Source organism: Lissotriton vulgaris, chromosome 8, assembly GCF_964263255.1.
Source record: "Lissotriton vulgaris chromosome 8, aLisVul1.2, whole genome shotgun sequence".
Taxonomy (NCBI): domain Eukaryota; kingdom Metazoa; phylum Chordata; class Amphibia; order Caudata; family Salamandridae; genus Lissotriton; species Lissotriton vulgaris.
In genome coordinates this window covers 1,577,682,232-1,577,754,320 of record NC_141696.1, presented here as the reverse complement: position 1 = coordinate 1,577,754,320, position 72,089 = coordinate 1,577,682,232, and the positions used below count along the sequence as shown (strand labels likewise).

General features: G+C 44.4%; 1 protein-coding gene across 1 annotated transcript; it reads right to left on the bottom strand.

Moving 5' to 3' along the window:
• Positions 1–28,709: 28,709 nt before the first annotated feature.
• LOC147700464 (uncharacterized) lies at positions 28,710–57,264 on the bottom strand. The gene is made up of 2 exons (XM_086936318.1): positions 55,707–57,264; positions 28,710–29,050 (listed from the first exon to the last, which is right to left on the bottom strand). The coding sequence occupies exons 1-2, from the start codon at positions 57,262–57,264 to the stop codon at positions 28,710–28,712; spliced, it is 1,899 nt and encodes a 632-aa protein (XP_086792444.1).
• Between the last annotated feature and the right edge of the window lie 14,825 nt (positions 57,265–72,089).

Sequence of the window (72,089 nt, the reverse complement as noted above, 5' to 3'; positions counted from 1 at the left end):
ATTTAAACTCACTCTTAGATTTTACAACACAAATCTCCTCATCTTTGGTAGATTTATCAGACTTCTGTTTTACAATATCCATCCATTTTTCCAATTGGTCAGTGGCTTTTGCTGTAGCAATAGCGTCTGTTAAATTAGGGTCTCCCATGACCCATACATTTTCCGGAGTCTTCATATTTTTTACATCTACAATAATTTGGTTTTAAATCATTTCATCAGTAACACCGCAGAAATTGCAATGCAGGCTCAAGGGTCTAAGTGCAGTTAAAAAATCATCAAAAGATTCTTCCTCCTTTTGTGGCCTGATGTACAATTTAAATCTGTTCAATGCTATATTTGCAACGGTTTTAAATCTCATCAACATATACATTCATATTGTCTCCACTTCCATCTTGTGCAACAATTTGAGGAAGAGTTCTAAAAATATCCTGCCCCTCCGAGCCTAAACAGTGTAGTAAAATACTTTTCTTTTCCGCACCCATACGCTCACCATCTATAGCTTTCATATAGGTGGTAAATTCTTCTTTCCACTTTGACCAAGGCATTGGTGGATTCCCTTTGTTTTGTAAAAATTTGGCAGGAGGATCAAATTGCATTTTGCACACATTTGTAAAAATGTAGGTTAGGAAAATGAGGTATGAGACACTATATGCTTCTTACTCTCATGATAACCTTTGTTATGTAATCCATACAGCAACTATTCTTTGCCTGACTAACAAAGTTATTACTTGCACAACAAGATCTGTGTAATCGAAAAAGAAAATTAAATTGACTCACTCAAAAGTGGGAAAGTATCCAAATGTCCAGTGTAATATTCAATTTTGTTCCGATGGAAACTCACTGCTGTGGAAACTTACTGCTAAATACGATCGGTACTCAGATACAGCATAGCGCGTTGATGCGTTGTCATGGCAACCATCAAAATGGCCACCACATACGTTGCACGCACTGGCAGCATGGTGATGTTTGAACGCTTGCCTGATGCGTGTTCTTATCTCAAAGGCTCCAGAGTGGAACGCAGCATTTCCTGAACTCGGTGACGACAAAATGTTTGAGTCAGGTAAGAGTCCGTTGCTTGTTGATGTTCGAATGTCAGGCAAAAGTTGCGCAAAAATAATGAAAATAAATCCAAATGGGAAAATAAGCGAGTTTCACCTCACTGACTGCTTAATCCTCATAACGAACGCCTTAGCAAATCGTCGATCGACACATCCATAGATAAAGTTTAATATTTGAATAAATTGAAGAAACTAAAAGAAAATCCAACATAGGTTTCAACACACTCCGTTCTTGTGCTCCAATGTAGACAGGAGTGGTTTGATGATCTTCAACTCGTCACCATTCTAATAATGCAATAAATCCAAATTGTAGTAAAGATGTTTTATTGGCAGCACAGCTTCACATCTGCTCAGGCTGAACTCCAGTAGCAACTACAGCCAACAGGTAGAATGCAGACTACAACAATCAATGTGGAATGTGATGTACAATGTGAATCAAATGTAACAGATAGTGTATATTCATGAATATAATTAGGTATATTATTAACCATGAGATATAACAAGCCCCCTTCCAAGTGGATCCCTGCTTGGGGATCACCCTTGGACTACCATCCCCAAACAGAGGCCCACCCACTAGTCACCAGGAAGTTTGTGTTTCCCTGGGACATGGGCAAGTGGTCCGTCCAGGGCACAACAGTACATCTGCCCCAGGGGGCAGGGCAGAACTGTATACCTGCCCGGGAGGGAGCGGTGGCAGAGAGCCCACCAGACACCAGAGAAAAGATAAATATAAATGGGTTGGGACGGCTCTCCCAGGCATTGTGCCAGTCCCCTATCCCAGAACATGCCCAACAGTTGCCCTTGGTGGCAGAAAGCCCACTAAACTACAAAGAATAAAAGGCAGCAAAAAAAATTTACAGCAGGTATCAGCCATGCCCCCGCACCCTAGAAGTGGCCCAGCAGTTGTTGTGCCCCTTCCTAGGGGGCAGACTGTGAGGTTTTAAACTCAGTCTGCCCTCTTAAGGGGAGGGGGGCAGAAAGCCTACAAGACACCAGGGGAGGGGAGCCCACCAGGCATTGTGCCTGACCACTATTAGTAAAGCCCCAACAGCCTCTTTGCCCACCACTGCCCCATTTAGAAGATACGTAACAATTTGCCCCAAGCTGTCACGTTGGAGTAGGAAGCCATTGGGATGTCAGGAAAACAATTTTTTTTAAAGAAGCACCCATCACAAAAAGGGCTCAGCAGCTTTTCTGCCCCCCTCCTCCCAGGGGGTAGACTGGGTGTTTTCCTTCAGTCTATTCCCCAACGTGGGGTTGGTCAGAAACGCGACCAGGCAGAATCAATCATTTTTTTTTGTTTTAGAATTTTTTTCAGTAATCAGTAAATTTTATTTGATCCATACCTCAACTGAGATCAACAAATACAGAATTCAAATTATTATTAATACTCTTAAAAATGATTAAGTTGAAAAACCTCTGCTTTTAAAACACACTATAAAATGGTACAGCAGCAATATTCTACCACCTACCCATACATCATTCGATAGGGATAAGATAAGATAGAATCTTCTGATTGTGCTTATAACTTAGAACAGCTTCAGAAAGCTTTTTAAAAACTTGAACAAGTTATGGCAAACAAATTCATTAACAGGAGAGTTGCACAATGTACTTAAATCTTGGGCCAAGAATGCATTATACTTTAATTGGATTGAAATTATATAACGTCATCGAGCCGCTACTATACTCACATTGGGACATATTAATAAAACGTGAAGCAAATCTTGTTGGCCACCTTTGCATAATTCACATAAGCCTTTGGGGTTATTAGTACCTTCCCAACTAGCTAAAAATATTGCTCAAGGGAGTATACCCAAACGTAAGAGTAGGATACAACGCCTTACTCCGTGCTCTAGTTGAAAACGCAAATATGAAGCATAGGTTTTAAATTCTATTTGTTCTGCAAACACTTTGTTGTGCTTCAGTTGAATGCAATGATCTTTATCAGATTCATAACTGATTCTAGGGGCAGATGTTTTAAAAACAATTTTAAGTGTGCTGGGGACCACTCCTGTAAAAGTGCAACCGTGCATTGAGAAACCTCAAAGGCTTTCACCATATTCCTATTAAAAGTATACCGAGACGCTTCCTCTCTAAAAGGCTCCAATTTTAACAGATATCTTAAGGTGTCTGGCGCTGCATGTAATAAGTTGTACGCTGTAGCGAGGTCAGGGTGGAGAGACACACTAACTGGTGGATGCCTGTTCCTAATGTCCCTCGTTCTCTACAGACTAACAACTCGAGGAGTGAATGGGACAGCGTTTCGGAGCAGGAGCAGGAAGAGGGAAAAGACTGCGGTGCCTTTAACTGGACCTTCATTGAGCAGGACGCAACTCCGCCCCTCTCGGACATCAGTGAACCCGGACTGGATAAAGAGCAGGAAGTCCTGTATGGTGGGTGTGTTCACACCCCGGAGGTCGGAAGCGGAGAAGGCGAGCGAGAGAGGAACTGTGGAGCTGACGAGGACGAGAGAACCGAGAACGAGGGAAAGCCAGGAGGCCAACGACCCCGTGCACCGCCGTGCCACACTCCCGAGGGAGGAGTGTGGCTTTCCCAGGTACGGAGACGTTGGGCGGCTTGGGTGGGGAAGAAGAACGCCCCTGTTTAAATTTGTATATATCCTTGTGCGTACCTTTCCTGTGTGTGCCCCGATACCTGTCTTCCCTCCCTTCCCGTCCGGTTAATCTCACGAGTTGTTCCCCTTCCCCTTACACGAGCACCACTAGTTAACAGGATTCACGGGTGTCCCTTCACTTCACTCGGCCCCCTAAAAGTACGACGTTCCTAAACCTTGGTCTAACGGCTCCCTTTGTTGGTCTCCTTTTCCCTCGGCATACCTGCAACGGAGAACCGAAGCGGACGAAACCGACGCCTGTCAAGACCTGCTGGGACATCTCACACGCCTAAGACATCGCAACCACGAACAACCTGGAGTTCGCAAGAGAAAGACTGACTTTGAGGACAAGGCGTACCTTAAAAATAAAACCCAGCTTGAAGAGAAATACCGGTGTTCCGACTCTTACTGAACCAGAGCCCTCCACCACTCCCCCTCCCACGCCCACATTGGTGTCAGAAGTGGGATCCGCCCCTTCCCTGCCAGACCCAGCAATGGAACAGGTGATCCAGCAGCTAATTGAGGGGCAACAGAAATTGGAGTGGGCCATCGGCCAGCAGATGTCAACCGCCGATGCAGACCGTGACTTGTTCAAAACAACTATTGCAGCCCAGATGGACAGCCTGCAGAAAGCGGTACAGAATCCAAGTACACCCATACCAATAGACAGAAGACAGTTTGGGCCCAACCCGTCGGGTGTGCAGTTACAAAAATATGTTCCGGGGGAAGACCCAGACGCCTTCCTAGTCAACTTTGAGAGAGCAGCCAGAGCCTGTGGATGGCCTGAAGAGAAATTGCCTTTCTTTTTAGCTCCCCTTCTTTCCGGCGAAGCTCAGGCGGCGTACCAAGTAGCCAACCATTCCGGAGTAACACCCTACGTAACAATCAAAGCAGTGTTTTTGGACCACTTGGGGCTGGATGCCGAAGCCTACCGACTCAGGTTCAGGAAAGAAAAAGGAGTAACCGGAGAGCACCCTAAAACCCTATATCTCAGGCTTAAAATGGCAGCAGATAAATGGTTGAGACCGGAGAGTCGTACCAAAGAAGAAATAATGGCCAGTATTTACCTGGAGCAATTTATGGAGGCCCTACCTTACGGTACGCAACGGTGGTTGAGACAGCATTCGGGGCTAACTCCGGAACAAGCTATCGAGATGGCTTTGAATTATAACCGAGCAATGCCCCACACGTTTCCCTGGGACAATGATAAAAGTAGCAAACCCAACAGTGGACCCGTGAAACAAGACAAGAAGATCAACAAACCCACCCCGGATATGGGGAAGAACCGACCAGTAAGATATGAAATGCCTCCTAATAGGGGTCCCCAGTGTTTCGAGTGCGGGGAGTGGGGCCACATTGCCAGAATGTGTACAAGAAAGAAAACAACAGAAGAACCTATGGAGGTCGGATACATACCAAGAGCCGTGATGTGCACAGCCGAAATGGGGCCCTCCTTTTACGTAAGGATTTATGTAAACAGTCATTGCGTTAAAGCCCTACTAGACTCGGGGTGCCGACAATCTGTGATACAGTCAAAATATGTCTTACCCTCTCAGTTAGGACCCGAGGCTTTAGTACTTATCCGATGCGTACACGGAGATGTTAAACCCTACCCCGTAGCCCAAGTCACCTTACGACCGTTAGGCAGAGGCCTGTGTGTGGTAAAAGTGGGAGTAGTGGACTCCCTACCAGAGGACCTAATAGTGGGAATAGATAACCCTGATTTCCTTGCCCTCTTCCGTAGAGAGTTGAGAGAACAACCCAGAGGAACATATATTGCATCCGAACCTTGGGAGTTGGATAAGGGGTTTAAGTTTGCACAGGCCAATGACCCAACACTGATGAACGCCTGGGAGGCAGCACGTCGAGAACAGACCACCCCATCCCAAGGTTACCCCAAGTTCAAAATCGTGAATGACCTACTATATAGGGAAGGAAAGGCAGGAGAACACCTTCAGCTAGTTGTACCGAAGGATTTTAGGGAACAGATATTGTTCTATGCTCATACACACTTAACAGCAGGACATAGCGGAGCCGAAAAGACACTACAAAGTATTGTACGTTTGTTCTTCTGGCCTGGTATTTACAAAACAGCCGAGACATATTGTAAACAGTGTGAAGTCTGCCAGAAGAAGAATATGTACAGGCCCCCAGCTGTACCGCTTCAGCCCTTACCAATCATCGGGAACCCCTTCGAGAGGGTGGGGATGGACCTAATAGGACCCCTCCCACGCACCCCTAGAGGTCACACATATGCATTAGTCGTAGTAGACTATAATACGAGGTTCCCCGAGGCTTTTGCTCTGAGTGCTCCAACTACAAAGAATGTGGCAGAAAAACTAGTTGAGCTATTCTCGAGGGTGGGATTCCTGAGGGAGATCCTTACAGACCAGGGAACACCTTTCGTATCCAAAATGATGACAGAAGTCTGTAAACTGCTAGATCTCAAACACATACGTACATCGGCCTACCACCCACAAACAGATGGTCTGGTTGAGCGGTATAACCGTACGTTGAAGTCCACCCTCAAAAAGATGTTAAGTGCAGAAAACAAAGACTGGGATAAGCTATTGCCCTTGGCCCTCTATGTATTACGGTCACAAGTGCAAAGCAGTTTAGGATACTCGCCTTTTGAACTTCTTTATGGGCGACAGCCCAGATCCCTCTTGGAGATCACAAGGGAAGCCTGGGAAAGAGAAGAAGCGGCAGATCAAAGGTCCCTGCTGGACTATACCACCCAATTGAAATCCCGATTAGGCAAACTAAGAGATTTGGCCTATTCCAATTTGGAAAAAGCTCAGAATCAGCAGAAAGTGTATTACGATAAAGGAAAAAAATGGAGAACTCTAAACAAAGGGGACTGGACCTTGGTACTCCTACCATCGTCCACTCAGAAGTTTAGAAGTGAATGGAAGGGACCATTTCTGGTCACAGAGACCATAGGGAAAACAACATACAGAGTATAGGTCTCTCCATCACGCCAACAGACCTTCCACATTAATTTGTTAAAAAAAAATGGATAGGTCCCCCTCCTAAATCAAACCATTTAGTCCTTCCAGGACGAGACGAAAGTACAACCCTGGAACAACTACCCATTAATCCAGAGTTGCCAAACACCCAACGAGTAGAGCTGGTACAAAGATTACAACAGTTTTCTTCCATGTTCTCAGACAAACCGGGGTGTACGCACCTAACAGAACACTGTATAGAGACCGAAGAAGGAAAAGTGATCAAACAAAGACCATATCGCATTCCAGCTGCAAGGAGAGCTGATGTAAAAAAGGAAGTCAGGGACATGTTACAACTCGGAGTAATACGACCATCAAAAAGAAACTGGGCCTCGCCCATAGTGATGGTCCCAAAACCAGACGGTTCAACCCATTTTTGTATGGACTTTAACGCTTTAAACGCCATCTCCTCCTTCGACGCCTTCCCTATACCTAGAGTGGACGAGTTGATAGAAAGGATAGGAGAAGCAAAATACATCACCACCCTGGACCTGACCAAAGGATATTGGCAGGTACCACTGAGGGAATGCGACCGGCATAAGACAGCCTTTGCCACTGATGATGGACTATACGAATTCAACGTGTTGCCATTCGGGCTCCATGGAGCCCCCGCAACGTTCCAGCGTTTAATGAACACCGTGTTAGCACCCCACACCGAGTATAGTTCAGTATATCTGGACGATATTGTCATCTTCAGTCTAACTTGGGAAGACCACTTAGTCCACATAGAGAATATCCTGAATGCTTTACTGAAAGCCGGACTTCATGTCAATTCAAAAAAATCGAGAGCCGCTTTTCCCAAAGTAAAGTATCTAGGATACATGTTAGGGGATGGAGTTATCGCCCCTCAGGAAGAGAAAATAAACGCCATAACCAAAACACCGTTTCCCTCTACTATCAGGGAATTATGTGCCTTCTTGGGTCTCATAGGCTATTACCGGAGGTTTATTAGGGATTTTGCAAACATTGCAGCGCCCTTAACCAATCTCCTCAAAAAAACTCAAACTTCAAATGAGGAAAGCCTCCTCCCGAAGACGCACGACTGGCGTTTGAAACCCTAAAAAGTGCCATCACATCCAGCCCAGTCTTAATTCCCCCTAATTACGAGAAACCATTCATTTTGGCAACAGACGCCTCTGATGTAGGAGTAGGTGCAGTCCTGTCACAGGAGTGGGAGGACGGGTTAGAACATCCTATTCTCTTCATTAGTAGGAAACTACACCCCAGAGAAAGAAAGTACCCGACTGTAGAAAAGGAGTGCTTGGCAATACGATGGGCGGTGGACAAGCTAAGATACTACCTAGAGGGGAGGCCCTTCACACTGCACTCCGATCATGCACCACTACAATGGATGCAGAAGAACATGTCCCAGAACGCCAGAGTTCTGAAGTGGTTTTTGTACTTACAACCCTTTGCCTTTACGATAGTGCACAAGAAAGGCATAGCGAACAGCAACGCAGACTACCTGTCAAGGGCGCCTAATCTCCCCGAATGGGAGAATCCAGGGGGGGAGGTGTGTAGCGAGGTCAGGGTGGAGAGACACACTAACTGGTGGATGCCTGTTCCTAATGTCCCTCGTTCTCTACAGACTAACAACTCGAGGAATGAATGGGACAGCTGTAAGATCCTGGTTCTTGATAAGAAAGCAGCAGACACAGGATTGAGTTGAGATGGAGCTCAGGTTTATTGGAGATAAAAGGAGACACATCCAGATCTCATCCAAGCTCAAAGTCAAACTGCTCACAGCTTGTAAAGATACATTCTAGTAGCTGTGGCAACCAAATAGAACACATGACATCATATATACAGTGTGAATCAGAGAGAGAGGATGCTACACATCTTCCCCCCATAAAAAAAAAAAAAAAAAACTAGCAAAAGGAGGAACAAATAAAATTGTAAAACAATAGGTAAACAACAAAGTTTTCATCAAGAAACATAGTCTTTTAAATGAGAAGGTCTCTTGGTGGTCCTGGAAGAATGTCGACACACCTTAGGAACTTCATGATTTGTGTCAAGTCGGGAGCCATCAGCATCCATTTTAAGCTCAAGAGCAGGAGACTGGTGATTACCAGATAAGACACAAATTCTATTTAAGTTCCATATTCTATGGTCTAAAGTCCTCACAGCATTCTTAAAGACTTTTATTACTTTTATTGGTTCAGAGAATTTGATTTTTTTACCAGGAAGTTTAACAACTACCATGTCACCAACCTTCACAGGCGTTGCTTTAACAGCATGCTTGGAATCGAAATAGAGTTTTCTGTTGGAGGATTTCAAAATCTCTTTCTCTCGCCAATTAAGTTCATTACTCGAATCACCATCTTTGGAACAACTAGCAATTTCATCGCTCAAATCTCTTACCCATGTTGGTTCCAACAAAGTACAAGGGGACCTACCCCTAAAAAGGACAAAAGGCGACTTACCAGTGGAGGAGTGAGGAGTGAATCTATAATTTTAACTTTTTTGAGAACTTGTTCTTTCCAATTGAGGCCCACCCCTTTAGCCCAAGAGATGGTTTCTTTGAGTACTTTGTTAAATCTCTCCACCACGCCATTGGTTTCTGGGTGGTAGAGGGCACATTTTTTATGAATTATACCACACCTGAGTAAGAAAAACTCCATTTCCCTGGAAACTAGTTGAACCCCATTATCAGTGAGCAACGATTGTGGGAATCCTTCCCTGGCAAAGAGGGTCTCTAGGAATCTTATAACACTGCTAGTCTCAATGTTTGAAGTGAAGTGTATCTCAGGCCATCTGGAAAATAAATCCATTAATACGAAAACGAATGTTTGCTGCCCATCAGAGTAAATGGGGCCAAGGATATCAAATGAAACCTCTTTCCACGGCCCACACGGGAGATCTCTAATGATCATGGGTTGTACTCTTACAACTTTGGATTTATCACTCAAGTTACAAACCACACAATCCCTGATAATACGCTCAATGTGCAAGTCCATGCCTGGCCACCAGTAGGATGAGCGAACTCTTTCCTTAGTTTTTGTCATACCAGAGTGTGACTCATGAGCCAGATCAATGATGTTTTTGCGTAATTCAGAGGGAGGAACCAATCTAGTCCCACGAACCAACAAATCATTACAAACAGCCAATTCGTCTTTCACCCCCCAGAATTTCGCACACTCAACACATCCCTGTTTCTTAGAATGCCAACCCTTCTCTAGGAGAGACATCACCTCAGAGAGAACAGGATCAGATGATAATTTAGAACGCCACTCAGATTCATCAATGACTTCAACAGATACTGGGCAAACTTGATATTTATCTTCCTCACAGTCATCATCTGAAGGTACGTCCTTTGAAATGTCAACAAGCCTTGACAAGGTGTCAGCCACACAATTCTGAACACCTGCTATATATTTTATAGTGAAATCAAATTCCTGAAGTGCAATAACCCATCTGGTTATTCTACTGGATACTAAATCAATACCTTTTTTTGAGAAAATCTCGCATAGAGGCTTGTGATCAGTCTTGATTATGAACTTACTTCCCCACAAGAATTTCTTGAATTTTTTGACAGACCAATATACAGCCAGAGCCTCCCGTTCAATAATGGAATAACGAGTCTCAGGGTCCTTAAGGCCACGTGAGGCAAACATAATGGTATCTAAGACTCCGTTATTCTCTTGTTGGAGAACCGAACCAAGTCCTTTGAGACTGGCATCGGTAGTAAGAATAGAAATCTTTTGAGGGTCAAAGCTTCGAAGCTTAGGAGCTTTCTCAAGTCCTTTTTTTAACGTCTGAAATTCAGACTCACAAGTGTCATTCCAAATGAATTCAGACCCTTTTTTTAACAGACTTCTTAGGCCTACACACTGACTGGCAAAATCTTTAACAAACTTATTATAATATTCTAACATACCAAAGAATTTCATCAGTTCTTCTCTGGAGGAAGGGGGGGGCATCTTAACAATAGTATCCACCAAGTTGGCCTTAGGTGCAATACCATCTTTTGAAATTGTGTGACCTAAATAATGAATTGACGAGACACCAAAATTACATTTGTCAATCTTGATGGTGAGGTTGGCTCTTTCAAGTCTACTAAGTACATCAAACAGGATAGATTCATGCTCAACATCATTCTTACCAAATACAAGAATGTCATCTTGGTAAACACATACTTTATCACAACCTTTGAGAATCTTCTCCATAATGCGTTGGAATACAGACGCCGCTGAAACAAGGCCAAAGGGCATTCTGACGAATCTAAAAGTCCCAAAGGGAGTGATAAAAGATGTAAGGTTTCTTGAAGACTCCTCTAGCTCAATCTGGTGGTAAGCAGAAGCTAAATCTAAAGTGCTAAATATTTTTGCATTGCCCACTTTAGTCAAAAGATCAGAGATGTTAGGAAGAGGGTATCTGTCACTGATAACACACTTATTCAATTGTCTCAAATCAATGCATAGACGCAAAGAACCATTGGGTTTGCGTGCGGCCACTACGGGCGCAATCCAATCAGTCCCTGTAACTTCCTCAATGATCCCACCCAACTTTAATTTTTCCAATTCACCTATCATCTCATCCCTGAGGGAAATGGGAACAGGTCTAGGCTTGCAAGCATAGGGTTGAGAACCAGGTCTTAGTGGAATTTCAAGTTTGAAGTCTTTGAGGCACCCTAATTCATCTCTAAATACTTTAGGAAATTGCATTTTTATGCGTGACAATAACTCAACATTAGAATCAACTTGGACAGAGTTGACAAGCTCCTTAAGTATTATGGGATTGGGACCACTGGGATCCAACATTATGTGAAGATCACCCTGGTGGAACCAACTGATTATACTATCACCCTTCTGTGAAACATAGATCTTGCCAACAGTATAACGACTTTTGTACTCAATTCGTCCTGTAAAGCATCCCATAAGAGGAATAAGTTTACCTCCATAAGCTAACGGACGAATGTCAGCTCTGGATAGTTGAGTCTTGTTGGACAACTTACCCAAATAAAAACTTCTAGAAATAATAGTTATTTTGGCACCAGAGTCAAAAAGAACATCCGTTGACTCACCCTCAATTTCAATGGTGTCAATAGGACACTTTCTAAGATCAGCTGTGGAAGTGACTTGAACAATAACTTGTCCACAGACAAAATCCTCCTCTAAACATTCATCTTCAACGAATTTTACAGAAGTGGAAGGGGTTTTACTTTTGCATAACATGGAAAAATGACCCTTCTTTTTGCATTTTGAACAAACAGCATTAAAAGCAGGACATTTCGTGTCATTCGCATAATGACCAATTTTGTCACACCTGAAACATTTAGGTACAAAGGGTTTCTTTTTAGAATTTGAAGGATTAGTAAACCCAGAAGGTTTTTGTGAGTCAGCCACCGTTTTCTTAATAACATGAACAGCGGGTTGTTTGTCTTTATTCAAGGTATCTACACACTTTAGGGAATGTTCAACTCTTTTGGCTAGTTGTAGAACCTCATCTAAAGATGGTTCATCTTTTAACCAAAGTTCATCTCGAACCTTTTCGATATTACAACCAACCATGAACTGATCTCTAATGCTTTCGTCAATGGAAGTAGCAAATTTACAAGAGGAAGCTAATTTCCTTAATTGTGTGACATAACCCTCAACAGTTTCCCCTTCATTTTGTAACCTTTTAGCAAATTGGTATCTTTCTAAAATTGTACTAACCGTGGGCAAATAATGATTGTCTAATTTTTTCATGCAAATTTCAAATTCATTAAGATTTCTTTCTTCTTCAGGAGTAAGTTCTGCTAAATGGTCAAATACATCCTGACCTTCTGACCCAAGACAATGGAGTAGGAGAGATGTTTTGCGCTCAGCACTCAAACTAACCCCACAAACTTTAGCATAACGCTCAAATACTTTTTTCCATTTTTGCCACTTAATAGGAGGGTCCCCAGGAGATGACAGAAAAAATGGGGCTGCAGTGACATTTTGCATGGTTATTAATTAGAAGAGGAATTAACCCAACTAAAGTGTTGGATGAGTAAAAGAGCCTAGAAAAACATTCACTTTTGTCTTACATGTAGATTAATAATGAAATAACAGGAAACAATCATATAGTTAACAATAAGTGACCAACTTGTGAGGTGTTGTCCAGGAAGATGTTCTACAACGTGCTTCTGAGAAGGAGGTATTCCGAAGAATGAGGAGTTGACAAAATAAAAAAAATATATAATAATTAGTAAAGAAATAATAACTTCAAACATCCACCAGGTGCTGCTGTTGCACAATAAATTCAAGATTAACTGCACACAAGCAGTGAAATACCAAGGGTAATTCTGACCCAAATAACTTTAAGCAACAGGGCTCACACGACGATGTCTGAGGAAAAGTAGAAAGGCAGACTGAAGCTAAGATGGCTGTGCGGCGCTTCTACGTCACACGCAACGGGCTCACAGAAGGATCAAAAGACATTGAAAGAATGTTAAACAGCTTGAGGATTGTACTTCCGTCAGGGATTCCAAATGGTGACAAGCGGAACTTCAAGTGATGACAAGCAGGACAGCACGTGAACTGAGAGAATGGTGAGTGATTGTTAATTCGCGCAAATGCTCACGAGCTATGTTTATTTTTAAAAACAGTAGCTGCAGACACTGTGCTTCCAGGCTCTCGTGTTATGTTTACTTAAGATTTCTGACAGCAAACGTTACACAGAGCCACGAACTTGATCTGCAAGAGATGCTTATCTTGACAATAAAGAAGCACATCAGTTTCACGTCTTTTCAAAATGAAATTAGATGCAGACAGCCACTTTGCTTCGATAAAATCAGTGAGCTGCAGCCGATGAAAATATACTTGTTTCTACACTTGGCTAATGAACCCCTTTGAAACTTCAGCTTCAATTGAATGAATATACAGTTCATTTGGCGTCAACACGAGTCAAAAATGAAGCACCTTTGCCACAATGTTTGATAGGAGTTAAAAAAAAGGCCAAGTTAGTTTAGAAGCTTAACGAAAGTCACATTAAGAGGACAGTTCCAACACAGTAGGAAGAGTTTCAAACAGCTGCTGCGAAGGTCAGAGTGTCTTCTTCGTGAATTAAAGTCAAAATAAAAGATTGAGTAACTTATAAAAGCAGCGGTAGGTGCAATCAAAGTAGTGTAAAAAGTACAGTTTAAAGAATCACCCGCTGATGTGTTGTTATATGTCAAAAAGACACAAAGTTCAATTAAAAGGTTGATACATTTATATTGAAAACAGCCGCTGGTGCAATCAAAGCACAATTAATATTAACAGCCGCTGGTGCAATCATAGGCACATAATAAAGAGGAAATGGTACCTTGAAATTGAAGAAAAGTATTTTGTTGAGCTAGTTGAGTCTCCCTTTTCTTCAGCTGCCGACTACGCCAATGTAAGATCCTGGTTCTTGATAAGAAAGCAGCAGACACAGGATTGAGTTGAGATGGAGCTCAGGTTTATTGGAGATAAAAGGAGACACATCCAGATCTCATCCAAGCTCAAAGTCAAACTGCTCACAGCTTGTAAAGATACATTCTAGTAGCTGTGGCAACCAAATAGAACACATGACATCATATATACAGTGTGAATCAGAGAGAGAGGATGCTACAACAGCGTTTCGGAGCAGGAGCAGGAAGAGGGAAAAGACAGCGGTGCCTTTAACTGGACCTTCATTGAGCAGGACGCAACTCCGCCCCTCTCGGACATCAGTGAACCCGGACTGGATAAAGAGCAGGAAGTCCTGTATGGTGGGTGTGTTCACACCCCGGAGGTTGGAAGCGGAGAAGGCGAGCGAGAGAGGAACTGTGGAGCTGACGAGGACGAGAGAACCGAGAACGAGGGAAAGCCAGGAGGCCAACGACCCCGTGCACCGCCGTGCCACACTCCCGAGGGAGGAGTGTGGCTTTCCCAGGTACGGAGACGTTGGGCGGCTTGGGTGGGGAAGAAGAACGCCCCTGTGTAAATTTGTACATATCCTTGTGCGTACCTTTCCTGTGTGTGCCCCGATACCTGTCTTCCCTCCCTTCCCGTCCGGTTACCCTCACGAGTTGTTCCCCTTCCCCTTACACAAGCACCACTAGTTAACAGGATTCACGGGTGTCCCTTCACTTCACTCGGCCCCCTAAAAGTACGACGTTCCTAAACCTTGTTCTAACGGCTCCCTTTGTTGGTCTCCTTTTTCCTCGGCATACCTGCAACGGAGAACCGAAGCGGATGAAACCGACGCCTGTCAAGACCTGCCGGGACGTCTCACACGCCGAAGACATCGCAACCACGAACAACCTGGAGTTCGCAAGAGAAAGACTAACTTTGAGGACAAGGCGTACCTTAAAAATAAAACCCAGCTTGAAGAGAAATACCGGTGTTCCGACTCTTACTGAACCAGAGCCCTCCACAACTCCCCCTCCCACGCCCACATACGCCCACCTAATAATATTCAAAAATAATCTGGCTGAGATTCCCGTTGCAGATAGCTCAAGACGTAGGGCTTGAACTGGTACCGACTGCAACACTTTTAACAATTTTCAGAGTATGGTCCCTTCCATTGCTTTTATAGATTGCCATGTTTTAATTTGTGTATATTCCATGGCATATGATAAAATCGGAGGGATTTTCATACCGTAGACTTCAAACATTAGTGTAAAGTGTCAATTTCCTGTGGAGAGGTACAGTCTCTGTAAAGCCCCAACATGAGATTCTGCCTTCCGGCTCAGGTGTTGGAGGTGGGCTGTATCTAACAGATTAGATGTAAAAATACAACCTAAATAAACATACTATCTTACAGTCTCTATCGGTTCGTCTCCTAAAGCCCAAATATAAGGTAAGGGGGCTTCCTTCTGCCACTGAAGGGGAGTACTTTAGTTTTATTAATATTTGGCACCAGAAAGTTTTCAGTTGCCTAAAGATTTAATTCATTGAAGGTTCTTTGTAGGCCTATCGGGGTCTGATTGAGTATAACAATGTGATCGGCATATATTAAACAAAGTATATCAACTTGAGCTAATTTAGGAGGATAATTTTTAATTTGAGAAAGACGCCCCGGAAGATCGCTAATGTAGATGGAAAATGATAGGGGAGCTAATAAGCATCCCTGTTTCAGCCCGTTCCACGAAGGGATGTGTTTGGTTAGGCCTTTTTGTCCCCCCATTTGGACTCTACACCATGTTGATGTGTGAAGGAAGATTATTATTGTTAAGAGATCTTTGGGAATCCCCGTATTAGACAATTTTCTCCATAGTGTCAATCAATCTGCACTATCGAACGCCGTCGAAAAAAAGCACAATATACAATTTGGGCATTTAACTTAATAAACTTATCAAGCACTGTTTGGTACACAGCAATATTGCCCAATGTAGAATGCTGTGGGCGAAACCCAGCCTAATACATGGGGATCTTTTTTCACGAAAAAGCCCAGTCTTTTAAGTGTTCCAAAACGCAGGCTGCAAAAATCTTGCCGCAGGCGTGGAGTAGAGCTATTTGTCTATAATTTGTGGGATTCGTTCTTGCGCCTTTTTTTAGGATGGGAACCACCACACTCCCTCGCCAAGATTCTGGAATTTCTCTGCTTTTCAGGCAATGTTGGAAGTGTGGGGCAAATTATTTACCCCAGACATCAGCGTTTTTTTGTAAAACTTTAATAGGGATCATATCTGGTCCCATCGCTACTGAAGACCTGACGGAGGATATCAGAATAGAGATTTGAGCGGCTGAAATTTTCATTGGTTCTGTTCAGGTTGGTTCTTCAGTGCTTAATCCAGTCCGGGAAAAAAAAGAGGTGATGATGATTAGATTTATAGAGCCTTAGAAAATACTTTTCCCAGTCATATGATGATACTGGAGTCGCTTGAGCAGATTTTCGTATCCCCAGCTGTGCAGAGATTATGTTCCAGAATGAATTATTATTTTTGTGTTTTACTGCTAATTGGATGTCGACCCAGACACTATCTCTTAGAGCTCTTTCTTTCTCCTTTTTCCATTGGTGGAGTTTTTTCAGTTTCCTTATTTTTCCATGTCTTGGCACACAGAAAGAGCGGAATTGCATTCCAGTCAATTTATTTAATTGTCGAGAATTATTATTCACAAATTTTCCCATATGACATGTTTTAACAAATTCTCGTCTCAAGGTACTTCCTTGGAGAGAGGCAACTACCAACTGTAAAGTAGCTTCAAATCTGTTTATTGGATTGCCAATTTTACTCGTAGATGCAAGCAGATCTTGGGAAATCATATGATTTATTTTACTGATTGTTTTGGAATTCCAATGTATCCTTCCTGTTTTGTGATCTACACCTGCCTGTCCTTCAAAGGAGTGGAGTGACCACGGGGCAGTATGCTGAGTATAGATATCAATTTCTTCAGAAAGTAATGCATGATCACTTTCATGAGAATATCGAGTAGAAAGCGATTGGACCTTCGGAAACAGATCTAAACAACAGATAAAATAATCTATGATTGAGGACTTAGTTGGACCCAGTCTGGTAAATGCCGCCGGAATATAACCATCTTTTCTCCCATTTATTATAAAGCCATTAATTGCTTCAATAGATGACAAAAGCATTTTCCCCCTGTATCTGCTTTTATTTTATCGAGAATCTTCCTGTGGAGATTTCCCCCTATTATTGATTAGTGAATTTGAGATCTTTCCATTGAAGTCCCCAGCCATTATCATCATAGGATATCCCCTTACTTCTAGGATTGATTCGATTTTCTTGAATGCTTTGGTCGAGATTTGATCTTTTGAAGTTCCTGGTGGAAAATATATATTAAAAAGTAAGAGGTCAGATGAAGTCTCCATTCCTTCTTTCCGGCACTTAATGCTAATGCATTGGACATTTGGGAGAGAAAGCTCAATTTCCTCCGGGTCCCAGCCTATCTCTTCTCACAGTACATATGCTAGGCCTCATTTTGCGTGACCTCTTCTAGAAGCCTCTGCTGCTCTAACAAACACAAAGTAATCTTTTTGCGAGAAAGTTGTCATGTACCATGTTTCTTGCAGTAACATAATTGACGGTGAATGTTCCAGAATAAAAAGCATTAATTCAGTTGTCTTTCCCGCAATGTTCCATGACACTATTGCATGCCTATCGCTAAAAAGGCAATTTCAAATCCTTGCCCAACTTATTCCTGTTCAGAGATCCCGCTATCTAAGCCCAGGAATTTTCATCCGAATGCCGCTTTTGCCATGAGTGCGATCCATTCCAGAATTGCCGGACTTCATCTTTTATCCAGATCTGCAGAGGAATGTCTTGCGCATATTTCCTTTCTTTTTTTTTTTTTTTTAAATTTTTGGAAGACCTTTATTGAACGAAAATCGCACATACAATCCAGCAAGGAGCCCGAGGGCTCGCAGATACAGTACATTGCAACAGAGAAAGGCGCAAAGGATATGGTACAGAGATACTGAGGTCTAATTTTGAAAGGTTTTTCTGAAGGATAGACAGAAGCAGGATATCGCAGAACAACAAGTTGGTTCCGGCCTCGTAGGAACAGGATAGACAAATACAAAATGTAATAAAATGCCAGAATCGCTGCCTAACACACATGTAGAAACGTCTAAACCCAGAAAAGAAGGAAAAAAGAAAAAGAATAGAAGGCCCATAGAACCAAAAAGAAAAAACAAACCCCCCCCGTCCACCCCCGCCCTGCACCCCTGCAGCTGGCTACGGCCTAACCCCCCCTAGCAGTTTGCCTGTCTCCCAATAAAAGGAGTCCCGAAATATAGAGAGTAAGAAAAGAAGCCAAATCTACAACTCTCAGTAAATAAAGAAAGGCGGGGAGGAGCCCACCACCCGTCCCCCGGCTACACCATCCCACAAGTTCACGAACAACACAATGTAGAAAGCCCGGCGATATTAATCAGTACAATCAGAGTAGATTGAAGGTACAGAATCGACATACAGCGCAGTAAAAGGCAGCAACACACCACCCACATGCCCAGGTCAGCAACAGGAAACCACCAGACCATAAGAATAAATGTTCACCCCTGGCCCGTTCTCTCTCCGCTACCACTGCGAACCATGGAAACCCAGATAGCCCAGGGAGACGTACAAGATAGTCCAAACGGGAAACATTGACTTGAGCACTCAACCATGTCGTGTATACACAGGACCAATGTTATCATGCTGGACCAAAAGTACGTCACACTTGTGGCACAGAGCGAGACCGATACAGGGAAAAAAGTCTCAATGTCCGGCCCCTTCTGGAGCGATCTTCGGGTAGAGGGAGACACGGTGCAGGGAGAGAACTCCCGTTGTGATTGCAGTCCGTGGTGTTCACTTCGGCCCGGGCAATAACCATCAGCAGCACGAGTTACCCCCGGACCTGGGGTCACTGAGCCATCACCACCACGCAAAGCTGCCATCTTGTCGCAGGCAGACGTGGAACAAAGAACACTGCTACAGTCCGGCGAGGCAGCCATTTTCAAGCATCCAGAAGCACTTAGTATAGCGTCCACCTTGCAGACCAGGGTTCGTGCAGAGTACAACACATCGTGACGAAGGGAGTCAATAGCCGCCAACAGGCCTCCATAGCCCCGAACAGTTCCACGCTCCCTTCCGATCGAGTCCCCTTGCACCACACGTCCACGATCACTCCATAACACAGGCTCCCCAAGGCTGCCCTCCAATATGCGCTTCGCGATCACCAATGGAAACACCTTGAGTAGTGCGGGGCTGCCGACAATGAGCCTCAGGTTTACAACTCAAGGAAGGCGTAAAACAGGTCCGAAAAGTGGCCATAGGCACTGTCCCTTAAACAAATCGCCCGCTCGATATTGAAGGGGTAGAAAATTCGGGAGCCTCCCGCTGCTAGCGGGGCTGTATGCAAGCATTCCTCCGCAATCGCAGTGTGGGTTTCTGCACTCGTGCAATCCACCCGGATAACTCGCCAGGCACATCCAACTCAGTACCTGCAGTCCAGTGGGGCGCGCGTTCCAAATTCGGCCGCATCTAATGGGAGTGGTCCGACCGGTTCCAAACAGCTGCTGACGCCCGGTGTCGTTCACCCGGCAGCCGGCCCCAGCGTCCACTCGAGGCCCCGGTCTCGGGTCCGCTGCGGGCCGCAAACTTCAGTCGGACATTACACCCGCTTGCAAAGGATCGCAAGCCTCAGGATTTCTCCACGGGCCGCCTGAGCACATCGGCTTCCGCAAAGTGCCTTCTAAAAACAGGATCGCCGGCAGGATAGACACAAAGAAGGAGACGGTCTCCGGAGCCGGGGGACTACACGTTCGATCCGGTCGCCATCTTGGCTCCTCCCTCATATTTCCTTTCTTTATCTTCCTTGCTCTGCTGAAAAAAATTATAGTTAGAGATGCGTTTTTATTTCTTTGGCATCCCTCATCTGTTTGCAAACGGAGCTGTCCTTTTTAACCATGGCGATATCGAAGCCATATTTATGAAGAATGCCTTGTTCTTTGATTATAATCGCTGGAATTACATTTGACCAAAACTCTACGCGGGCCACTGAGCAGGTCATTTTGTCAGGAAAAGAGACTCATTTTATTTCTCCTGTAGTTAACGATTAAAGCAGACCAATCCTATGTAACAGTTCGGCTTTTCTCCCTCAGTTCAATGGACAATTACCACTAGGAGATATGTCTGTAAATCCTAGCAGATTTGAGATTGAGCTTTCGGAATCATCCAGGAAATCTTGATAGATGTGCTTACCTTCTGTTATATGTTCTTTTGATTTTGAGCAATTTGATGAGAAATTAGGAGCTGAATTTCTGATTTTTTTTTCAGGTAGGAGCAGCCGTTTCAGGTATTGGGCCTGACCTCCACCCGTAAAGCCCCAATAGCCTCTCTCAATCCCTGGAGTGAAGACTGGAGGAGTTGCCCACAATCTGCCCCCATGGGGAGCATACAGCTCACTGAATGCCAAGGATATTTAAACAAATGGGATGGGGTCATCCCATCCTCACATTAGACCTCAAACCAACTCCTAAAACCCCAACAATCCTTCTGCCGCAAAGTTTTGGCACATGGGCCTCAAGCGCAGTGGTGAATTACAATTTCCTCTCACTTGCTATGGCGATGGTGAATGGCCGCACTATTTGGACTCTGGGTCAGCGGCAACCAGGGAAATCTACTAGCTCTGGTCATTTTTTAATAATAGACCCATAATGCCCTGCAAACCTCAAACTTTGGGTAAAATCCTGCATTTTCCTCACATTTCTGAAGGAAAGTTCCAGAATCTGCGGGATTCCACAAAATTCCTAACACACGGCGTTCCACACTTTTCCTGATATAAATGGCACCCACTTGTGTGGCTGGGCCTAGCAAACTTAGCAGCTACCTACAGCGCACAAATAGGTCATTTTTCATAACATAAATTTGAAGTCTCCGGGCTGCGTTTTGGGGCCTTTCTTGTTGTTGGAGATGCCACCTATATGTGGGTGCTGGCATGATGTGCCAGGGGAACACGCGTCATTTCTCTTTCTGCTTCATGAAAAAAGAGGAAATAGTGCCACTAAACACAGAACAAAAATGTGACTGAATTATTTATAACACACATTGTCAAGATCTAACTGTTCTCCATTTGCATACCACAATGAAAAATATATTGATAAGTTAGGGGGAAAGGCAAAAAGAGAATAATAGAACTTGTGTCCACAGGTATTAATTCATGTAGAGAATATATTGAATATTGTTCGCTATTTTATTTGTTTAATCTATTTATTGTTTATAGATTTTGATTTATGATCATTTGCAGGACACTATCTCTCCTGCCAATGTTTTATGTAAAAACATTAGTTTTCATGCATCACCATCAATAAACAAAGCAAATCTTGTTTAAAAATATGTTTGCTTTCAAGCTATTTTTTTAATTTAAACAGAGCATGCTTCGCCCTGCTGAATGTATGTATTTTACATACTCTGAAGTGTAATGTGCCAGTCACCACTGTCTAAAGTAAAGAGTGCTCATCGAGATGCAGTTTGCCATCTTTCTGTCGTGGCTGATCATTTTTTAAATTGGTGGGTAAAATACTTTTTTCTAACTATAGCGAAGCAGCAAATGGAGTGGGCCCAATCTCTTCTAGAGAGGGCAAAAAAATGGTGCCTTATATTTAATTTCAACCAATTTGCTGACAGCCCCCCCACCCCCACACACACATGCTAAGGCTATTTGGGGTCGTTCGCGCTTTGCCATCCTTACCTTTTGGCCCACATAAGTTATCCATGCCAAATTTGTGTCCTTTTTTCCAACATTCCAGGGATTGTGAAAATAGCCAAAATATAGCTACATTTTGAGTTTTTGGGAAAAATAGGAAAAAACTGCTCAGGAAAAAAAAAGTGTCTGTTTTTTTTTCATTAAAATGGCATTAACGAACGGTTTGATGTGCTAAAGTCTCCATCTTTGCAGCAGTCAGGAACATGCAGAGCTGAATCAAAAATCACATTTTTTATCACAGTTTCGGCATTTTTCAAAGTGGTAGTCCATTTTGCCTATTTTTTGTGCTTTCAACCTACTTCCAGTTTGTGTAAACCAGTGTGAAACCCATGGGAGATCCAGGAAAGCTGTATCAGCCAGGGGTCATTTGTGTAGATCCCTCAACGTTTTCCCAAAGAAACTAACTGTTGAAGACCCTCCTGAAGTACAAGCCCTCACACACACTATTCGTTCTTCCTCCCCTTCCAAGTTGGTCTCTAGGATTTATAATATTACGCAAGAAAACAGAAGGACACTGCTCTCGAAAGTGCTACAGGATTGGCACAGGGATTTGGCATGGGTAATTGGAGATAATTATTGGCAATATTGCTGTGAGGTGACCCGACGAATCTTGTTAAATGGCAGGCACTGCCTCATCCATTTTAAATATATCGATAGGACATATTATACCCCAGATAGGCTGCTTAGATATGGCTTGGGGGACTCGGCTTCCTGCAATCGTTGCACAGAGACAGTTGATAGTTTTTAGCATTTAGCTTGGTACTGCCCTGGAATATTAAAAGTTCTGGGAGAAAGTATTCCATATCCTAAACGAAATCACTGGCTCTCGCTTGCCCCAGACCCTTTTCTGACGTTGCTGGGGTATGATAAGGGAATTAAAAATTATGCTTGTTGGCTGGTGGTGATTGGCTTGCTACTTGCTTAGAGTGGTGTGGCTCACTGGTTAGAGGCGGCAGACCTGTAAGCAGAGAACGGCCCGGGACCAGGGTTCAATTCCCGACGCGGCAGGGTCGTGGACCAGGGTCAAAAGGGACTCGATAATTCTCGCCTCAGTGCCTACTCTAACCAGGGAACACAATAAGCAACTCTGGGCATTAAGCTTGCCTCATCTCTACAACGGCCCCCCACAGACGCCGGGGATGCCTGGTTTCACCTTGGAGATACCCAGAAAGGGACCATCTCACAGGGAAAACCAGGACGGGTTCCCCAGCGGTCTTCAGCGCCAGGATACTCCATGGAGTCGCAGTGCGCTTTACAAGTACACCCACATTTACATTTACATTTACTTGCTAAAAGGCGGGTGGCGATGCACTGGGCCAGTGGCCCGATCCCAACAACAAATGAATGGACTAAAGCAGGGGTCCCCAAACCGGTCCTGGAGGGCCAGATCCATGCCAGATTTTTAAAATAACTACATGTATCTCAATGGGGATATCCCAAAAATCTGGCATGGATCCAGCCCTCCAGGAACGGTTTGGAGACCCCTGGACTAAAGACATGATATACTGTAACACACAAACAGACGCATATAATGAACTTCGACCCCTACAGGCCAGACTGCGATCTTACTAGAAGATGTTCCAACAATACCTGATAGGTAAAGAAACAGGGGAACCAGAGGTTGCGGGAGATGGGGTTGCGCTTGTGAGAAGTTGGCCTGGTATATACTTATCACTAATTAAAGTGGGCACCTTGCGCCAGTCCAAACAACCCTTATTGATGATTAGGTTAAAGACCACCTTTATAGAAAGCTATCCTAGTGGTAGCTGTGGAGAGCAGCCTTCAGGCTAAGTCTCGAAGGAATGAAAAGCAGCTTGTTTTACCAGATCAGAACCTCCTGAATGACCAAATGAAAGGCGAACCAGACAAGTATTATTAGAACAAATATGTATTTATTACTAAACACTCTCTACTAACTTCTTTAGGATATTAAGCACAAAGTACACAATATTAAATCACTAGAACGACAGTAAATAGCACAATACACAGTGAGCCCCAGGGGGAGACAAAACCATATACCAAGAAAGTGGTATATCAACCACGACTTGACTAGACACAGTACCTAGAGCACGTAGAATCACTGGGACCCGAAGGAACCCACCCAAGGTAGTGACACAGGGGACCCACGGGGACATGTGCAGTGTGAGAACATGGGTGCAAGCTCAGTACAACTCTATGGGAAAGCCACGGATGGAATTTTAAAGTTTAAGGACACTTAGGAGAGGACTTTGAGCAAACCCTTTTAAACTTAGAAGGTTCTAAGACCAGCACCCATGTGAGCACCGGAGTACTCATGTTACCTAACCCAGGGAAGCCAGGTGCATAGGTGTCAAGTGGTGTCGGGAATCTGCATCGTTTTCAATGGCGAGATGCTGCAAAGTGCTGCTGCCATCAAGAATAAAAGTGTCTGGTGTGATCCAAGCCTGGATCGAAGCTGAGAAGAACCTGAAAGCAGAGGGGACAGAGTCTGGGTCACTTGCCAGTGACCAGCGACTCAGTAGACGAATGCTCACCGATGTCGGGTGCTTCAGGTGAGAAGAGGTGAAGCTTGACTCTGCAGCCACGGGGGCCAAGAGATGTTGCGGATGACCAAAGCCTGCAGGCAAGCTGTCCCACAAAGGATGTCTAGTGCTAGGGGGTCAGTGTCTAAACACCAACAAGCCTTGGCAACTGCAACCCACGCGGTCAGAGAAAAGATGCTTCGGTGAGGACCAGCGAGGTCCTGGGAACTCCCCAAGTGATGAAGAGTCAGGGCACACCTGGAGCATCCAGGAAAGCCCACGGAAAGTTAAAGTTGCCTTCTCAGGGACCCACAGGTCGACAGACCAGGGATCGCAAAGGGACTTGAAGAGGAATCCCAAAATACCAGCCCACGGGACACTCATGGAGTGTAGGCTGGTAATCTTTGATGGAATCACTGCTCGGGGTCTGCACTACAAGTAACCCAAAGCACAGCTTCAAGGATCGCCGGAAAGCAGATGCTTCTGCAAATAGACACGGTGCCCAGGGGTTCAGGTTGCACAGTCCAAACGAGGGATATGGGTCTCAGGTTTTCTGAGCTCACTAGTTGACCTTAGGGACACTTGGAAACCCACATCCTTTGCTGCAAAAGCCTTCAGAGTCCTCAGGAGCTTCGGAATTGCAAACCGGTCAGATGCGTCTTGGTGCCTGCGTAGCAGGAGAGTAACTCCTTTACTCCAATGGAGATTCTTCAGTCACCCAACGCAGTGTGGATAGTCAAAGTACTTGCTCTGGAGCTCACTGCACCCAGCATTAGAAGCTCCCATGAGCACATACACTTCTGAAGACAGTTGAAAACATGTCTATTTCTTAGATAACTGCACCACTCCACACCTGGCAACAGAGCCCAGAAAACAGTTGCACCCTCAAGTGCAACCCTCAGGTTACAACCCTCGGATTGGAAATAACCGAATCATCAATCTTCTTTCGATGGGCAGGTAAGCTAAGAAGGCTTGACCTATGGTTCACTCTGGCATTATATAGTCATGTACCCGCATATGTCCCTCAGATATGGGAATGCCCATCCCAGCAGATCCCTCCACTTCTCCCTCCCTCCAACCATTCCAGCACAGGACCACAACTGTACACAAAATCTCAGATTGGCAGTAACCAGCAAAGCAGACAGATTTCCATATGAAATCCATAAAGGGATCTTTAGAGCTGTTGAAAGCTACCAGCAGACTGAAAACCAATAAAAGTGCGTCTATCTCTCACACATCATCATCCTCCACACTGCTGCGGGTTGCATCCCATAACACAATAACTGCTATTCGGTGGGTCCCAAAAACCGATAACTGCTATTCGGTGGGTCCCAAAAACCGATAACTGCAAATCGGTGGGTCCCATAACACAATAACTGCAATTCGGTGCGTCCCATAATACAATAACTGCAATTAGAACCAAAGCAAAAGCAACATCCTTCCAGCAACACACCCTTCAAGAAGTAACGGGCCACATAACAGTAGTACACATTATATAAATGCCTCTATACAACACAACAATGTCCTTTTCCAACAGCCCTGTAATAATACAATGAATCCAAATTGTAGAAAATATGTTTTATTGGCAGCACGGCTTCACATCTGCTCAGGCTGAACTCCAGTAGCAACTACAGCCAACAGGTAGAATGCTGACTACAACAATCTATGTGGAATATGGAACCCACACGAAAGTATATAAAGCGCATGCTATGTGATGTACAATGTGAATAAAATATAACAGAGAATGTATATACATGAATATAATTAGGTATATTAATAACCATAAGATATAACATATCTCCCTTATAAAAAATATGAATGCAAACAATTTAACATCTAATTACCAACTATTTCCTTGCAATGCTTGTAACTAAACAACATCATTAAATCTTTTAGGAACGTTTCTTATAGGGTTGTTAACCTTAACTCTTGAAGCTACTGTCTCAACACATTGCCTGAAAACACGATCATTAGAGCTATAACTATTATTCTCAGGATCAATTAATTGATTTGAAAGATTAACAGGACATTTAGCTATTCTCCTGGTGTTCCATACTTTTCCATCATGAGCAATGACACTATTGCTAGAAACCCTAATTTGCATTGCTTTACCAAACTTACCAGAATCTTTATTGACCATACCAGGTTTCAAAACCTTAATCCAGTCACCAACCTTGAAATTGTGAACTCTTACCTTCCATTTGTTATCATACAAATGATTTGTTTCTTGTTGTTTGACTTCCACCCTCTTGGCAGTATTATGTACACATTCCTTATTATGCACCAACTCCTTGCATCTTTCTCTGAACCACCATGGACATACACTGGATGCAGGATCTCTTCCTTTTAGTGACTTGAAAGGGCTGATTTCCATGGTGGTATGTGGAGTGATCATGTATATCCTCAAACACTCTCTTAAATCACTCAACCAATCCCCACCTTGTTTTTGAGCATCAGAAACGAAGGTTTTGAGAACCCTGTTGAAAAGCTCAACCTGTTCCGTTTTCATGTGGTTCATAAAGAGAGGTAAATTTATGATTAATGCCACAATTTTTAAGGAATACACACATCTCAGACGAGGTAAGTTGTACACCATTATCAAATTTTAATGTGGAAGGACATATTTCCCGTGCATAAACTTTTTTGAAAAAATTAATCACAGCATTGGTAGTAGCTTTGGCCACAAACTTTACCTCAGGCCATTTAGAATGATAATCAATAATGACTAATGCCTAATGCATAACGAGAATTCTCAGGTAACATATTAAATGGTCCAGCTATATCAAATGCAACCTTTTGCCAGGACTCCTTAGGCCAAGTGACTATTTTCATGGCTGGAGTGTTCACTTTTAGCATCTTTTCACTGGACACACACTCTTTGCACTCTCTGACCACACAGTCAATAAACCTATCCATACCTGCCCACCAGAATAAAATTCTGATTAAACGTTTCATTGCCAAAATGCCTGGATGAGTTTTATGGGATAACCTTAAAATTGCCTCTTGAACTTCTCTTGGATGAATACATTTACCAGCTTTGACATTTCTGACCTTACTTGATGCCTATTGGGCCACCCTTCAAACACACTGTAACATGGAGGACGGTCTCGTGCCACCCCCCCCTGTCTCCTGCCGTGAACCTATAACCTGTGACCCCCCCCTCTTATCTCCTCAGCCTCAGAGTCTCCCGGAATGGACCAGTGTGGAAAAATACAGCTGTGATGAGGAGGACGACATCGGACCCTTTAACTGGATGGGCGGACGTATGGAGGAGGAGGAGTCACGAGTCCTGATAAACGTCGACGGTGATAGCACACAGGTGTGTTACTACACCGGAGGAGCGGACAGTACGTGGAAGGGAGGAGAGGCGTGGAGCAGTGTGTTGAGCAGAGCGGAGAGAGAAAAGGAGAAGTCGGAAGGAGCGGAGAACAACGAGGCGTGTGCTACCCCAGTGACATCAGGGACGGAGGAGCCGCCAGGACGAGGAGAAGATACGGACGAGAGGAAGGACGATTTGAGGAGAAAGCCAGGAGGCCAACACCACGCGTCGCCCAGCCGCAAACCAGGAGGGGTGTGGCTCTCCGAGGAGCGTACCCGTATCGTGGGCTGGGTGCGGAAGAAAGGCAGAAGCCTTACATAGTCTAACTCTGATTCCCGGGAACCCGACCCTTCACCCCTTTCACGTTTGTGCTAAGGTTGTGAGCACTGACGGTTTCCCTCACGTCCCCCCCTGTTGTGATATTGGTTAAAGAAGGAAGTACTGATACTTGCCTCTTTGTGTTTCCCCTTTCACCGGTGGAACTTGGGTCAGGACGGAGCCGACGGAGCCGACCCGAAGGAGGAGCCCGGTCCGACGAAGGGAGGAGGGACTACTCCGGAAGACCCGCCAAGAGAGAAGCCGATCCCCAAGACGAGGAGCTCCTCGCAAGACCTGCACTGATTTGTTGTACCAAAGAATAAATCCTACCAAAACCAAGACACGTGTCCTGTCTATTCCTCCCCCGATTGTTACACACACATTTTTTGAGGTTACTCAATCTGTCATCACATTTTTCACTTTCTGCCCAGAATTCCTCCTTAATTTCTTGATACTGAAGAACAACAAAATCTACCTCTTTAACAACATTGACTTCATCATGACTACATGGTAACCATGATAGAAAATCTGCAGTTAAATGTTTTTTCCCAGGAACATATTCAGTTCCATCCACCTCCTGTGGATAGTATATTAGCCTACGGTGTATGATCTTTCTGAGTGTAAACTTGCTACCCCAAACATAAATTCTATAATGTTCTAAAGCCCATACACATGCAAGTAATTCCTTTTCTATTACCGTATACTTACGCTCTGTTTCATTAAGGGTCCTAGATGCAAAAGCAACATTCCACTCATACATGCATTTCTTTTAAGATAACACGCTTCCCACACCATATAAGCTGGCGTCAACTGTAATAATGCATTCTTTCTTCATTCGGAAAGGTTTTACCGTAGGTGCATTTACAAACTCTTTTTTTATACTCTCAAAAGCCTTTTGCTGTTCTTCATCCCAAATAAACACAACCTTTTGCCTTAATAATTTCCTTAGTAGCTCCATTTTGGTGGCAAAATTTTCAATAAATTTGCTATAATACTCGCACATTCCGGCGAATGATAGCAGCTGGTCTTTGTTATTGGGAGTGGGGGCATTGATTATTGCATCAACATTTGACTTCTTTGGAACCACTCTGTCTCCAGATAATGTGTGACCTAAATATTCAACAGAATGTTTAAACAGTTTACACTTATGAGCTTTGAGAGTAAGACCATGACTGTCTAATCTTTTATATACTTCATTTAAATGTATTTCATGTTCTTCCTCATTCCTTGAAAATATCAATATGTCATCTTGGAAACATTTAACATAGCAATCAGTATCTCTAAAAATTTGAAACATCACTCTTTGAAATACTGATGCCGCTGAGGCCAAACTGAAGGGCATCCTAGTAAATTGAAAAAGACCTTGCAAAGTGATGAATGGTGTAAAAATGTTTGATTCTTCTGTGAGCTCTATCTGGTGGTAAGCAGATCTCAAATCCAATGTAGGAAATATTTTGGCACCTTCCAGCATGGAGACTACTTCATTATTATTAGGTAGTGGATGACAATCTATTACAGTGTTAGCATTTAATGCTCTCAAGTCCACACATACCCTGAGTTTTTGATCTGGTTTGCGTACTAAAACAATGGGGGAAACCCACTTGGAGGACTCAATAGGTTCAATAATTCCTTCCTATGATAAATCTTTCAACATCTCTCTTAAATAATCTCTTATATTTATGGGTACCCCTCCTAGCTTTTGTTTAACAGGTACTCCATCTTTCAAAATATTTTTTTGTGTGAAACTTTTAAACTTACCCAATTTGACACAAAATACGTTGTTATAAGTTTTTATAAGTTTTGTTTCCCTATCCAAACCACTACTATTTTGGTTAATGACAGCAATACTATCCATAGGTTCTTCACTTAAAGATACAGGTTCCTTAGACCGTGGATTGAAAATTATACCTAATTTCCACTGGTCACGCCACCCTAGCACATTCACTCCTCTCACCGCAATATATAACTTAATCTGAGCACATCTTCCTTTGAAACACAACGTTACATGTAAGAAACCTTCTATTTCCATTCTTGAACCATCAAAACTTTCAGCACAAATGTCCGATGGTTGTAGTTTATCATAATTACACATATCAATTATTTTTCTTTGAAATAGTGGGTGGTAATAATAGTCCAGGGCGATCCAGAGTCCACTATCAGTTCTATATCTGCTTCCATGACGCTAAAAATACATTTAGGAGATTTAAGATCTACATCAGGATCTTTATTTAAAATAGACACAACAAAGCCTTTCTTTTGTTCTGATATTTCATTAATGCTTGTAACTTTGTTTATTTCAATAGTACTGGGGGCATTTCGTGTCTGATTGGGATGATGCTTCACATCTCTACAAACACTTCCAAAATGTTCTAATCTACCATACACTCTACAATCTTTATTAATTGCAGGACAACTTGGAAAGGAGGCAATGTGGAATTTACATCCGCACCTGTAACAAAAGCAGTGATTACTGAAAGTGTCATTTCTCCTATTCGAGTAATTGTTGACAGGTTTTGAAAAACTTTTCCCAGGTGAAGTGTCATATTTAAACTCACTCTTACATTTTACAACACAAATCTCCTCATCTTTGGTAGATTTATCAGACTTCTGTTTTACAATATCCATCCATTTTTCCGATTGGTCAGTGGTTTTCGCTGTAGCAATTTCGTCTGTTAAATTACCCATGACCCATACATTTTCCTGAGTCTTCATATTTTTTACATCTACAATAATTTGGTCTCAAATCATTTCATCAGTAACACCGCAGAAATTGCAATGCAGGCTCAAGGATCTAAGTGCAGTTAAAAAATCATCAAAGGATTCTTCCTCCTTTTGTGGCCTGATATACAATTTAAATCTGTTCAATACTATATTTTCAACGGTTTTAAATCTAATCAACATATACATTCATATTGTCTCCACTTCCATCTTGTGCAACAAATTTAGGAAGAGTTCTAAAAATATCCTGCCCCTCCGAGCCTAAACAGTGTAGTAAAATACTTTTCTTTTCCGCACCCATACGCTCACCATCTATAGCTTACATATAAGTGGTAAATTCTTCTTTCCACTTTGACCAAGGCATTGGTGGATTCCCTTTGTTTTGTAAAAATTTGGCAGGAGGATCAAATTGCATTTTGCACACATTTGTAAAAATGTAGGTTAGGAAAATGAGGTATGAGACACTATTTGCTTCTTACTCTCATGATAACCTTTGTTATGTAATCCATACAGCAACTATTCTTTGCCTGACTAACAAAGTTTTTACTTGCACAACAAGATCTGTGTAATCGAATAAGATATTAAATTGACTCACTCAAAAGTGGAAAAGTATCCAAATGTCCAGTGTAATATTCAATTTTTTTCCGATGAAAATGCACCGCTGTGGAAACTTACCGCTAAATACAATCTGTACTCAGATGCAGCATAGCGCGTTGATGCATTTTCAAGGCAACCATCAAAATGGCCGCCACATACGTTGCACGCACAGGCAGCGTGGTGATGTATGAACGCTTACCTGATGCGTGTTCTTACCTCAAAGGCTCCAGAGTGGAACGCAGCATTTCCTGAACTTGGTGACGACAAAATGTTGGAGTCAGGTAAAAGTCTGTTGCTTGTTGATGTTCGAATGTCAGGCAAAAGTTGCGCAAAAATAATGAAAATAAATTCAAATGGGAAAATAGGTGGAGTTTCACCTCACTGACTGCTTAATCCTCATAACGAACGCCTTAGCAAATCGTCGGTCGACAGATCCATAGATAATGTTTAATATCTGAATAAATTGAACAAATTAAAAAAAATCCAACATAGGTTCCAACACACTCCGTTCCCATGCTCCAATGTAGACAGGAGTGTTTTGATGATCTTCAACTCGTCGCCATTGTAATAATGCAAAAAATCCAAATTGTAGAAAAGATGTTTTATTGGCAGCACAGCTTCACATCTGCTCAGGCTGAACTCCAGTAGCAACTGTAGCCAACAGGTAGAATGCAGACTACAACAATCTATGTGGAATGTGATGTACAATGTGAATCAAATGTAACAGAGAGTGTATATTCATGAATATAATTAGGTATAATATTACCCATGAGATATAACAAGCCCCCTTCCAAGTGGATCCCTGCTTGGGGATCACCCTTGGACTACCATCCCCAAACAGAGGCCCACCCACTAGTCACCAGGAAGTTTGTGTTTCACCTGGACATGGGCATGTGCTCCGTCCAGGGCACAACAGTACATCTGCCCCAGGGGGCAGGGCAGAACTGTATACCTGCCCGGGAGGGACCAGTGGCAGAGAGCCCACCAGACACCAGAGAAAAGATAAATAAAAATGGGTTGGGACGGCTCTCCCAGGCATTGTGCCAGTCCCCTATCCCAGAACATGCCCAACAGTTGCCCTTGGTGGCAGAAAGCCCACTAAACAGCAAAGAATAAAAGGCAGCAAAAAAAATATTACAGCAGGTATCAGCCATGCCCCCGCACCCTAGAAGTGGCCCAGCAGTTGTTGTGCCCCTTCCTAGGGGGCCGACTGTGGGGTTTGAAACTCAGTCTGCCCTCTCAAGGGGAGGGGGGCAGAAAGCCTACAAGACACCAGGGGAGGGGAGCCCACCAGGCATTGTGCCTGATCACTATTAGCAAAGCCCCAACAGCCTCTTTGCCCACCCCTGCCCCATTTAGAAGATACGTAACAATTTGCCCCAAGCTGTCACGTTGGAGTAGGAAGCCATTGGGACGTCAGGGAAACATTTTTTTTAAAAGAGTACCCATCACAAAAAGGGCTCAGCAGCTTTTCTGCCCCCCTCCTTCCAGGGGGTAGACTGGGTGTTTTCCTTCAGTCTATTCCCCAACGTGGGGTTGGTCAGAAACGCGACCAGACAGAATCAATCATTTTTTTTTATTTAGAATTTTTTTCAGTAATCAGTAAATTTTATTTGATCCAGACCTCAACTGAGATCAACAAATACAGAATTCAAATTATTATTAATACTCTTAAAAATGATTAAGATGAAAAACCTCTGCTTTTAAAACACACTATAAAATGGTACAGTAGCAATATTCTACCACCAACCCATACAACATCCGATAAGGATAAGATAAGATAGAATCTTCTGATTGTGCTTATAACTCAGAACAGCTTCAGAAAGCTTTTTAAAAACTTGAACAAGTTATGGAAACAAATTCATTAACAGGAGAGTTACACAATGTACTTAAATCTTGGGCCAAGAATGCATTATACTTTAATTGGATTTGAATCATATAACGTTGTCGAGCCGCTACTATACTCACATTGGGACATATTAATAAAACGTGAAGCAAATCTTGTAGGCCACCTTTGCATAATTCACATAAGCCTATGGGGTTATTAGTACCTTCCCAACTAGCTAAAAATATTGCTGAAGGGAGTATACCCAAACGTAAGAGTAGGATACAATGCCTTATTCCGTGCTCTAGTTGAAAACGCAAATATGGAGCATAGGTTTTAAATTCTATTTGTTCAGCAAACACTTTGTAGTGCTTCAGTTGAATGCAATGCTCTTTATCAGATTCATAACTGATTCTAGGGGCAGATGTTTTAAAAACAATTTCAAGTGTGCTGGGGACCACTCCTGTAAAAGTGCAAACGTGCTTTGAGAAACCTCAAAGGCCTTCACCATATTCCTATTAAAAGTATACCCAGACGCTTCCTCTCTAAAAGGCTCCAATTTTAACAGATATCTTAAGGTGTCTGGTGATGCATGTATTAAATTGTACGCCCACCTAATAATATTCAAAAATACTCTGGCTGAGATTCCCGTTGCAGATAGCTCAAGAAGTAGGGCTTGAACTGGTACCGACTGCGACACTTTTAACAATTTTCAGAGTATGTGGGCACATGCATCATTGTCATTTGCATTCGCAAACGAGGCGAATCGCAAATTTCGGCCGTTTGCGAATGCAATTGACAAAATTGGGATGCATCATGTTTTTCGCAATTTTAGAAATCGCAACATGATTGCGATTTCTAAAATTGCGATTGCATTTAAGAAATCGCAATTTGCGATTTCTTAAATGCATTGCAAGAACATTTTAAATTTGCGAATTCGCAAATAGGGAGAGGTAAATTACCATGAAGTTGACCTTCATGGTAATTTGCGAAAACTTTCAAAAATGCACAAAAGTGCATTTTTGAAAGTTTCTTTTTACACACACACACGCCCTTGGGGCATGTGTGTGTGAAAAATGCACTTAGTTATATTTCCGCGGTGCAGGGGGGGGGGGTCCTTTGGGCCCACCCCTGCACCCTTGAAATTGCATTCTCAATTTGCGATTCGCAAATTGCTAATCGCAAATTGAGAATGACTTTCCAGTCATTCCTATGGGCCTTTAGGCCCATAAGAATCAATGGGAAGGGATTCCTGAATTGCGATTCACAAATTGTGAATCGCAATTAAGGAATTTTAAGAAATCGCAAAAAGAATTGTGATTTCTTGGTGCATAACCGTTTGCGATTTCTTAATTGCGATTCCTTAATTTTCGCAATTAAGAAATCGCAAACGGCAACAATGATGCATGTGGCCAATGGTCCCTTCCATTGCTTTTATAGTTTGCCATGTTTTAATTTGTGTATATTCCATGGCATATGATAAAATCGGAGGGATTTTCATACCGTAGACTTCCAACATTAGTGTAAAGTGTCAATTTCCTGTGGAGAGGTACAGTCTCTATAAAGCCCCAACAGAAGTTAGGATTGTGTCTTAAGTTTGTCTTAAGACAAACTTAAGACAGACTTAAGACATACTTAAGACAAAATCCTAGATTCTGTGAATACCAAAAGTAGTAAGTGCATTCTGTGAATACCAAAATAGTAGTAAGTTTAGGATTGAGTCTTAAATTCATTCTGTGAATCTGGCCCGGAGTGACCACGAGGTAGTATGCTGAGTATGGACATCAATTTCTAATGCATGATCACTTTCATGAGAATATCGAGTAGAAAGCAATTGGACCTTCAGAAATAGATCTAAACTACAGATAAAATATTCTATGATTGAGGACTTAGTTGGACCCAGTCTGGTAAATGCCGCCGGAATATCACCATCTTTTCTCCCATTTATTATAAAGCCATTAATTGCTTCAATAGATGACAAAAGCATTTTCCTCCTTTTATCTGCTTTTATTTTATCGGGAAGGACAGGAGTTGGTATTGAACTGGCTTCTTCCTGTGGAGATTTCCCCCTATTATTGATTAGTGAATTTGAGATCTTTCCATTGAAGTCCCCAGCCATTATCATCATAGGATATCCCCTTACTTCTAGGATTGATTCGATTTTCTTGAATGCCTTGGTCAAGATTTGATCTTTTGAAGTTCCTGGTGGAAAATATATATTAAAAAGTAAGAGGTCAGATGTTTTCCAGCACTTAATGCTAATGCATTGGACATTTGGGAGCAAAAGCTCAATTTCCTCCGGGTCCCAGCCTATCTCTTCTCTCAGTAGAATTTCTAGGCCTCCTTTTCTGTGACCTCTTCTAGAAGCCTCTGCTGCTTTAACAAACACAAAGTAATCTTTTTGCGAGAAAGTTGTCATTGACCATGTTTCTTGCAGTAACACAATTGACAGTGAATGTTCCAGAATAAAGAGCATTAATTCAGTTGTCTTTTCCGCAGTGTTCCATGACACTATTGCATGCCAATCGCTAAAAAGGCAATTTCAAATCCTTGCCCAACTTATTCCTGTTCAGAGATCCCGCTATCTAAGCCCAGGAATTTTCATCCGAATGCGGCTTTTGCCATGAGTGCGATCCATTCCAGAATTGCCGGACTCCGTCTTTTATCGAGATCTGCAGAGGAATGTCTTGCGCGTATTTCCTTTCTTTACCTTCCTTGCTCTGCTGAAAAAAATTATAGTTAGAGATGCGTTTTATTTCTTTGGCATCCCTCATCTGTTTGCAAACGGAGCTGGCCTTTTTAACCATGGCGATATCAAAGCCATATTTATGAAGAATGCCTTGTTCTTTGATTATAATCGCTGGAACTACATTTGACCAAAACTCTACGCGGGCCACTGAGCAGGTCATTTTGTCAGGAAAAGAGACTCATTTTATCTCTCCTGTAGTTAACGATTAAAGCAGACCAATCTTATGTAACAGTTCGCCTTTTCTCTCTCAGTTCAATGGACAATTACCACTAGGGGATATGTCTGTAAATTCTAGCAGATTTGAGATTGAGCTTTCGGAATCATCCTGGAAATCTTGATCGATGCATTTACCTTCTGTTATATGTTCTTTTGATTTTGAGCCATTTGATGAGAAATTAGGAGCTGAATTTCTGATTTTTTTTTCAGATAGGAGCAGCCGTTTCAGGTATTAGGTCTGACCCCTACCCGTAAAGCCCCAACAGCCTCTCTCCATCCCTGAAGTGAAGACTAGAGGAGTTGCCCACAATCTGCCCCCATGGGGAGCGTACAGCTCACTGAGTGCCAAGGATATTTAAACAAATGGGATGGGGTCAGCCCATCCTGACATTAGACCGCAAACCAACTCCTAAAACCCCAACAATCCTTCTGCTGCAAAGTTTTGGCACATGGGCCTCAAGCGCAGTGGTGAATTACAATTTCCTCTCAGTTGCTATGGCGATGGTGAATGGCCGCACTGTTTGGACTCTGGGTCAGCGGCAACCAGGGAAATCTACTAACTCTGGTCCTTTTTTAATAATAGACCCATAATGCCCTGCAAACCTCAAACTTTGGGTAAAATCCTGCATTTTCCTCACATTTCTGAAGGAAAGTTCCAGAATCTGCGGGATTCCACAAAATTCCTAACACACTGCATTCCCACACTTTTCCTGATATAAACGGCACCCACTTGTGTGGCTGGGCCTAGCAAACTTAGCAGCTACCTACAACGCACCAATAGGTCATTTTTCATAACATAAATTTGAAGTGTTTGGGCTGCGTTTTGGGGCCTTTCTTGTTGTTGGAGATGCCACCTATATGTGGGTGCTGGCATGATGTGCCAGGGGAACACGCGTCATTTCTCTTTCTGCTTCATGAAAAAAGAGGAAATAGTGCCACTAAACACAGGCTTTTTAATCTTTAGACTGTTCTTATTGTTTCAGTTTCAGTTCTTTCTCTCATTCTTTCGCTGTGTTGTGTTATTTTTATTCTGAGATGCAGGTGCAAAGCGCCGGGACACTCTTTTCGAGTAGCCGTGCGCTATACAAGAATGCTGTAACATAACATAACATAACATAACAGAACCAAAATGTGACTGAATTATTTATAACACACATTGTCAAGATCTAACTGTTCTCCATTTGCATACCACAATGAAAAATATATTGATAAGTTAGGGGGAAAGGCAAAAAGAGAATAATAGAACTTGTGTCCACAGGTATTAATTCATGTAGAGAATATATTGAATATTGTTCGCTATTTTATTTGTTTAATCTATTTATTGTTTATAGATTTTGATTTACGATCATTTGCAGGACACTATCTCTCCTTCCAATGTTTTATGTAAAAACATTAGTTTTCATGCATCACCATCAAGAAACAAAGCAAATCTTGTTTAAAAATATGTTTGCATTCAAGCTAATTTTTTTATTTAAACAGAGCATGCTTCGCCCTGCTGAATGTATTTATTTTACATACTCTGAAGTGTAATGTGCCAGTCACCACTGCCTAAAGTAAAGAGTGCTCATCGAGATGCAGTTTGCCATCTTTCTGTCGTGGCTGGTCATTTTTAGGTCTCGCCTGTCGATGCGCATGCGCATCGAGCAAGGCGAGACTATAGCGAGTTATCCACACTTTATCCACACTGCAAGGAATCGTGGCGATTCCTTGCAGTGCCCGTGACTTTTAAGGTCAATGCGCATGCGCATTAAGCTTATGCGCATGCGCATTGACCTTAAAAGTCACGGGCGCGTGCATGTCCCCTCTCCGCCCCCTCCCCCGTTCCGCCCCCTCCCCTGTTCCGCCCCTTCCCCTTCCCGCCGCTCGCCATATGTTCGCTCGTTCCCTCCCACTGGCAGCCTGCGGCCACTGCTGAGAAGCTTGTTGTTTCTTTTCTTGGTCATCACTGGCAGCTTGAGTGCATTATGATTTGCACGATTTCAAGGCAGGGCTGCCATTTGAAACGTAAGTGCCCTGTATTTTAAATTGATTTCGCTGAGGTTTAAACCCTCTTTTCGGACTACTCAGTCCCGTGCCTCCCCTACTCTCCTCCCCCCTCCTCCTCTCCTCCCCTGCCTGCCTGCCGCATTTCTCCTCCCCCCTCCCCTCTCTTCCCTCCAGCTTGTTGTTTGTATAATTTAACCCGCTCCGCCCCCTCCCCTTCGTGTCGCATTTCTCCTCCCCCCTCCCCTCCGTCCGTCCGTCTTGTTTTCCTTAATTTCCACTAGCTTAAGATAGGTAGTGTGAATGAAAACAAATTGGGATGCTAGCTTTTCGGGTCTTGGCAGAAGCAGAGTGACATTGCGTCTCTTAAAGGTCTACCATAGTTCGCTATCTACATTTCGAATGAAGGATGTTCAGTTGTAAAACACGTGGCATTTTATGGTGATTTGAAGCAGAGTCCACGGACTCACCACAGCCAGCCGGGTTGCTTTGTTTGTTCCCTGCGCAGAGGAGGCGCCCTTGGTTTCAGTTTTCTGGCTGTGGTTGCATCATAGCAGGGGTCAGCCCTTAACGCTGGTAAAGCTAGAATGTGCGCAGATGTTACGGCGTTCGTTTTCAGAATTACTCTTTCTTTGATTTTCTGATGGGCCAGTACTTTGAACATAATCCTTATTTGAGCCCTTGCATTAGTGATTCCATGTCATATTAACTTCGAGCTGTCCGATGCTGGCCTCCCAGGAGCAGGATGAACACAGCACTTTTCCCCTGTAATTTGATAGGCTGGCGACAGGCGTTGCTGCGCACTGTGTTTATCCAGCATCATCGACTTCAGTTACCGAAGCAGGCTGTGGCATCTCCCTTGCCGAAGGGCCTCGATATCCATAGGCTCGACAATGCAGCTTGTTTTAGAGGCTGTTCTCACTCCGATGCCTCGTGTAGTTGTTTTCATGATATTATTAAATTGGTCATGCCTTTGAGTAGTGCGGGGTAAATATCCTCATAGATGGCCTTTCTCGCAAATTACTCTATAATGCTGCATTATTTTTTAATACACTGCCTTTTCATTAGCCTTCCACCAACAAAACATAATTTAAAAGGTAATGTTTTGCCGCATTCTACCCGATTATGTATTGTCCTTTTTATTGTTTAGCTTAGTTTCTAGTGATTTTGCACTGTCGGATGTACATATAGTTTCATTTGTTGAAACCCTCACCATAGCTCGATTTCATAGGCCTGAATATATACGTATATTACAGATTGCACATGGACTTAGCAAGAGCGCATGTTACTACTTGGCTGCGTTTAAGGTGTTATTGAGGTCAGTGTACTTTAAAAATTTGAACAGTTTCTTTAGTATTATGTCACGCATTCTTAAGCAAGTAAAGAGGTGCCTCAACTTCTGTTCCAGTGATAGTCAATGTCTTTCTGTAACAGTCTCAGCGAATGATTCTGTATTTTAATGTCCATCCTAGCATTTTAGCAGACAAAGGACATCTAATACTTTGTACTGAATTTTAAAGTCGCCGAGCTGTAATCTAAGCCACTCGTAACCCATGGTGGATATTGAATTGTAAATCCTCATTGTTGACCGACGAGAATGTACTTAATATTTGGACTTAAGATTCACGCTCTTCCAGTCAACATTCAACTGCTTTTTTGCAAAACAACCCATTGCCTCCTACCTCCAGACCAAGATCTCACTCACCCTCACCCTCACTCACCCTCACCATCACTCACCCTCACTCATCCTCACCCTCACTCATCCTCACCCTCACTCACCCTCACTCACCCTCACTCATCCTCACTCACCCTCACCCACACTCACCCTCACCCTCAACCCCTCACCCTCACTCACTCACCCACCCTCACTCACCCTCACTCACCCTCACTCACCCTCACTCACCCTCAACCCTTCACCTTCACTCACTCACCCTCACCCTCAACCCCTCACCCTCACTCACCCTCAACCCCTCACCCTCAACCCCTCACCCTCACTCACCCTCAACCCCTCATCCTCAACCCCTCACCCTCACTCATCCTCAATCACTCACCCTCAACCCCTCACCCTCACTCACCCTCAATCCCTCACCCTCACTCACCCTCAACCCCTCACTCACCCTCAACCCCTCAGCATCACCCTCACTCACCCTCAACCCCTCACCCTCACTCACCCTCACTCACCCTCGAACTCTCACCCTCACTCATCCTCACACTTACTCACAATAACTCAGCCTCACCCTCACTCACCCTCGACACATCACCCTCACTCACCCTCACCCTCACTCACCCTCACCCTCACTCACCCTCACTCACCCTCACCCTCACTCACCCTCACCCTCACTCACCCTCACTCACCCTCACCCTCACTCACCCTCAACGCCTCGCCTTCAACTCCTCACCTTCAACACCTCACCCTCAACACCTCACTCACACTCACTATCAATCATCCGCACTCACCTTCAACGCCTCCCCTTCAAATGCACACCCTCACTCATCCTCACTCATCCTCAACACCTCACCCTCACCCTCATCCACCCTCAACACCTCACCCTAACTCACAATAACACTCTCACCCTCACTCACTCTCACTAACACTCACCCTCAACACCTCACTCACCCTCAACACCTCACTCACCCTCAACACCTCACTCACACTCAACTCCTCACTCACCCCCACCCTCACTCACCCTCAACACCTCACCCTCACACAGTGCAATAGGTCTCGCAGGATTTTTACTTAAAGATTTTACATTTGCTTATTGCTTTTTTGATTTGTAAATCTTTTGCATTGCCTACAAAAAATAAAATGCAAAAGATTTAAAACAAAAAAGATATAAACAATTCTAAAAGCACTAACTCTAATGCTGCGAGACCTATTGCATTTCTAATGCTTGTTGAAATTGGAGGGTAAAATACTTTTTTCTAACTATAGCGAAGCAGCAAATGGAGTGGACCCAATCTCTTTGAGAGAGGGCAAAAAATGGTGCCTTATATTTAATTGCAACCCATTTGCTGATAGCCCCCCCTCCACACACACACATGCTAAGGCTATGTGGGGTCGTTCGCGCTTTGCCCTCCTTAAATTTTGGCCCACATAAGTTATCCATGCCAAATTTGTGTCCTTTTTTCAAACATTCCAGGGATTGCGAAAATAGCCAAAATATAGCTACATTTTGAGTTTGTGGGAAAAATAGGAAAAACTGCTCAGGAAAAAAAAAGTGTCTAGTTTTTTTCATTAAAATGGCATTAACGAACGGTTTGATGTGCTAAAGTCACCATCTTTGCAACAGTCAGGAACATGCAGAGCTGAATCAAAAATCAAATTTTTTATCACAGTTTCGGCATTTTTCAAAGTGGTAGTCCATTTTGCCTATTTTTTGTGCTTTCAACCTACTTCCAGTTTGTGTAAACCAGTGTGAAACCCATTGGAGATCCAGGAAAGCTGTATCAGCCAGGGGTCATTTGTGTAGATCCCTCAACGTTTTCCCTAAGAAACTAACTGTTGAAGACCCTCCTGAAGTACAAGCCCTCACACACACTATTCATTCTTCCTCCCCTTCCAAGTTGGTCTCTAGGATTTATAATATTATGCAAGAAAACAGAAGGGCACTGCACTCGAAAGTGCTACAGGATTGGCAGAGGGATTTGGCACGGGTAATTGGAGATAATGATTGGCGATATTGCTGTGAGGTGACCCGACGAATCTTGTTAAATGGCAGGCACTGCCTCATCTATTTTAAATATATCGATAGGACATATTATACCCCAGATAGGCTGCTTAGATATGGCTTGGGGGACTCGGCTTCCTGCAATCGTTGCGCAGAGACAGTTGATAGTTTTTAGCATTTAGCTTGGTACTGCCCTGGAATATTAAAAGTTCTGGGAGAAAGTATTCCATATATTAAACGAAATCACTGGACTCTCGCTTGCCCCAGACCCTTTCCTGACGTTGCTGGGGTATGATAAGGGAATTAAAAATGATGCTTGTCGGCTGGTGGTGATTGGCTTGCTACTTGCTAAAAGGCGGGTGGCGATGCACTGGGCCAGTGGCCCGACCCCAACAACAGATGAATGGACTAAAGCAGGGGCCCCCAAACCGGTCCTGGAGGGCCGGGTCCATGCCAGATTTTTAAAATAACTAAATGTATCTCAATGGGGATATCCAAAAAATCTGGCATGGATCCGGCCCACCAAGGCCGGTTTGGAGACCCTGGACTAAAGACATTATATACTGTAACACACAAACAGACGCATATAGTGAACTTCAACCCCTGCAGGCCAGACCGCGATCTTACTGGAAGATGTTCCAACAATACCTGGTAGGTAAAGAAACAGGGGAACCAGAGGTTGTGGGAGATGGGGATGCGCTTGTGAGAAGTTGGCCTGGTATATACTTATCACTAATTAAAGTGGGCACCTTGCACCGGTCCAAATGACCCTCATTGAGGTAGGTTTAGACAACCTTTATAGAAAGCTATCCTAGTAGTAGCTGTGGAGAGCAGCCTTCAGGCTAAGTCTTGAAGGAATGTAAAGCAGCTTGTTTTACCAGTCCATAATCTCGTGAATGACCAAATGAAAGGAGAACCAGACAAGTATTATTAGAAAAAATATGTATTTATTACTAAACACTCTCTACTAACTTCTTTAGGAGATTAGAGAACAAATCACACAATATTAAATCACTAGAACGACAGTAAATAGCACAATACACAGTGAGCCTCAGGGGGAGACAAAACCATATACTAAGAAAGTGGTAGAACGAGCACGACTTGACTAGACACAGTGCCTAGAGCACGTAGAATCACTGGGACCCCAAGGAACTACCCAAGGTTGCGACACAGGGGACCCACGGGGACACGTGCAGTGTGAGAACATGGGTGCAAGCTCAGTACAACTCTATGGGAAAGTCACGGATGGAATTTAAAAGTTTAAGGACACTTAGGAGAGGACTTTGAGCAAACCCTTTTAAACTTAGAAGGTTGTTAGGCCAGCACCCATGTGAGCACCGGAGTACTCAAGTTACCTAACCCAGGGAAGCCGGGTGCATAGGTGTCTGATGGTGTCGGAAATCTTCGTTGTTTTCAATGGAGTGATGCTGCAAAGTGCTGCTGCCATGAAGAGGAAAAGTGTCTGGTGTGATCCAAGCCTGGATCGAAGCTGAGAAGAACCTGAAAACAGAGGGGACAGAGTCTGGGTCACTTGCCAGTGACCAGGGACTCAGTAGACGAATGCCCACCGATGTCGGGTGCTTCAGGTGAGAAGAGGTGAAGCTTGACTCTGCAGCCACGGGGACCAAGAGATGTTGAGGATGACCAAAGCCTGCAGGCAAGCTGTCCCACAAAGGATATCTAGTGCTGCAGGGTCAGTGTCTAGATTGAACACCAACAAGCCTTGGCAACTGCAACCCACGCTGTCAGAGAAAAGATGCTTCGGTGAGGACCAGCAAGGTCTTGGGTACTCCCCAAGTGATGAAGAGTCAGGGCACACCTGGAGCATCCAGGAAAGCCCACGGAAAGTTAAAGTTGCCTTCTCAGGGACCCACAGGTCGATAGACCAGGGATCGCGAAGGGACCTCAAGAGGAATCCCAAAATACCAGCTCATGGAACACTCGTGGAGTGTAGGCTAGTAATCTTTGATGGAATCACTGCGCGGGGTCTGCACTACAAGTAGCCCAAAGCACAGCTTCAAGGATCGCCGGAAAGCAGATGCTTCTGCAAATGGACACGGTGCCCAGGGGTATGGGTTGCACAGTCCCCACAAGAGATACGGGTCTCAGGTTTTCTGAGCACACTAGTTGACCTCAGGGACACTTGGAAACGCACCTCCTTTGCTGCAAAAGCCTTCAGAGTCCTCAGGAGCTTCGGAGTTGCAAACCGGTCAGATGCGTCTTGGTGCCTGCTTAGGAGGAGAGTAACTCCTTTACTCCAATGGAGATTCTTCAGTCATCCAACGCAGTGTGGATAGTCAAAGTACTTGGTTTCTGTAGCAGAGTTTTGTTCAGGTAAATCCAAAGTCCTGTAGCCAGGGGTTCCTACTTTATACCCAGAGAAGGGATTGGACAAACTCTGGGAACCCACCTATGGGAGGGTCAGGACAGAGGGGTGGCTTCACCCATGTCCTTTGCCCAGTTTCATTCCAGAGCAGGGGCAAATGGCTCCTGCAACCGGTTGGAGCTGGACTATGCACAGGGACACCAATTGTGCCCCCAGTGCAGACATCAAAGCACTCTCAGAGTGCACCCACCCAGCCCCAATACCCTAAAGCCTGTCTGGAAGGTGGTCATACCTACCTGTGACAGGAAACCTATTGTCCAACCTTCCCCTGCCGGTGTTTGGTCCAGCTTAGCATTAGAACAATGGTCCTTAAAAAGAACAGTATGGTCATCAAGATAAGTATAGACTCCAATCAGTGCTATATTAAGAGTGTCCGGCTGGACAATCAATGTAATCATTCAAACATTTCAAACATCCAGACACCACACCACAAAACACAGCCACTACACACATACATCCAGATATTACACCACCAGACACAGCCACTACCTACATCACACACCAGGACACCACACCCCCACCACTAGCCAATGCATGGAGTTTCATCCAGCAGCAGGAGGGCAGACTCGTGTCTGTGGCTGGCAGCATCCAGCTTGTGATGCCAGGGTCGATAAAGCTGGTACCGGGTGTACCGGTGTTGTCATATTTCTCCCTCTAGGAGGGTGGAATCATACCTCCCACACAAGTTACTGGTGTGGAGGTATGATTCCAAGGTGTTTGACACCAAACACGATAGGTTTCTGTGCAGCCGTTTTAAAGTTAGCATTTACCACGAGGTTAAAATGCACTTAAGAGTGAATGTCTGACAAAATATCGGCAGACAGGAAATTGACCTACAAAAATATCAACACAGAAATTTCGAAGTCAAAAATATCAAAGTCCTATCTACGTAAAGGTAAGTACAACAATATCGGAAAAAATTATTGTTGTCAAAAATGTTGATGTTAAAAATATCGTTTTTTTACTAATAATGTAAATATAAGTAAATAATACATATAATAAGAAAAATTATAGATATAAATTTTAAAACATATTTAAAAAAGTAATAACTAATACATATAATATTAAAATTAATGAAACGTCTACATATAAATTACTATATATACTTTTTCTACATATTGCAACATTAGGGAAAGCGTTGGATAGTGTCAGGGCAAAAATTACTACTCCCACTCCAGAGAGTGCAATAGTAGGGAAAGCACTGGAGAGCGTAGTGGTAAAAATTACTATTCCCACTCCAGTGAGTGCAACAGTAGGGAAAGCGTTGGATAGCCCAGGGGTAAAAAATACTATTCCCACTCCAGAAAGTGCAACAGTAGGGAAAGCGTTGGATAGCGTATGGGTAAAAATTACTATTCCCACTCCAGTGAGTGCAACAGTAGGGAAAGCGTTGGATAGCGCAAGGGTAAAAAATACTATTCCCACTCCAGAAAGTGCAACAGTAGGGAAAGCATTGGATAGCATAGGGGTAAAAATTACTATTCCCACTCCAGTAAGTGCAACAGTAGGAAAAGCGTTGGATAGCGTAGGGGTAAAAATTACTATTCCCACTCCAGAGAGTGCAACAGTAGGGAAAGCATTGGATAGCGTAGGGGTAAAAATTACTATTCCCACTCCAGTAAGTGCAACAGTAGGAAAAGCATTGGATAGCGTAGGGGTAAAAATTACTATTCCCACTCCAGTAAGTGCAACAGTAGGAAAAGCGTTGGATAGCGTAGGGGTAAAAATTACTATTCCCACTCCAGAAAGTGCAACAGTAGGGAAAGCATTGGATAGCGTAGGGATTAAAATTACTATTCCCACTCCAGTGGGTGCAACAGTAGGGAAAGCGTTGGATAGCGTAGGGGTAAAAATTACTATACCCACTCCAGTGAGTGCAACAGTAGGGAAAGCACTGGATAGCGTAGGGGTTAAATTAAAATACTTATCAATTAAATAATTTTCTATACAAAATTAACATTATTGATTCAATTACAAAAAGATAAATAAATACCAATAAATTAAAATTAATATTTACATAAATAACATTAAATTACATCCAAGAGTAATCCCCCTTTAACACACAATGCACTACACATACAAAAAACACAATTAATTTAACTATCAATTAATCAATGAATAATACATTAATTATAATTATTATTATTATAAATTAACTAATTAATAAATATTAATAATCAATTAATATTTAACTACGAATAATTATTAATTAACAATAAATGAATTACCAATAAATACAAATTATTAATACATTAATTATCATTAATATCAACTAATTAATACAAATTAATTACCAATTAATAATTCATTAACTAATACTTAATAATCAATACCAGGTAATAAAAACAATCCCATTAATTAATTTAATTGAATTGCTTCCACCCTTTTCCCCTATAAACCCACAACCCACTACACATAAAAAATCAGATAATTTAATTATCAAATAATCACTTAATAAAAATTAATGACCAATTAATTATTAATTAGCAATACATTAATTAACTATAACAATCAATAAAAATTAATCACCAATTAATTATAGTTAATATAATTAAATAATTAATACAAATTAATTGCCAATTAATAATTTAACACTTAATTAATAATCACTGCCAATTATTAAAAACATATTCACTAATTAATTATAATTAAATTACTCCCACTCTATTCCCCTATATACTCTGATACTCTCTGATACTAAAACGTAACCTTTACTTTAACAAAATTATTAATTTCTAACATTTATTTGAAAGTTTATGATAATACATTAAAAAATGTTTAACATACATACTAAAATACATAACACTAAAAAAATTCAATATTATTGAAAATGATATTTTTCCTTACGATATTACTTATTTCGATATTACTTACTTCGATTTTTTTTAAACGATATTACTTACCTTGGGGTCGATATTCTGGTCAACGATATTGACTTGACTTTGATATTCTGTCCCTACGATATTAAAAAGTAAAAACTCGATATTAATCTGGGTCAATATTTAAAATACTGACCACCCTTAAGAGTATAAGGTATGGCTGCATCACAGAACAACTACGAAGAATAGATTCCGAAGGCTGCAGAGGGGCTCAGCTCATGCATGGGTACCCTCTCACAAAAAACCCAGCACTCTGCCTTCAGGATTGATAAGGCCTGCCATAGGGATGACTGATAGGTTTATATGTGCAGTGATAAGGTAGATATAGTGAACCTATATCTTAGTTAGGGGTGCATGCACCACATTACACAGGTTGCAGAAGCAGACCCGTGGCGTCAATTTGAGTGGTCTACCTCTACTGTACTGACTGACTGGTATAGACTTGCTGCCACCACAGTGAAGTTTCTTACCCCCTGAAGGTGAGAGCCCACACTCTTTGAGGGCAGAAACTATGTCTGCTCTGGCCGGAGGTTTTGCCACCTCCTTCATGCAGGGTAGCTAGTAATCAGCATATCAAGGCAGGAGACCTCTGCAGCCTTCGAGTTGCGCCCCGGCTCCCCCCAGACAGAGGAAATGCCACCCCCTGCCCAGTGTCCATTTGGCACCAGACAGGTGGGAAAATTAGCCATCCAGGAGGCATGTTCCCTATCAGGCTAGTTAGACCTCTTAGGTAGGCTACTTGAAGTAAACATGAAAAGTAGAATTCCACCATCTTGGGTTTTTGGTGAAATTAAATACACTGGGTTAGGGTTGTGGCTAGCCCCCATGGGAAGTGGTCATACAGGGGGTGTAGGCACCGCAAGGGTAAGTAACCTCTTGTCTACCACCTTACACTCCCCTTAACTCCCCTAAATTGAGTATATAGGTGGCACCCGACATCAGGAACTCAGATTTGATGGCTACAAGAAGAGTAGGACACAGAAGAGCGAAGAACTGAGGACCAGCTGCAGATTTTTCGATGCCCAACTCTGCCTCCCTGCACCCGTCCCGCTAATTGTGACAAACCAACTCTTACTGCTGCTGCGCATCTGCCAAGAATCACAGTGGACTGCCAGCACTCCGCAAACTGCCAGCAATCTCCCTTGTAGTAGACGAGCGACTGCCCTGCCTCTTGGGGGCACAAAATAGCAACGTCGAGTCCACCATTCTGCCGCTCCCCAATCTCACTGATTCAGCAGCCACCTAGGAAGAGGTCACCATGCTCCAGGAGGTCATATCCATCTCCCCACCAAAAGAGAAGACACCCGGACGAAACAGAGCTGCACAGCACCAATACCCGGGGAACTGGACCCCTTGCAACAACCAAAGCCAATCCGGACTCCAATGACTCCAAGACTGAGCAGCCATCGAGGGACATCAGCACCGTAGAGACCCACTTCAAGAGTGGCCCAGCTTTCCTGTTTTGTCCCCTCAACCGGCGAGACCGACAACCATGAGTGGCGGTGACGCACAAGCCCAGCCGACCTAACCACTCTGCACCAGAGCGCCCCAGCCCGGGTACCTGAAAGGACTGGGCTTCCTTTCTCCCAGGGCCCTCACAAACCGAGTCCCCCATTGGGAGCTCCTGGAGCCTGTTTCTAGGTGACCGCCCCTGCACCCGGACTCTCCTGGGCAGTAAAGACTAACTGCGGATGGTTCTTTGGTCCTTGGCCCTTTACTACCTTAAGCCCTGATGGGGACCCCCGTTAACCTCTTGCAAGAAACTGTATGCAGTATATGCCTTTTGTCCCATTGGAAAGTATTGCAAGAAACTGTTTGCAGTATTTAACTTTTTTCGCATAGGAAAACATTACTGCAAAAAGACATATTTAAGTGAACATTTCACTTATCTGTGAACATCAATAGCTCTAAAAGCACTTAGCTGATACCGTAGTTCTTGGTGTTGAAATTCATATAAAAATCATTGTTATTTTTGTAAAATGGTCTTGGATTTATTCTTGAGCGTGTGCCTCATTTCTTGCCTTTGTGAGTACGACAAATGCTTGGCACTGCCCTCTGAAAAGCCTAAACTGCTCGCCCACGCTACCACAAAATACAGCGCTGATATTATTACTTGTGCCTCTGTGAATCAATAAAAGTCGCCAGCCTGCACTCTCTGCACAGTACCTCGTTTCGGTGCACTGTACAGAGACCCAGCTTCCTACAACTGCCTGATCAATCAATTCAGGACCTAATATGTCTGGGGGGGGGGCAGCTGATGAGAAGAGCCCCGAAACCTAGAGGCGCGAGGGCTCCGCCGGTCCAGCGCAGAGAGTAAAGCGCCTCTTTGCTGCTTCAAGCAGCAGAAATGTAAACGCACAAACTGACAGAACTGTCACTTCTTTTTACCATGTCCGACTCCATCTGTGGCCTAAAAATACACAAACTCCAACATTGGGAACGAGGTGGCGCTGACAATTGAAGCCGAGACATCAGTCTGTAAATCTGATAATATGGGAAAAAGTGACGTACCAGCGGCGCAAGGGGCTTGTAAATAAACCCCTGAGGGGCAGATTTACAAGGCCTTTGCGCCACTGTTTACATGGGGAAAGTGGCGCAAGGTTGCTTGTAAATCTGCCCCTGAGTGTTCAGCTCTCACACTTGCCTCCAGTGAGATGCCAGCTTGTTTGAGTGGTGCCCTCCAGCACACAGACTGCACTTGTACATTGTAAGTACACACTCAGCACAGGGTTTGTGGCACACAAGGCTCACTGTGCCACACTGGTTCAGCATCGCCCCTTCGGTCCCAGACACGACTTGCCGCCACCGGGCAGATAAACTACATGAAAACGCGCATCGGAATGTTCCATTCCGTGCGGTAAATCCACGCAGTATCTACAAATACAAGCCAACCCCCTTGGAATCGGGAATCACCAGGTGGAGCTCGTTTCCCTGCAGTAAAATCACGCGGGATTCCCAGTTCTGTGGGGTTTAACACATACAGTTACCAGCTGCTGTAAGCAGGGAGTGCCTGTGTGCTACGGGGTCTCTGTAGGGTGGGGGTGGGGGTGGCTATGGAGAGGAAACAGAAAACATCTTTCGAGCAGTGGGAAGCACTGAAGGCTTTTTTAGTAAGAAAAGACAGGAATGAGTTTTGGCGCTTCTACCACTGACCGGCGCTAAGGCCATTTTTGCAGCTGGTTTTATTGGGTGTAAAATGAGTCAGGTGCTGGCACGCCCGGAAAAAACGGGTCTGCAGAAACACAGCAACTGATAATCAGGCAGAACGAAATGAATGCATGGAAGGCGAAAGGAGGTGTCGTTTTCGTTCTGCCCGAATCGTAGTCGGGCCCATAGTAAGGTATGGCATGCATGCATCCAAGAGCGCACAGTGCGTCTGCTGTTCATATGTCTGTAGGAGGGTGGCCAGGTCGGTGCTGCAGGTGGAGGGGAGTGAGCAGGTAATCAGAAGCCCCCGAGGCCCTTGGGATTATTGGTTATGGGTTATATGCATATTGTATTGTATTGTTAATTGCATTTATATAGCACTTACTACCCCTGATGATGCTTTTTCGGCGGGTAGCACGCTACTCCGGAACCTATAGAGGATTAGTGTTGAATTAGTATGGTGAAATATGTATTTGTGAAGAGCATTACCTCCTTGTCTGTCTTCCTGGGTGCAGTCCAGACGTTTGAGATTTATTCTCCTTTCTGACGGAACCAATTCCCTCACTGAAGCACAAAGTTCCTCCAAGATGCCAAAAGGGAGGAGCCTACAATGCACTTCCTGTAACATAGTACAAAGGCGCCACAAGACAAACAGCAAAGTGAAAATAGTCAACCACCATGCCCGGGGGGAGTGCAGGACTCAGGACTGCATCAAGAAACGCCAGGACTTGGAGTAATGAAGATTACCGGTGAGTAACCAGGACATTATCACCCGCCAGGGTATCCTGGTGCTGATGGTGCTGATGGAACACAGCGGGCCTTCTGTCCAGACAAGTTAGGGGTTTAGTGCCAGAAGTCACTCTTGCTTCTAAGTGCAGGTACTCCTGACTCAAGGAACGGTTACTCCTGACTAAAGTACACCGAATATATGCTCCACGCACAGACACTACGGCCAGACCCCGTTTGGGGTCCACAGGGCAAGCAGGGGCCACTGAGCCTTAATCATTGGAGCTGGGATTGAGGTACCGCGTGCCGGGTGCCACAGAAGCACTGGACTCACTTATGGTTCAGACGGTGAGGTGCAGCAGGTGGTCGCCAGGTGGGCGTGGATGACATCTGCACAATGGCAGCTGCGGGGCACACTTCCGGACCGCAATGGTGGTGACCACCAGGTGCACAGTTCTTGGTCCCCACAGCAAAGTCCACGGAGTGCACAGTTCTTGGTTATGGTGGCAAAGCATGCCAGAGTGCTATACTTGCACAGTGCAGGGGTATCCACCCATCCGTGATTCCCGCTTCCAACCACGATTCTGGTTAGACTGCGACCAGCAAACTGAAAGCTCATAGATGGCTCTCCGAAGCCTTCTTCTGTCTGGGCGACTCTTCATCACCACATCTCCATACTTTGAGGCGGCTCCCTGTGGCATTTCAGTTCCTTAAGTGTGACGCACTGAGGGACACTTTATCACATGTTGAACAAAGCGTGAATGACTGATAGAATATCAAAACCATAAATATGATGTGGACAGAATATCTCTTCAAAATATCCAGAAGGTAAGCGCAAACGGTTAAGCATAGATTTATCATTCCTATCTCCGCATCTGCATACCTTGGGTATACATTTAACATCAAGGTACATATATGTGGAGTTATATATAGTTAAACTTACTTATAGAAACATACATTACTGATATTTTTATTCTTGATATTCTTGACATTATATTTTGTCTTTCAATATTTTTGTTTCCGATATTCTGTCTAAATGACCAAGGCATTTATCTCTTTGAGATTAGAAAACATATAGAAAGTAACCCTTTCATCCAATAAAAAGGGGGTGGAACTGCCTCAAAACAGCTGACAGTGCAAGTGTGCATGGCTACGAAGCCAGGATGGGCTGAACACGTCCATGCAGGAGCCTTTGAAAGAGGCACCACCATGGAACTGCCACGCAACCCGCCTGCCAGGCACCACCATGGGACTGCCACGCAACCCGCCTGCCAGGCACCACCATGGAACTGCCACGCAACCCGCCTGCCAGGCATCCCTTTTTAAGTTGTAATCTGGCAGGCAGGCAGCAGTGAGTCTCGGCGGTGCAGGAGCATGGTGGTGGAAGACAGCACCGCCGAAACTCGTAATCAGACTGATAAAACGGCGATAATGGGCTTGCTAATATGGGTTATAGAATTCCAATAGAAGCCCAGGTTAGATGTGCAGGACATCTAACCTGGGATTCTATAGGAATTCTATAACGCCCATTATCGCCGTTTTATCAGCAGTTTCCTGCCGATAAAACGGCGATAATTTAATATGCCCCTCAGTTCCTTGAAGGAAATGACGTGTTTCGTTTATTTATTTTAGGTACATAACGTCACCAGTGATGCTGGTATGGCACATTTTGCATCACACATGTAGGAGTGGCAAATGTCTCCAGGCGTAATTGCATGCTTACTAATTGAAATTTCACACAGCTAATTTGGGATGGCACCCTGCCAGAATGGGAGAAAAGAAAACGAAACTCATTGATACTTCGCTCTAAGAGATAAGTAGTGCCCAGGGTATAGGGTGAAAATATGTGACACCATCATAAATGATTCAGATAGGTGCACCAATGTATATGTTTTGAAACTGTGCACTATTGAAGGAAGTCATTTGCATTCTGGAGTGTAAGCTTTTTACAGATCTGCACTGGCATTTTCACCACTGCTGTATAAAAGAACCCTTGAATTTCATTTTGCTGTGATTGGTGCCTCTTAACAGAGTGATGAATAACAATAAAACTGCTTACCTTTTGCTTTTTTTAAATACATTTTCTGCCCTTCCACCCCACCAAAAGATCCTGTTTGATGAATTGGGTATGAGCTCCCAACACCAGCGCCCCATGGAGTAATACCATTTCAACCAAGAAATGGCCCGGGATCACTATACATGCGTATGATGTTAGATTCCGAGACTCCCACATCTGAGAAATACATTTACCATTAATTCAGGGCCCCAGCGCTTCAACTCACTCCCCAGGGATACTCCGCAGTGCTCCACCGCTCGATCACCCTGGGCCGCTGCGCCGCCGGTTGCTCAATCAATCAAGACACTTATAAAGCGCACTACATACCTGTTAGGGTCTCAAGGCGCTGGGGGATGGGTGCTGCTACTGATCAAAGAGCCAGGTCTTGAGGAGTTTTCTGAAGGCTAGTAGGTCTTGGGTCTGCCGTAGGTTGGTGGAGAGAGTGTTCCAGGTCTTGGCGGGAAGGTGGGAGAAGGAACTGCCGCCGGCAGTCGTTCTTCGAATGCGAGGGACTGTGGCGAGGGCGAGGCCTGCGGAGTGGAGCTGGCGGGTGGGAGTGTAGAAGCTGAGTCACCTGTTGAGGTATGCTGGGCCGGTCTTGTGGAGAGCATTGTGCGCTTGGAGGAGGAGCTTGAAGGTTACCCTCTTGTTGACGGCGAGCCAGTGGAGGTTTCTCAGGTGGGGTGTGATGTGGCTTTGGCAGGGGATGTCGAGGATCAGGCGTGCCGAGGCGTTCTGGATGCGTTGCAGCCGTCTCAGGAGATTGGCCGACGTTCCTGCGTAGAGGGCGTTTTCATAGTCCAGCCTGCTGGTGACGAGGGCCTGGGTGAATGTTTTTCTCGTTTCGGTGGGGATCCACTTGAAGATCCTGCGGAGCATTCGGAGGGTGTTGAAGCAGGATGAGGAGACGGCGTTGACCTGCTTAGTCATGGAGAGGGTGGTGTCGAGGATGACCCCTAGGTTGAGTGCGTGGTCGGTGGGTGTCGGTGCTGTTCCCAGTGTTGTCGGCAACCAGGAGTCTTCCAAGGCTGAGCGGATGGGGCCGAGGATGAGGACCTCCGTCTTATCTGAGTTTAGCTTCAGTCGGCTGTTCTTCATCCAGTCGGCGACGGCCTTCATTCCTTTGTGGAGGTTGGTTTTGGTGGTGTGAGGGTTTTTAGTGAGGGAGATGATCAGCTGGGTGTCGTCGGCGTAGAAGAAGATGTTGAGGTTGTGCTGTCGGGCGATGTGGGCGAGTGGTGCCCACGCGGCACTTCACAATATGTTATGTTATGTTATGTTAGTAGTTTTTATAAGGCGCGCAGCTGCCCCAGCCAAGGGGCGTCCCGGCGCCTGATCAGGTACCACAACACAACAAATCGATGCTGGGAAGGAGAGGAAGGAATCAGTCAGCGATTGGGAACAAAAAAGTTTTTATGGCGCGCCTAAAGGAAGTAAGGCTGTTCAAGGCTCGAATATGGACAGGGAGAGAATTCCATAATCCTGCCGCTAATACTCGAAAGGAGCGACCTCCCATCCTATTCATTCTAAACCGTGTATTGACCGCCAGATGGAGAAATTCTGATCTAAGAGACCGCGTAGGAACATAGGAGGAAACAAGCTTAGCGAGGGCTGGAGAAGAGGAAAGCTTCAAGATTTTAAATGTCAGGCAGAGAGCCTTAAATTTAATTCTCTGTCTGACCGGCAGCCAGTGGAGAGAGGTCAAAACTGCAGAGACAGAGCACTGTCTAGGAAGGCCAACGATGGCTCGCGCGCGGCATTCTGCACCCTTTGCAATCTAGTAGCCTCCGCCTGATTCACTCCGAGCAGCAGTGCGCTCCCGTAGTCCAGCCGCGAAAGAATGGAGGCTTGGACCACCAGTTGCCGAGTAGGGGGTTCGAAGAATTTGAGGACCGGTCTCAGCCCTCGCAGAATACCATAACAGGTAGCTGCAACCTTCTTCGTGTGGCTGGTGAAGGAGAGTGTAGGATCCAGCCAGACCCCCAAGTTCTGAACTTCGGCAGCTGGGATGGGAGTCACCCCCAATTCTGGAGGCCACCACTGGTCTCCCCAGACCTCCGCCTGCTTTCCTAAGATCAGGACCTCGTTTTTTTTGGCATTTAACTGCAGACAGTTAGTTCGCATCCAATTTGCCACGGCTATGAGTCCTGCACGGAATCTGGGTGCGTTCACCTCGGGATCACCGCTGAGTGTCACCGCCAGCTGCGTGTCGTCGGCATACGATGTCATGGTTAGGCCACATTGTCTGACGACTGCAGCCAGCGGTTTCACATATAGGTTGAACAAAGTGGGGCTCAACGCAGAGCCCTGCGGAACCCCCAGCCCCAGTGGATGGAAAGAGGACTGACAAGGTGGAATAGCCACTTTAAAAAACCGGTCCGAGAGGAAAGAGCGAAACCATTGGAGAGCAGTCCCCTCAATTCCCACTCCCTCCAAGCGCCGGATCAGAATGTCGTGAGACACCGTGGCGCTCAGATCTAACAGGAGGAGCGCCGCTGTCTGCCCAGCATCCAGCACCGTTCGCAAGTGCTCGGTCATAAAGAGCAGTGCAGTTTCGGTGCTGTGTTGTGCACGAAAACCATTCTGGCTCTGGTCTAGAATGTTATTTTGAGAAAGGTGGGCGGACAAGATGGAGTTCACGTGTGCCTCAGTTACCTTGGCGGTCCAGGGCAGGAGGGAGATGGGACGGTAGTTTTCTGGTAATAGGGGGTCACGGTTAGGCTTCTTTAAAATTGGGCTGACCACTGCCTGCTTCCAGGATGAGGGGACCACACCCGATGTGAGCGATAGATTGATCAGATCCAGTATAGGCTCACGACATAGGGGAGGAAGAAGTCTGAATAACTCTGGCTTCAGCGGATCTAATGGAGAACCGGATTTAATTTTGAGGCTCAGAGTATCAAAGACCTCGTCAGACATTACTGGCAGGGAGGACAGAGTTTCATGAACCGTAGCCCTCACACCAGTTTGCTCAGCATCGGGCACAGATGACGTAAATCCTCGGTAGATCGCCTGCACTTTCTCCACGAAAAAGGATGCCAGACTTTCACAGTGAGAGTCCGTGCAGATTTCCACCGAGGTGGCCTGTTTCCCCATAAGGTCTTTGAGAACCTTAAAGATTAATTTAGACGGGTTGGGGCTAATCTGAAACTCGAAAGCATAGTGTGCGGCCCGGGTTTGACAGATTGCCCTGTGATAGATCTTAAGCTGGGCAAAATACAAAGATTTCAAGGTGGGATCAAAGGATTTCCTCCACGCCCTCTCAGCTTGCCGGCACGTTCTCTTAAGCTCGGCAAGAGTATCATTATACCATGGACTGGGAACTTTAGCATGGCATTTCGACCAGCGCATCGGTATAAGAGAGTCAAGGGCGGCTAGGACCCAGTTACGAAACTGCTCGTATCCTTGTTCCACATTCAGCAGATTGGCCAGGGGCTGCGCCTCCAAGATCTTATAGAACTCCTCCAGTTTGAGCTTATGCCAATTTCTTTTAAGGATCAGCCTGTCCACAGGTTTAAATTGTGGGTCATCTATAGGACATGAAACTTTAACCAGCAGATGATCAGTCCAGCCTACCACCATCGGGTCAGAGACCCTAGCCCGCTCCAGTGTGGTAAAGAAGGGGTCAAGGATATGACCTCCTGTGTGGGTAGGGGAGGTAACTAGTTGGATCATTTGCATGGCTTCAAGGTCCGCTAGCAAGGTATTAATAGGTGCTGATGACCCCTGATCAAAATGGATATTGAGGTCGCCTACGATGTTAAAATTAGCACATCTCGGAGCTAAAGAGCTGACCACGTCAGCAAGAGCGGCCTTGAAGACAGTGTCGTTCCCTGGCGGGCGGTAGATAAGCATACCGCTAAGTGTAAACTGATGACTGAAGGCTATCTTAAAAGAAGCGCTCTCACACGTTGGTAAGTCAAGAGCTTTCCATTCAGTCGGGAAGCAGGATTTTATCACCATAGCTATGCCACCCCCTCTAGAAGTGCGGTTAAGAGTGAACACTGTGTAGTTGGAAGGGAATGCCAGATTGATTATTGCAGTGTCCGCATCCTGAAGCCAAGTCTCAGTGAGGAAGATGAGGTCAGGAGAGTCCTTTTCGATCATGTCACGTAAGGACTGATGGTGCTTGACCAACGATCTCACGTTCAGACTCCAGATGCTAAGTACACGCTCAGAGATATTAGTACGTGTATTTGGGGCATTCCTTTCCACAGAGCGCACCCCAGACGGGGTATCAAGTGACAGACTGCCACAGGCACAGTCATAATGACCCGACAACGGGTGCACAGGATCATGAACACACACCGTGAGCCTCTCTCTAATAGAAAGCAGAGCGGCGCGATTGTACCTGAGCGTCAAGGTATTCTGCATGATGGTATGATGACTAAATGCCAGAGTCCAGGCCCCGCTCACGCTTCCTCGACGCGGACGAGCGCAGACGGGCAGGACTCTGGCACGACTCCGGCTAAGCGACGGCGTCCCACTGCGCGGTCCCGCTGCGCGGGAGAGGACGACTTTAAGTAGGCGTCGCAATGAAGAGCTCGAGCGTCGGGACGCTCCAAGATGGCGCCCGCCTAAAATTCCACTAACCCAAGCCAAGATGGCGCCCAGAAGAGTCCAACCCCGGGACCCGGACCCGCCAAACGGCGGTGCGCTTTCCAAAAATTAAGTGCAGGTAAGGGGACGAGTACCCAGGCAGAATAGTAGTAAAAACAAGGGAGAATCCAAGCAAAATAACGAAAATACAAGACTGGTAATTTTAAAAACACAGCGCACTGGCAGCGCGACCTGCGCTAATGCAGCACCTAATCTGAATGAAAGACAAGCGAGTCCGCCTTAAGTAGGCGTCGCAATGAAGAGGGAGAAGCCTTCACATGCACCCAATGCCAGTTCTCCAGCAGAAGCCCACACACACACAACTCAAGCAGCAACACCATCAACACCCTCACCCAACACCACACAACACAACAAACCTGCACCTGCACGGTAACACTCGCTTGCATGCATGCTAGTCGACACACAATCTCGCAGCAAACAGGCAACTGAGATCTGTGAATTACTCAGCACCGATGCACCAGACCTCTTCTTCCTCACGGAAACCTGGCCCAACTCCGCGTTATCATCCATCATCACCATGTCAATCCCAAAGGGCTACAAGATCGTACAACAGGACTGCCTTCACAAGCCAGGAAGAGGACTCACAACAATCCACAAGGAATCCATCAAATGCTCAACATCCTTGGAAAAGTACACCCCCTTCATGGAACACATGCACTTCAAACTACAAATCGCCAAAGAAAACTACCCTGAAGGGAACCCTCGTCCCCCAACCACTTGGACCACAAGCCAACCTCAGCAGCCTCATCACAGACTTAATGACCACCTTCACCATCAACTCCAGAGACTTCGTACTGCTCAGCGACCTCAATTTCCACCTAGAAGACCAAGCAGACCTATGCTCTGCAGCACTCCTGGAAAACTTGGACCACATCGTACTTACCCAGCTTTTCACAGCCTCAACACACATCGCAAGACTCACACTGGACCCAATCTACGCCATTAGCGACAACATCAAATACAACTCCACCTCATCACTCACATGGATAGACCACTCCATCATCCACTTCCAAATCACCACAAGTCAATGCACCACCAGTATCGCACACCAAGCCTCAGCGGCCGGTTGAACGCCCTCAACAGGAACTAAACCAGTAACCACTAAAAATCTCAACAGGGACATCAGCAACTTCAAAAAAAGGATTAAATGGATTAAAAACTGCCCAGACTCCCTCACACCCACCAAAAAAAGCAGGAAGTACCCATTATAATGCAGTCTTAACCCCGCCATGCCATTAGCACAAAGACTTTACAAAGCATCTACCTTTACCAAGTATGCCCTTACCACGCATATACCTGTACAATGCATGCCTTTACAACGCATGCCTTTACCACCCATAATGGTAAGTATGGGTAAGTAATGGTAAGTATGTTAAGTGATTTATAAAGAAGAATTAAAATAGCCATACGTTTTTATACGCTAAAATAATGTACTAAAAAAGTAGATCAATTATTTTTTAGGAATGGGATATAAGAGGTAAAGAGTAATGGGGGAGAAGTGTATTAATAAATTGGTATTATTTAAAATAAAAATAGTAACAATGGAAACTAAATATTTTAAGTAATAAGTAAATTATACATTTTATAGTTGCATATTATCTAAAAATATGAAAAATATGTATTAGGAGAGGGATGCTAGGGGTATTGGAGTCATGGGGGGGAAGTGTATTAATATACAAGTATACATTAATATAATAGAGTATTCATATAAAAAATATTTAAATATATATCTGAATATTTTTCAAAATAGCTTAGGATATGTATTAAAAATATACAAAATAATTTTTAGGAAAGGGTTGTTATATATTAAAATGTTGTGGGTGGGGAAGTGTATAATTAGACAGGTATTAATTACAATATTTGAGTATTAATAATGTTTTAAAAAAAAATGCAGATTAATTTTAGGAGCCTATGTTAGGCATAAAAGGGCTGTGGATGAGAAAGTGTATTAAAACTGAATTATTAGTAGCTACACCTACCAAACCTAAGTTGAGGAATGTACCATCATCTGTGAGGGATGAATTGTCAGAAATGATAAAGAAGTTGTGTGATGAAGGGGTAATTGAGCCTGTAGATGTATCAGAATTGGTTTCTCCCACAGTTTTGGTTAAAAGAAATGGGGAGCTCTGGAAGTGTATTGACCTGAGATCTGTCAATGAACAAGTTGTGGTGGAATGCCATCCCTTATCTAAAGTTCAGGAACTGTTAGCAAATTTAGATGGGGCTAAATATTTTACCACAATAGATTTAAAAGCCACATACCATCAAATTGACTTAACAGAAGATTCTAGGCTTAGTACCATGGGCCTGATTCACAACGGCAATCTGAGACAAAAGTCTAATTTTACAACTTTTGGTCTTCACAGATGTCATTTACGAGTCGTATCTTTACATTCGCAGTCAGGTCAAAATCTCTGGCTTTGGCTGTACTCTCCGCACCTGGGCCTACTGTCCGATAAGAGTGATACTCTCCGATTCGGGCCGGATGAAGTGTAATCAATGGGGCGGAATGCAATTTTTACAAAAAGGAACATTAGGAACGTGTGAGGAGAGGAGGTCATAAAAATAAGTTTGGGCAGGGAATAGGGTGTGGCCGGGCACTACATCATATCCCAGAAAAGTTTTCTCCTTTGCATCCTGGAGTGTTGACACTACAGTAAACACTGAGAGGAGCACAAATTGTGGACTGCCTGTACCATGATGCAAAGGAGTCAACTTTTTTGGGACATGATGTAGTGTCCGGCCATTCCCTTTTTCCTGCCCAAACTGATGTTCATGACCTCCTCCACCATTTATAACACGTTTCTAATGTTCCTTTTTGTAAAAATTGCCTTCCAGCCCATTGATTACACTTCATCCAACCCGAGCCAGACAGTACGGCCCGAGCCCAAGAGTACGGCTCCAGCCGGAGAGTACGGCCTGGGTGCGGAGAGTACGGCCACAGCTGGAGATTGCAGCCCGACTGTGGGCGTAAAGATACAACTCATAAATGACCTCTGTGAATACCAAAAGTCGTTAAGTTATACTTTGTCTCAGGTTGTCTTTGTGAATCGGGCTCCATGTTTATAACGCCTGATGGCACAATCAGATATGTTCGGCTGCCATTTGGACTGTCATTTTCCGCATTGATGTTTCAAAAACTGATGAATTGTCTCTTCAAGAACACTGATGGGGCAGTGGCATTCCAGGATGACATTCTGATATATTCTGATTCTGTGGTCAAACATCATGAGGCTGTGAGTTAGATACTTGCAATACCGGAAGCAAAGGGTATGAAAATTGGATTGGACAAATGTACGTTTTTTGCATCAGTGGTAGAATTTTTGTGTTATCTAATTAAAGGAACAGGTATATCTCCTTAGAAAGATCTTCTTAAGTCCATAGGGAATATGAGTGAACCACAAAACAAATTATTGAATATCATTCTAGGTCTGTGTGTAGATATGGTGCTCCCATTAAGATTGCTGTTAAAGAAAGGAGTCAACTTTGAATGGACTGCTGAACATACCCAGGCAGTCAAATCTATCCACAGTGATAGTGTGGAAAGTAAACTCTTTCTCCTTTTGCTCAGTCTGCTGACAACATAGTTACTGTTGATCCCAGCGCCGCTGGTTTAGGTGCAGTTTTGAGCCAAGTTAAGGGATGGGTTGAGAACACCATTGCCTTTGCTTCCAGGCCACTGTCTTTAACGAAAACCGGATATTCCACAGTAGAACGAGAGGTGCTAGGATGCGCGGGGGCAGTGGAGCATTTCAAAACATATGTGTGGGGTTAGGCTTTTAAATTGAAGACGGATCATAAACCGTTGATATCCTTGTTGTTTAAGATTGGAGTTGGAAAGGCACCATCCAGGTGGCAAACTTATATGAATATACCTTTACTGTTCTTATGTACCGGCGTGCAAAATGTAAGAGCTGACTGCTTGTCAACACTAACAAGTGATGTTGAACCTGTAAATAGTGTTTTCCTTAAGAAGAATGTGCTGTAACAACTGTTCGAAGATGCGGTACTTTCAGTGGCACAAGTGGTGTCAAAGGAAGAGTGGTTAAAGGCTAGTTCAGGCTATGAAATGCTGAGAGTTTTTAGCAAATATATTGTTTCTGGATGGCCATTGGAAAAACATCTGTCTAAAGATTTTAGTGCATATTTGAAGGTTAGAGATGAGCTGACCCTCAGCAAGAATTTAATTCTGAAAAGTGAGTTAGTTGTACCACCTGTTGGTATCAGGAATAAATTGATTTCAATTCCCAATTTGGGACACTTAGGTCAAACGGGTATTGTTAGAAAAGTCAAGGATTTTTTTCTCTATCAACCTTCTTCATTGGACGCCTGTCCGCTTACATTCACTCAATCTCAAAGAAGATAATTTATGTTGGAGTTGCGGATTAGCACCAGGTGATTTTCCACATATGTTTTTTGAATGTTCTTTACTCCAACCCTTTTGGGACCTCATTTATAAACACATCATGCTTATCTTTGGTATTAAATTCCAACTTTCTTTCCCATTAATTCTATTAGGTCCTTTGGCTGCTCCAGTTCCTCCCCCCTTGGATACCATGGAGTTACAGTTGTTTGATCTTTTATTGACCGTTGCTGTGAAAGTGATTCTTATAGATTGGAAATCCTTCTCCTCTGTTTCATATCATACTTGGTGGGCGTGGGTTTCCTTCTTACGAAGTGCTCATACCTCGGTCGATCATGCTCATCTCTCTCCGTCTATTGCTAGTGGGGTTTGGACAGCTTTGGATAATTACATGGATTTGTCATCAAAGGGGTTGGTTGAGCAATATCCCTTTGTTGTGTCTGTCTAAATGGCGTCTTGTCTGTCGGGTTTATTCATTGGAAATCCTTCTTTCCCTTCTTCTTTCCTTCTTCTCTGTGCCCTCTCTTTTTTTTACCTGTTCCCTCTTTTCCTCTTTTTTCCTCCCTCTTCTTTCTTCTTCTCTCTTCTCCTGATTATACCAGCTGATAGTGATACTTTTGAGTTTAGATTCTGTCTAAAGTTACTTGCTTTACCTTAATATATTTTCTGTTTCTAGCAGAATACTCTTATTCATGGATGTATTTCATATGAATCTTTTTTTTTTTTGTTTGATTACTTGATCTCAACTGTATCACTTTCTTTGTATTATGTATCTTCATTTGCTTTTTCTATAACAATAAAATCTTTTGAAATTAAAAAAAAAGAAAAGTCAAGGATTTGTTTTGGCGTCCTGATATGGACAATGACAATATTAACTTTATAAAGCATTGCTTGTTGTTTATGGATTAAGATAAAGTCGTTAGAATGCAACATTCCTATATGTTACAATCCTCGGTCTCTGATCAGCCACGGAAAAAGTTGGCTATTGATGTATTAGGCTCTTATAAGGTTATTTCAAATGGGAAGATTTATATTTTAGTTGTGATAGATTACTTTTCTAAGTGGGTGGAGGTGAAATGGGTCTCCCAGTTGGTTCTGGACCGGTAATAGGGTTTTTGCAAGAGATTTTCAGAAAGGAAGGTTTTCCAGAGAGCATTGTATCGGACAACGGTAGACAGTTCACCTCAAAGGTGTTTACAAACTTTCTTCAGAATGTGAATGTACAGTACATAAAGACATCGCTATATTCACTGAATCTGAATGGGTTAGTAGAACAGTTTAACAAGAATGTATTCAATTGGCTCTTAAAGCACGTATAGATGTCAAGAAACATCTAGCGGATTTGATATGGTCCTATTGTTGTACACCACACTGCACCACCAAGATTCCACCTTTTCTGTTAACTCAAGGGAAGGAAACTGAGACAAGAGCTGAATCTGAGTTGGTTATGTGTAACCCTGGGTGTAGTTCGCGAAGTAGCGCTACGTGTAGCTACTCAAAGTGCACTTCGCACTACGTGAGTTACGCGTAGCACTTCGCAAACTGCGTAGTACCCTGTTTGCACTGTGCAAGATGCCATTTTCAATGATTGCACAGTGCGGACAAGCATCCGGCACTGTGCAATCATTGAAAACGGCATCTTGCACAGTGCGAGCTGTAGTTTTCTCCCGTTTTACTCGAGCGGGAGCATTCTCAACACGGACTGGTAGTTTCTCATTGCGAAACCTGACCTCCCCACATTGAGAATCTCGCCGAGAGGTTTATTTTCCACGCTCGCGATCGGCAACTTGATGTTACTGATCGCGAACGAGGAAAAAGTCTCGCCGGGATGTCATTTTGCTTGCTCGCGGTCGCCAACTTGAAGTGGAGAACCACGAGCAAGCAAAAAATGACCGCTGCACTACGCTACGCATGTTTGCACTGTGCTACATGCAGTTTGCGTAGTGCGAAGTAGCGCAAACTGCGCAAACTACGCGAGCGTATCATAGTGCTTTGCTCAGGGTTAGTTATGTGCTAATGATAACATTATTATTATTATTTTTTAGTCCTCATATTTGAAAAAGGCAGAGGCCAAGATCTGTCTGGAGGTCCAAAGGATCTGGGCGCCACACACCTTCCACGATCTGCACATCCAGGACCAGCCTTCTTCAACCAGCAGTCAAGGAGGGGTCTCATGGTAGCCACCACTAGCCTCGCCAACCCGTTGAGATTTGTCTTAATCCTTGAAAATTATTGATCGATAACCCAGAACTTCTGGAATGATAAAACTAGTGACATTTAAAAAAGGCATACGTTAGTTAATGATAAAAGTAACAATGGAAACAAAGTGAAAAGCGTGACAAATCTGTATTCTACTAAAAGAATGTCATTAAAAGTGGGTGACAAAGTCAATATCAAGTTACCTATACATGTACAAAAAATGGGCAATCTAACTTTTCGGATGTGTTTAGAGTAAGGAAAGGTGGAAAAATATCTATATTATTAAGTAATGAGCACTGGTGGAGCATTGCCAGGTTGGCAAAAGTAAATGGAACAGTTCAGGGAGATTTGAATAGTAGCAATGACCCAGATTTTGTGAGTGATGCTGTATTGGAAGTGATGGGACATGCTTCGAACATGTTGAGTGCTGTCCCTAACGTATTAGAAAAGAAAAGAACAGGATTTTACCTAAAAGGCTTGAGAACTTTGTCATGAATTAGTAGGGTATTGGATTCACCCAATCTTGTTGTTATTTAGTTTTTCTTTTCCTATTTTGTATTAGGAAGGAAGGTATGTAGTAAGGTTCCTTCTTTAGTAGAACTCACTTTGTTCTCAATATGTGTTCCGCTGAAATGTTCTAGTACAAGTTAGGATGCAGGTCCATCCGTCCGTTAGCTAGCCTAACTTTATGTTGTATGCATTCAAAGTTATTGATCTAATGGTGTTGTGCTTCAATGTGCATCCTGCCTTCTATGGTGAGTTCTGTGGCTGGTTCCACAGCTACCCTCAGGGTGCCTGGATGCTCCAATAAGGTGCTTACTAACCTATCTGCGTTGTGGAGTTTGCACTACCATAGTTTCTGTCAGTGGTGCTGGCTGCAGGTGTCTGACAAATGCAAAAACAACCAAAACATGGTGAGCAAAAGAATGATGGATCTAACCCCGATCTCTTGACTGGGGGTGAATGTTTTGATTTGTTCTGTATTCTGACCATCAATTGTGTGTCTTTTGCAGGTGTCTGACGTCAGTGCCGGCTGCAAGAGTCTGTCCGCAGTGCTAGCTCTAGGTGTCTGACCACAGTGCAAGCTGCAGGTTTCTGACAGCAGTGGCGGCTACAGAGTTCTGAGTGTAGTGCCAGATGCAGGTGTCTGACGTCAGTGTCTGCTACAGGTTTCTGACCGCAGTGCTGGCTGCAGGTGTCTGACTGCAGTGCCGGCGGCAGGTGTATGACCGTAGTGCCGGCGGCAGGTGTATGACCGCAGTGCCGTCCGAGGCTCTGCCGCGACAACCACGTGGTTCACCCTAAGTGGGGCGGAGGATTCACTGGGTTGGGGTGGGGGGCATCTGTTCCTCTACCACCAAACCCTAAATAAACTCTGTTGGTTTACCTCCTAAAGAGGTTACTTGAGGTCCACACGGATTAGGAAACCCTTTGCAGGGTGGCGTGCAAACTGGAAATACCCACATTGTTGTGTACAGTGCTTAATTTGTAAAATATGAAGTGCAGGTGCTAAAATGTTTGTCGGAGGCCACACCTACATTTCTCTGGCTCCACCCACTCCCTCCACTGGCTCCACCCACTTACTCGATTAGCTCCACCCACATCTTCAACTGGCTTTGATACAAAAGAAACACGTGGTCAGGCATGAGAAGAGTGTGGAAAGGGACCAGTAAGTATGTGCCTCAGGCAGAGCGAGAAATAACTTAAACAGAGAGGAGATGGTGTTTTGGGGATAGCATGGTCTCGGAGTACTGTCTTGCACACAGCAACATTATAGTAGAGGAATTCTCTTGTATCGTTCGGAAGGTGTGCATTTGTCTTTCATGGCAAAAAAGCGTATCTATCTGCTGAATTTAAGAGAAAACATGGTAAGCATCTAGGGGAAGAACCTGTGGTGCTAGAAGGATCAGTAATGTTGGGTGATTTTATAATGTGGTGGGGCAGGAAAACATCCAATCAGCAGTGCTCTCAGGTGGCCATTTCAAGTGTGGACTATAGATTCAAGTCAAGAATTGAACTTAATGCCTGTGTTCTCTTTAAACTTATCAAACAAGTTGACATTTATAAGCTGGTATTCAAATCCAATGCTGCAAAAGGGTTTCCCGGTTGTCTAACTATTGTGAAGGTCTAACCAGCCGAGCATTCCAAAGGTGTTCTAGGGACATCCGGGCTAGTGCCGGACACCTGGCGCTCAATATTTCATCGGCCTCAAATCACACATGCAGTCTGGCTTAAAACATTATTGCCTAGCTGCGGGCAGGTTAGATAAGCACGCCATTCTGATAATACAGTGCTCCGAATGGGATCTTACAGCCACAAGAAACTCACTAAAAGGGACACATACCACAGAAATACTCCTGAGTCCTGAAGGAGCACCCAGGCGGTGTAAAATGCACTAAGTGCATTGGGCTCAAAAAATTATAATTAACTGTACATCATGAGAAACTTCAGTTAAAAATTCCCAATGAAGTATTTGCGCAAGTCATTTTAACCTCAATAACAGTGTTGGAAGCCACAACAGACCCTATTGGAGTTGAAAAGAAGATTCTTGGGGTAACAAATCCAGGGCCAGTCTGCATGTGAGCGCACAGGTTAAACTCAATGACCTTAACCAGACTTGAGCGCGATGCCGCCTCCACTACCCGGGCGTTTTGGCAAAGCCACCTCTGTGTACAGGGCTCTCTGGTGCTTGACACTTGTAGAAAAATAGACATATTGATGTACATAAGCAACGTTCATTTCCCTTTTCCCACTCCTCTTCCTGCGCATATCCTAAATACCGTAAAGCATTTAACTACATCCTACTGCCGGCAAAGGCCTGTACCCGTGTATACATGACAGCCATTTTAGGCACCCTGGCCCTTTTTGCCCGCCTAAGATTAGAATCACTGGCTCCCCTTCCGCGTGTATTCAAAATCTCTCTCTCCCTCACATGCATAAACCATGAAGCCCTCTCCCTCTGCACGACCCCGCTGTGAAAGGCAACTCTCCCCCTTGACTCGCACAAAACCCCCTATTCCATCTTGGAGAGGCATCCTTTGCCTTAGCAGACATAGCCCTCCCCCAGCTGCACCTGACTGCCCCCGCTCTCATGTACGGGTCATAAGATCTCTCTCGCTCTCTGTGTGACTCTGTCCTTGTGTCCACCCTGGCTACCCCTCCCTTCTCCTCACGTAAACAAGTCATAAACCCTCTTCTTACGCAGAGCCCTGTCCTTGAGGGTCACGGCCGCGCCTGACCAGCACCTCCTTCCCTTCCATGAATGCCCCTCTGTTGACAAGCCCTCCCTCCGCACTCAATTGTCCACGCGGCATTAATACCACTCCTTTGATGACCCTTTTCCCCCGAGTCCGGCTGACCACATATGTCCGAGGCCATCGCCTGAGCCAGGAGATACCATTTACTGCCCTTATTGTATGAAGTCACTCCTCTTCAAAGGATCCTCTATTGGTCTTAGCCACCCCCACCCCTTGGGCTATGATCAGGCGTACACATCCTGCAAAACACTCAGTTGCGTGATTGACCTCCCCTCTTATCAGCAGGTCAAGGGCCCCCATTGTGAATGTATATGGGTAGGATCACCACGAGGATTATGGGGATGTCTTTCCTTTTGCGTCACACCGTCCTGATTGTGTTATCATGTGTTCTGTAGAGTATAAAAAGCCAGAGTCTCAGCTCACTTGTTAGAGCACCTCCCGAAAGACACTGTGTTTCGTGTCCGAAATGACTGGCTCTCCTCATGAGTAATAAACTCTGCTCTTGATTCCTGCTTCCAGCGCCCGTCTCTTTATTTTGGTAATTACTCAACATGGGAACTAAGGCGGTTTGCGCCAGCAGCCTGGGCATCGATAGGAAGATGGTTTGCATTTTCCACAATTGGCGCCCAACGTGGGGCCCATCAGTGACATAGGGTTCGGTAAGAGAGATCCAGACGAAGAAGTGAACGTCTAAATGATCGGGGCATGCCTGCCTTGAGAGGGCCCTCGCCCGGCGGCCGATCGACAGAACTTCACCAATTCTGAACGGACCTCTCTTCAAGTGACCTATTGTCCTGACTGGAATCCCACAGGAATGCTACATGGAGTAAGAGAACGATCGGGCGCTGGAGGAGGAAGTCGAAGAACTATCCGTATGGTCCGGTCCGGGTAAGATTAAGTAGGGTGTTTTTACGCCTGATTGGTAGGGTGGCTCTGTCCACCTGATTGATTGATTGTTTGTATTGAAAACCGGTATTTGTATACTGGCATTGTTGGTATTGGTTCATTTAGCTCTGAGGGCTACTTGACATATTGGTTCTCTTTTGAGAACGAGACATTCTCTGTTTGCAAACAGCGGCGAATAGGAACGTCGTCCCTCTTTGCAGATAGAGAAGGGTAGGTAATGTAGACTTTTGTCCCCGGTATTAAGCCGTCATGCCTACCTTTCTCCCCACTGGATTGTTTGAAGTCGATTAATAATCGATTGTTGTTCTTTTGAGATCTTCCCTGTCTACAAACTGAGACGAGTAGAAATATTCTGTCTTCCTTTTTGGATAGCGAAGGGCAGGTAATGCAGACTTTTGTCCCCGTTGTAATCCGTCATGCCTGTTTTTCTCCCCACTGATTGATTGAAAACCTGGACATTGTTGTTCCAGGCATTGTTTCGTTTGAGGTATTTTCCGCCTGCAAACAACGTGGAATAGAGATATTCTATCTAGTCTTTGCAAGCAGAAAAGGGTAGGTTATGCCCCTTTGTGAATTCGTCAGTCCTACCCACTCCCCACTGGTTGGTTATTGTGGGGTAGCTCGCATGGTCCGCCCAGGAGACTACTCTTATGGAGGACATATGCTCTCTACTCATGGGCCATTTAGTAGAAATAGACCGACTGGTCCGTCCAGGAGGCTACCCTGGTAAATGGAAGTACATCGCTCGGTCCGTCCAGGATGATACCCTAATGAAGGAATATATGTTCCCCTTTTGATCGATAATCTCGTTCCACCCCGGACCATTTATTGGAGGGGACTCGTCTGGTCCGTCCAGATGTACCACCCCCCCCCCCCAGTGAAAAGGACACATAAAAATATGAAGTGATCACCGTTCCCTACTAACAGAAAGCTTTAGCTCGAAACACGCTAAGGAAGAGAAAGAAAAATAAAAAGGAAATCAGGCTAAGTCAGTAACCCCCTGATGAGCTTTTGACTTCACCAAAAAAAAATAAGAAACATTAGAAATAGTTCGTAACAAGAAATATAAAATGGCGAAAAGTTTGACAGCAAAAATAGCCACGAGGCAGCTAGGCTTCACTGCCTGTTCCTGCTCCCAACATGCCTGCCTCATTGCCCGCCACGCCCAAATAACGGTCACATGAAATAGAAACAATCAAATAGGTACCTACCCCCATTCCGGAAAACTCCCGAAGTGCAACAGGTCCGCAGTTACGCCCATCCGGAAGGCGAGGCCTCGAGGTACGAGGGTCCCGCCTGACCACGATCGGGAGGAGATGATGTTGGGCAGGCGGTCCAAAGAATGGCAGAGTCCTCTCCTTCTCTCCTCTTCCGCTGCCCTGCAGGCCACGGGGGGGGGCTGTCTTGCCTCAGCCACCGACCACCCCCCCCCCCTTCTGTCTCTCGCCTGGTCAGACCCACGAAGAAGGCAGAAGCCGAAGGCGAGAACGGCGGCGAATCAAGTAGTCCCGCCACATTTCGAATTCGCCGCATGCCATCGCCTGTTTGTCAAAGGCCGAAGCCAAGGCGAAAACGGCGGCAAATCAGGTAGTCCCGCCACATGTCAAGGAAAAGGGGGGGGGCTGTCTTGCCTCAGCCGCCGACCACCCCCCCCCATCATCAATGGCTGGCATGGCCGATATCGAAGACGACGGAGCCGAGGAACGGCGCGGGGTCGCTGGAAGGGGGAGGCGGCGCGAACGACCCTCCCCCACCTCCCTCCAGGTGGAGGCTTCCAGCCACACCCCAATGCTCTTACTTAAAGAGGGTCAACATCATAAAGCGGTCTTCTGCCCAGGACGGGCACTCGCTCCATATCGCCTCTCCTCGACCTTGAAGATTCTATAAGAGCCGGGGGGCCCCCGACCCCCTGCATGGGTGCCCCCGCCCCCTTCACCGGGAACCACGACATCGGTGCAACTCCTGCCGGCGCCAGCCTCGGATTAGAACTGGCTAAAATGCAGCCACGGCACAGACTTGTTCAGTTCCGGAGGAACACCAGGATGACCCGGTAGGAAAATTGTTGCCGCCCTTCCCACTCTTTGACTCATGGTCCATATTGTTAGACTGTTAACCTTATAGCACGAAACTTTTTGAATTCCCAACGGAAGGCTCTGGGCCAACCATGCAAGACTAGAGACATCCTGACTGTGCTGGAACTCGCCTGACCCCACCCAAAATGTCGCCGACACAAAATGAGAGTTTTTGAATGAACTTTATTGTACCATGACCTTGCAACTTTTTAACCCCGAGATATATATATATAACGTTTTGGATAATGAAAGTAGATATGAAGGATATTGAGCATGTGCTTGGACAATGAATTGACTTAGGGTGGGTACTGATTATGAGTTGGAAAATGAATTGGTGTAATTTAGATAAAGAATGAGTATTGGATAATGAATTATGAATTGATTAATAATGAATTTTTGACATGCATCATGTCTGCTCTGTAAGGTAATTTCAATACGATTTTATTTGCACTGCTGCACTTTATGAAATGAACTGCTACCAATTCCGTTTATTAAAAGTATTTTGAAGGAGAAAGCATGGTCGTTGCAGTTGCATTAATAAGTTTTGTAATGCCTTACTACTGCGAGCGAAGATCAAGTATGATGATGGATGTAGATCAAAAGGGATCAGATATTTGGCAGCTACCTTATGTGCCACAAGCAACCGGAAAAGTGTTTTCAGATACCCTTAAAAATGACACCACAGAAAATGCCTTCTGACCGTCACCCTTGCACCCGATAAAGACGGTTACGACCAGGTAGCTCATGTAGATACTCAGATCGTCAATGATTGTCTATATGACACCACTGGTCCCTCTGGGCTGAAATTCCGAAGGGGCAAGGGAATGCGGTACGGGGAGATAGGGCGAGTATATGGTAGGTAAAACATTTTTGAACTACTGCATGATGATGTGCTTTGAATGCTGCCCCCCCCTACCCCTTCTTTTCCTCCCTTCTGCAGGTCACGTCAGAACGTCGACTGAAGTATGGAAGAGCGACGGTCGGACCACCGACGAAAAAGGAAAAAGGGGAAATCTGTGTTTAGTCGTTATAACAGATAAACTTTTTAAAGACGTAGGCTTAACATGACTGTTCCTCCTTAGGACATAGCGACTGAGAGGATGGACTGACATAGAAACTGGACAAGTACTGAATGACGAAAAATTGACTAGAAATGACGTGCTAAATAATGTAACTGGACGTTTGACTAGGTAGGGAAAGGACAAAGAAAAATTATACAGGTAAGGGTTGCCACGGCACCACCCGTCTAGGAAGTTAGAAATATTGCTGATGTTCAAAATGCACTACCCCCTTTCTCACACTCTTATAGATATAGCCAAGCTGCCCGACTGTTCTCCCGATCAATGCTTGCCGTTGCCTCAGCCTGGAGAACTTCCCACCACAGGAGGGAACAGAAAAATGGCTTAAGATCCAACCATGGGTAACTAGCACGACCAGGTTAATCACTGATCGACCAGCCGAGGTGTTAGTATTGGTAATTGGGAACGCTCGCAGGCGTGACAAGCGAGAAGGGAAAGGGGGGAAGGGTAGAAAGAGCAAGCACATAGATAAAACAGGATAGTAAAGATACGTAGGATATACGGATAAAAACAGATGTTGTAGGCTAACAATTGTTTCCTGTCTTGTCATGAATGTCTTATATATGTGTAATACATGTGCCGTCCTCCCTGTCTGAGTTTGTGTATAATGTACGGATTTATGTCTTCCCTCTGTCTGTATCTGCATGTTACCTAACCTTTGCTGTTCCGTGTTGTGAGCGCACTAAATGACCTATTTTTGTAC

Bases quoted from the DNA above. Each gene is read 5' to 3' on its own strand.
- LOC147700464 (XM_086936318.1), bottom strand. From the start codon at position 57,264: ATGCAGAATACCTTGACGCTCAGGTACAATCGCGCCGCTCTGCTTTCT. The intron at 29,051-55,706 runs GTGAGCCTATAC...TTGAATATTTAG, and splicing joins ACTTCTTCCTCCCCTATGTC to GTCACACATTATCTGGAGAC.